This window comes from Hyaena hyaena, unplaced genomic scaffold (assembly GCF_003009895.1).
Source record: "Hyaena hyaena isolate Hyena2069 unplaced genomic scaffold, ASM300989v1 scaffold_961, whole genome shotgun sequence".
NCBI lineage: Eukaryota > Metazoa > Chordata > Mammalia > Carnivora > Hyaenidae > Hyaena > Hyaena hyaena.
The window spans coordinates 203146-275234 of NW_024081586.1; the positions used below are offsets into that span (position 1 = coordinate 203146).

Below are 72089 nucleotides of genomic sequence, written 5' to 3' on the forward strand. Positions count from 1 at the left end.
CACTCATGATTTTGCTTGCCTTTTTCCCAGGTAGCCTTCCTAGGGTCAAAAACTAAGATTTTGCTAAAATCCTGAGCTGTTGTGGGGTCTCAGGTCCTTTATATGCACATTTCATTTTGAACTTTAGAAAATCACATGTACATTTTTAAAAAATGAGTTGGAAGAAATATATGCAAAGGATCATTATCATTGTTAAAGTAGACTCTACTAGAGTAGAATCGTTGTTAGATGACTTATTTTCTGATTCCTTATTTTCTGAATTTTTCTATTTACTTTTTCAACCTAAAGCATAGAGAGCAAGTAACACAAGAATGTCTCAAGATTCTCACCATTGTTCAAAATTCCCTACAAAACCAAAATATTTCTTCTATTTGATCATTGGTTTGTTTTTTCCTAACTTCTATATTTCTCCATTCTGTTGAGGATACCTACTTGGGATATTACCCATTGATCTATCCATCCCTTCCCTTTCCATTACTGCCTTGAAGCAACCAAGTAGGGAACCCCCCAAGTGCTGCCTGAAATAAACAGAAGGAAGAAAGAAAAAGAAAGAAGCACTCAGTGGCAGCCACAGGCACTAATGGGAGAAGCTAGAGAAGGTGTCATTTTTTCACTCAAAATGACATTTAAGCTGTTTCATAAATATGAAATCAAACTTGAGGGTCCAGATGGGCTGCCACCCCCTCTGCCTTTTGCTGGAATGACATGTTATTTACCAGCCTCAGAAAGGGGGACTGAGGAATGAAACTTTCCGATGATGAGTCACTGAGGGAAATGATTGATGAGTGATGAATGAACCGGTGATTTTGTCATACAGAATCAGAAAAGAGCCTCAGTATGGTGGACAGGGATCCCCATGCATGCCGCAGTCAGTTGGATGGAATGTGACAAGCAGCAAGGTGGTCACATTTCCCAGGTCTTGCACAGAGAACAAGTCACAGCTTATCACTAGGTACATAGAGGCATTTCCAAGAGAATAGGGTCTCTCTCTTATTGTGGGTGCTCCTGATCCCACACAGCTGTTGTTTCGTGTCCTACATGCAACATAAGAAGAGCATCATGTGAAGCCAAATATAAAATCTGAGTATTGAAGACACAGGCATCCTCTAGGATCTTCAATTCATGAAGAGGAGTATTTATGACAGCACTCCCCACCAAAGGCACCCTGGAGCCCTATTCTGGAGGTGAGCATTACAGAGCCCTGTCTGCACTGCCAGAGCCCTGCACATTAGGAAGAAGTGAGAAAGCAGGAGGTTTAAGGAAGCCCCACCACCACTCCAACAGCACCACACCCTGGAAATGACTCTACTGTTATGTGGCAAAGGTACAATATCCTCCCAAGTTTGGGGCAGGGAATGTGGTTCTCCATCCTTCTGGAGGACTCTCAAGAGTCCTGGCATCCATCTCTAATTCCTCCTTACTACACTGAGGAGTCTTAGTTGACTGAAAAACAAACAAAGAGACAGCCCTGGTGTACTTCATAGCTGTTGATAAGAAGAATCATGGAAATCTTTTCAAATCATAATTGAAAAATGAAAGTAGATTTTAATGATGGCAATAAGCTTGAGTTCTCTTCACCATTTGAAAGGCAAGAACTTGAGGTCATGCAGGGCATTTTCTTCAAGGAAAACGTGGTGGTGATTTGCAGGTAGCAGCTGTGACCTTGAGCCACATATTGCCCCGAGTGAGCAGAACAGACCTTTCACAACAGGAGGGATTCCAGCTTGTCTAGTCAAATTCCTTGGAGACATCAGCTATGTATGTACCTAAGCACCCAGAGGAGAAGAGACTTGTTTTATTTCAGTAGACCAACAACATCAGAAAGCTGTTCTACCTACTTGTTTTAAGCATTCTTCTGCAAAAGAGAGTTCTCCAGAAAGACCTTCAGGTGAGCAAAATATTAGGGTAGGAAAAATTCCTCCTCCTCCCCAGATCAATACCACCACAATCCTTACCTGAACAGCATCCGTGTCTCCACCTAGCTCCAACTCTGGCTTGCCCCATCCCATATGCCACCCTTAAGGGATCTGATTATAGACAATATGCCAGCTTCACCCTTACCTGTGAGCTAATGTCTCTTTGTAAACAAGGAGGAGAGTACCTGCTGGATCATCTGAAGAAGGATTAAGAAAAACTGCAGTGGGAATCTATTCTACTAGAATAAAGAAATTGGTAGGAGAGAGGATAAGGTAAAGAAGGAGGAACAGGAATATCTGGACAGCCGTGACAGGTTCACTTTCCACCATTAAGATCTTCAGTAATCAGTGGTTTATTTACAGATACATGACTCTCTCTTGATCAAGTCTAATGAAGTATATATATATGATTATATATATATATATATATATAGCATGAAAAAATATATATATATGAAGTATATATATATGATTCTATATATATATGTGTGTGTATATATATATATATATATACTGACGTGCAAGTTTTGGTGTGTGTGTGAATGTGTGTATGTATGTGTGTGTATAAAGTTGACTCAAAAGATCTTTATTGTTTAGCTGGATCTGATTTTGGTTTATACAGCTTCCAATTTGTTCTAAATGGAAATCTCCCCTGAATGAGCCATTAGATTTTCAGTCTGCCAGGATTACTAATTCCAGACATGTTGTCTTATTTTACATTTTACCTTACATGCAGCTATTTATGATAGGGCTCCCATTAGGGCTATTTGAGAGAATCACTCAGGCATGTGTAGACTGAAGTATCAGTAGTTTCCATTACAAAGATGCACACCAATTCAGGGTGTATAGAACCCAAATGTAAAGCCGGTATAAAGAAAACATACCACTTAAAGAGAACTCGTCTCTTCTCTGCTATCTAGGATCCAAATCGTTTCATTGAGATCCTGGGCCATATGCTGGTACCTTCCACATTGGAAGAAATTCAAAGTCTTAGTGAAAGCTCTATCTCACTGGTAAATATTAAAACCTACATTCAATTTAATTCAAAAACAATACCTTAGGTAAATACTATATCCTTAACCCTGTGCTAGATATTGAATAGAGTTTTTAAAACATGGTGTTTTTTCTACATCTAGTGGCATATATCTTTGTGATAAAAAAAAAAAACCAATAGCATAAGGCAGTAAATAACTGAGTTCTCAACTAGATCATATGATTGAAAAGTTTTGTTTTATTTTGTTTCATAATGATTGCATGACCCCCTCCATTGAGAAGGAGGGTAAGTGGACAGGTGTCAGGGCCAAAGCTGCTATCATAATATAAAAGAAGATTAGACACACCCCATAATGTAAGGATTAGCTTCAGTGGAAAAGACCTAAAATTAGGTATTAAGTACTTCCCCAGGTGAGTACCAAGCATCCACGGAAGATGCACTAACAGACAACAGGTAGGAGCTGAGACAAGAAAATGGCCTCAAAGAATCCCATGATTACTGATATATATGGGACCGTGGAACAAAATGCTGGCAGTTCTAGGATAAAGCAAAATGCAGAAGAAGAACCAATAGGGAGAGTTAGGAAATCTGAAAACTGAAGGCAGAATCTTAGCCAACGGCTGGTTTACAAGGTCTCTGGGGAAGATAGGAAAAGCTAAAGTTTCAACCATTAAAAAAAAAAAAACTGGGCACGACAGATCTTCAAAACAGGGCATAAGATCTGAGAGAACAAGTGACCTAGTCACTAACATAGGGATCCAAAGACAGGAGGTGGTCTCAGGAACAAAAGAGCACAGGGTTAGAGCCAGGCATGCAGGAATAGTAACTGATATTTATATACTGCACTGTACAGATTCAAAGTATTTTCACTTATGGGATTATATTGTGTGGGTTCCCGGGTCATTCACTGAATAAACTCACTTAGCATGTGCCAGGACCCAAGGCATGGATGAAGCACGTAGAGCTAAAGACCTTAGAGATGAGGAAGACATGGCTCCAACACTTAGGGGAATACAGTCACGTGTGAAGTACTGATGGGTAAACAGGACAAAATGCAATAGTTCCTGAATCTCACAGAGTTCGACAGGCAAAGGGAAGCCATCCTATCCTCTATTCTTTTCCTTATTCTTTGTAACTAAATGTAAAGTTCACAAGTGACAGTACTTAGATCTAATGATAATGACTTAGCAACATTTCACATACCAAACAACGAGAATTTAAATTTCCATACAAGTGAACATGTAATTTCTGTCCCATGGGACTGTACTTGGAGCAAAGGATCATTTTAAAATTCCATAGAATAGGCCCTGCCATGCAGAGCACACCACAACTTGGAAATGGATGGGCTCTAATGAGCTGCCATGTGATTTGGGTAATGTAGAACTCTGAGAAAAAACCTTGTACAAATGTTGGGTAATGAACTAAAGAAAAAAAAAAACATGAAACCTTAGTTCCAGTCAATGTGGTAAGATTAAGACAATGAATACATGGGGTTCAGGCCTGAGGGTACCCTAGGATCTAGGGAACTTTGAATAATTTGAACCCCGTTTCCCCTCCTCCCCTAGTCCTCCACCCAAATGTTCTGTTGCTAAGACAACAGGATGCTAGCAGGCATGTGCGGGTGTCAGCTCCCTGTATGCAGTTGCCTAGCAACGGGACTCAGCAGAGCCTGGGCTCTCACTCTTTACACCTACCCTGCTCCATCCATTGCCTTGACTTGCTAGTTGCTTCCCCAACCCCCAAGGCAAAGAAACAAGAAGCAGGAGAGTACTAACAGCTCGGGATCTGATCTCTTCGTCAATACCAGGAGAATATCCAAGGCTGGCTTCACTCAGCTTAACCCCTACACCATGAAGTTATAAAGTGTAAACTGACAATTACAGCTGAATAAAACCAAAGGATAATTTGACATTCTTAGTATCTGAAATCCAGTTATGGAGTCCTAGTCTAATACCAAAGGGAAGTTGTGATAAAGGAAACACTGAACCACTGGGGCAAAATTAAAAAAAAAAAAGGATCTTATACCTGGAATGAGACACCAAAAGTAAAAAATAAAAAAGGAAGAGAAGAAAGGAGAGAGAAATTTTAAAAAGGAAGAAATAAAGGGTGAAAAGAAGGAACAAGAAAGGGAGGAAAGGCTTTTAACTCACAATAAGTAATATCTCTTTGGAATATCACAGTGTATAAACTGGGGGTGGGGGCATCTGTAAAATCATGTGGAGTGGGATCTGGTGCATAAAAGAATAACAATAGAGCTCACTAAGCTTCTTTTTAATACCAGGCATTACATTAAATGCATCACATAGATCCACTGCATCTTCACAATAACCCTGCAGGATGGATATCAGGAAAATGACTTCACAGCAAGGACTACGAACAGTTCGGTGACTTGATCAAGGCCACACAGCTAGTAAAGGTGACAAACCTAGTAAAACTGCAGAGTATTTAAACCAAAATTAGTCTGACTCAAAATTCCACATGACTTTTCGACATATACTATAATAAATATCTGGGAAAATGTGTGTGAAGCTTGTGAAATTACACAAATTTGTTAAAGTGGGGACCTTTTAAAGGAGCTATAAATATGCTTTATCTAACTTTAAAGGGAATGACTTTTTCTTCAAAGCTTTAATGCAGTAATTTATGAAAAGAAAATAATCTTGGCAAGTGGGGAAAAAAAACCTGATTCCTTAACAAAGTGCTCAGGAGTAAGAGTTTAGAGTCCTTTTGAAGAAGCTGGAGAAAGGCAAAGTCCAGGGTTTACTCTCATTGCAAAGGACATTCAAATTCTGAAAATGCTTATGGTTATGGAATTTTGGTAAACTTTGTGTACAGCAACCAGTATAGGCAGGAAGCCACTGCTCCCAGGAAAGTCAGGTACAAGCAAAAAAATAAATAAATAAAAGGTTCCAGTGAAACCTTAGTAACCTCTAACATGGGTCTCCTTCCTAGAAGCAACACAATGCCCTTGACTGGTGCACAAGGAACCCGTACTGACTGCAGGGATGGACACACACGTATTTAGTACTCTTTTCTGAGACCCTGAAACCTCCATGCAAACACAAGACATTTGTCATTCTGGTCCCATCAGTCTGATAGATGTGTCGAAGCTTGCCTGACCTAGGCTTAAGCCAGTAATCGTGCCAAATACATTTATTTCTTACTCTGAAGGGTGAGTTCAGGCATGTTCAGCAAATCCTTTTGTCATATTCATTAATTCTCATGGTAAAGGACCCCCTCTAAATATTAATAGGGAATATGCAGACCCTACCTGACTATTAATGTCAAGATCCTGGTTTCCTGAGTGCACAAAATTAGGTTACAGGTTAATAACTCCATCCCTCCCCAAATGTAAAACATTATTACTATCATTTTATTGTATACAACAGCCATTCTCCAGAAATAGCTTGGCTTTTCTTAAGAATCAGGGCCAAACATGAAATAAGCTTTCCTGCTTTCCTGCTTTTCTACACATACGGCTATATGAAGTAGCCATGTTGTAGAGCCCTGAAGTAATAGAATACACAGTATGTAATAAAGTAATGTCTATAATGTGTAACAACGCACTGTGCAAAGACTCTTAATTGTCCCACAGTATCCATTCTGCCTTTCCTTCACAGCCATGAAATTTTAACTCAGCACATGGCCACTCAGACTAAAGTCTGGCCAATAAGATAGAAGTACAATTGTCATGTGACAGCTTATGAAACTATAAGAAACAGCTATTACACAAAGTCTGCCCTTCTTCTCTTTTGTCCCTTTTTCTTCCTCACCTGCTAGAATATGGAGGATGTCATCTGGTAGCATGAGAGACAGAGCCACAGTAGGGATGGCCAAGGAGGAGCTAAAAGGAGTGTAGGTCCCTGAAGACACGGCAAAACAAAAGCCACTATACCAACTCAGGACTCCATCCCACCACGTTTCATATAGGAGAGAAGTATACTTCTATCTTTTTAAAGCCCCTATTTGCTGGGTTTTATTGTTACTTACAGCCAAATTCAATCTTAAGTAATACACAGAGATTATAGCATAGCTCTTGTAGCCTAATTGCCTATCTAGGCAGGTAATAATTTGAATAACCTATAGCAGAGAAGAAATCCTGAATAGTAATGAGGATCTGAATTGTCCTGAGGTAAGAGCCTTTCATCCTTCATTGTTGATCTAAGGAACTCTTGTCATTTTCATTAAAGATATAATCTATCTTGTAATATGCAAAATAAGATGTTCTCTCTTCCCCACAAAATAAGATATTTTTCCACAGGCAAAATCCTGTCCTTTAAAGTTTCAATGCTGCTTCCTGAAGGAGAACCACCATCAAATCCTCCTGAGCACACACCCAAAATGCACACCCAAGAGTTCCTATATCTCAAAACATTTCCAGGAAGTAATATCCAACAGGCCTGTCACCAGAGCCCTGTACCGATTACAAAGCACACTTCAGGGGTAATGAGGAAACTCATCCAACAAAATGGATAAATGTAAAATATGACTTAATATCTTATCAATGATTAAAGAAAACATGTACACTGAAAAGATGAATGATCCATATCAGCATATCAGTACTACTGTCCAATAGAATTTTAATTCCAACCACACATGTAATTTTATTTTATTTTATTTTATTTTTTTCTCATTAATGATTTTTTAATTGATTAAATATTGAAATGATATTTCACACATATTGGGTTAAATAAAAACATTATAAAATTAGTTTCATCTATTTTTTTACTTTCTATTTATTATTTTTAAAAATTATTTATTTATTTATTTATTTTTACAAATAGTTTATTGTCAAGTTAGTTTCCATATAACACCCAGTGCTCATCCCCACAAGTGCCCCCCTCTTTGCCCATCTCCCCCCTCCCCCCCCCACATCCATCAGTCCTTAGTTTGTTCTCAGCATTCAAGAGTCTCTCATGGTTTGCCTGTCTCCCTTTCCCCCACCATTTCCTCCTTTCTTCTCCCCCATGGCCCTCCATTAAGTTCCTCCTAATCCTCCTATACGTGCAAACATATGGTATTTGTCCTTCTCTGCCTGACTTATTTCTCTCAGCATTACACCCTCAAGGTCCATCCATGTTGCTACACATGGCCAGATTTCATTGTTTCTCATTGCCGTGTAGTATTCCATCGTATAGATAAACCACATCTTCTTGATCCATTCGTCCGTTGATGGACACTTAGGCTCTTTCCATGTTTTGGCTATTGTTGAGAGTGCTGCTATGAACATTGGGGTTCATGTGTGCCTATGCCTCAGCATTTCTGTATCCCTTGGGTAAATTCCTAGCAGTGCTATTGCTGGGTCATAGGGGAGTTCTATTGTTAATTTCCTGAGGAACCTCCACACTGTTTTCCAGAGGGGCTGTACCAGTTTACATTCCCACCAACAGTGTAGGAGGGTGCCCGTTTCTCCACATCCTTGCCAGCATCTAGAGTTCTCTGATTTGCTCATTTTAGCCACTCTGACTGGCGTGAGGTGGTATCTCAGTGTGGTTTTGATTTGTATTTCCCTGATGAGAAGGGATGCTGAGCATCATTTTATGTGTCTGTTGGCCATCTGGATGTCCTCTTTGGAGAAGTGTCTGTTCATATCTTCTGCCCATTTCTTCACTGGGTTGTTTGTTTTTCGGGTGTGGAGTTTGGTGAGTTCCTTATAGATTTTGGATATTAACCCTTTGTCTGATATGTCATTTGCAACTATCTTCTCCCATTCCATTGGTTGCCTATTAGTTTTGTGGATTGTTTCCTTTGCCGTGCAGAAGCTTTTAATCTTGATGAGGTCCCAATGGTTTATTTTTGCTCTTGATTCCCTTGCTTTTGGGGATGTGTCAAGTAAGAAGTTGCTGCGGTGGAGGTCAAGGAGGTTGTTTCTTCCTTTCTCCTCTAGGGTGTTGATGGTTTCCTGTCTCACGTTCAGGTCCGTTATCCATTTTGAGTTTATTTTGGTGTATGGTGTGAGAAATTGATCTAGTTTCATTCTTCTGCATGTTGCTGTCCAGTTCTCCCAACACCATCTGTTAAAGAGGCTGTCTTTTTTCCATTGGATATTCTTTCCTGCTTTGTCAAAGATTAGTTGGCTGTATACCTTTGGGTTCAGCTCTGAGTTCTCAATTCTGTTCCATTGGTCTATGTGTCTGTTTTTGGGCCGATACCATACTGTCTTGATGATGACAGCTTTGTAGTAGAAGCTAAAGTCTGGGATGGTGATACCTCCCGTTTTGGTTTTATTCTTCAATATTACTTTGGCTATTCGGGGTCTTTTGTGGTTCCATACAAATTTTTGGATAGTTTGTTCTAGTTTTGAGAAGTATGCTGGTGCAATTTTGATTGCAATTGCATTGAATGTGTAGATAGCTTTGGGTAGTAATGACATTTTAACTATATTTATTCTTCCTATCCATGAGCATGGAATGTTTTTCCATTTTTTGTGTCTTCTTCCATTTCTTTCATAAGTTTTCTATAATTTTCATCATACAGATCTCTTGTATCCTTGGTTAGGTTTATTCCTAGGTATTTTATGGTTTTTTGTGCAATTGTGAATGGGATCAGCTTCTTGATTTCTCTTTCTGTTGCTTCATTATCGGTGTGTAAGAATGCAACCGATTTCTGTACATTGATTTTGTGCGCTGCAACTTGGCTGAATTCTTGGATCAGTTCTAGTAGGCTTCTGGTGGAGTCTGTCGGGTTTTCTATGTAGAGTATCATGTCGTCGGCGAAAAGTGATAGTTTGACTTCCTCTTTGCCAATTCTGATGCCTTTTATTTCCTTTTGTTGTCTGATGGCTGATGCTACGACTTCCAGTACTATGTTAAACAACAGTGGTGAGAGTGGACATCCCTGTTGCCACAGATGTAATTTTAAATTTTCTAGTAACTCCACTGGAAAAAAGCAAAAGAAACAATTGAAAATAATTTTAACAATATCTTTTATTTAACTGAATGTCAGAAATATTATAAACATTACACAGTATAATCTAACTAAAAAAACAACATATTTTACTTTTTTTAATGTTTATTTATTTATGAGAGGGGGGTAGGGACACAGAGAGAGGGAGACACAGAATCCAAAGCAGGTTCCAGGCTCTGAGCTGTCAGCACAGAGCCCAACATAGGGCTCAAACTCACAGACCGCAAGACCATGACCTGAGCTGAAGTCAAATGCTTAACCCGTTGAGCCACCCAGATACCCCTATTTTTTTTTTTTTTAAAAAGAAAGCCTTCAAAACCCAGTGTATTTAACACTTGCAGCACAGTTCAACAAGTGTGCTAACACTTGTAGCACAGTTTGGGCTAGCCACATTTCAAATGCTCAGCAACCACTGTGGCTAGTGGCTACTCTATTGACAATACAGATCTAGAATAGAAATGGTTATGCTATTAGTACCATGTACAATAATTCCTTCACTTACCTACCACAAAGTTTTCCATTTGTGTTAACCTTTCCAAAGTGTTAGCTGCTGAATTTAACCCCATTCTTCTCATTCTGTCTTCCACAGAGGAGAGACACAATGACCCAAACCTTCCACATAATGACTCTCCACATCGGTAAGCAGGTAACTCCAAGGACATTTTCAATTTTCCAAAGTACAAAGGTCCAATTCCTTTGGCCCTAGAAGGGGCAAATCCAAATCGCATTCAGTCTCAGGGTTTCCTCTGCCAGCTCACTCACAATGACCTTCATTTGCCAGTAGAGTTCTAAAGCCAAGGTGACTAGGCAAGCTTTCCTTTAACTACAAAGCAATACTGAGTAAAATTTCTGACTCACGTCTACTTGGATCTGTAAGAAGAATAATTTGAAGAAAAAGAAGAATAGCAGAAGGAAGAAGAGGGGGAGATAGAAGAAGAAAAGGGCAAAGAAAAAGAAGAAGTGGGAATAGGAAGGCAAAGAAATGTGCTGGCCCTCAAATGATTTGAGGGTTGACACTGGAACATAAATCCAAGAAAAATATCTGTTTCACCCACTTGCCTGGTTGGGAATTCAAGCATTGGTAATTTATTTCTTAGAGCTAAACCAAGAGTCCTTGCATACCCAGTTAAAATGCAAATAACCCTGGGAAGTAAAATACCAAACCTTCAGGTCTTACTACAATTTAATTCATCAAATATAAGCAATTTGGTCAACCAAGCAGGCCCTAGGGAGGCAGACACAAGTCGGTGAGTTGTGACATGCACGGTAGGAAAGATTCAGGAAACGGGAGCCAAGCCTTCTGGGCATTAGTGTTACAACCTGGGGGCACCTGACATAAAAGGCACTTTGAGCAGCAGAGGATGCTGACAGGACAGTGACTGCAACCCCTGACGGTTCCACAGTCCAGAGCCAGCCCTGCACACAACCTCCATTATGTCATCAATCCATAAAAATGCAATGGTTTCTCTTCTCCACTCTCTTGTCCTAACTCCTTTTGGAATTTCCTTCACTTTACTATGAATTTGCTACTTTAGGTTATCTGTGTTTACTTGTTGAAGATAGATACAGAGAATGCAACATGTCGCTGTCAGTTCAACACTCATGTTTTATTAAGATCAGCTTCTCCTCTTTGGACCCAGTAAGCTTCTGGCCTTCCAGTTTACTGGACCCAACAGTAATGAAATAAACCATTAAATCATTGGACTTTTTAAGATTCAACTTAACAGTAAGGCAGCTGAAAACCAGTGCTTGACAACACAGCCCAGAAATTTATGAATACCAGGAAAGATCCAACAGTTGAAAACAACAAAACAAAACAAAACAAAACAAAGAAGCACTTCATAGTTCAAGAGAGGTTATTCATTCAGGCATTCAACAACTGTAACTGAGTAGCTGCTATGTGCCTGGTACTGTGCTCAGAGAATAGCAGAAAGTGACACACAGAGTCACACATACCTGTGTTAGGTGCCATCACAGAGACGTCCTCAAGTGGAATGGGGAAACAGAGGAGGATGCTGGTTCATAAAAGTGCTTGTCCAAGGGCTTGGGCCCTTCCTTCTCACAGGTCCATCTCTCTCTCTCTCTCTCTCTCTCTCTCTCCCCCACACACACACCCTCTCTCCCTTTCTCTCTCCCCAAGCTGGCTTCTCAGCTAGAGGAACAACATTCACCAGCCATGAATACACAAACAATTGTGTGTCCCTGTTAGAAAGCAAAGAATGAAGGTGAGGGAAGTAGATGAAGAATAATAAGGAACAACTAGAATCAAAGTTCATTGTAAGTCCACTTTGCTAGTTATTATCTAAACAGTGAACATCCTGTAGGTAAAACCAGATCAATTCAGCTTTTTTGTGGGAGTCTTTGCCAAGAAAGTACTCTTTCTCTTCCTTAAGGCAAGTAAGATGGAATAAATGGGACTCCTCTTAAGTAAAGGCACCCCCACTCAGTGTCAGTACAAACTAAGTACCATCCTCAAGTGTCCCTGGAGCCTAAGGTTCTGGAAATGACCTCTGGACTAACAGGAAGGTAATAGGATGGACTTAAAAGTACTTATTGGAGGAACAGATCTTCTGTATGCTAGTCCTGTATCTAATCATTTTTAAAGTGATTTCTACCTTCATTTCCAATACATGTTCTTGACAGAAATAAGGAAAGGGGAGAAAAAGGTCCAATGCATTACAAAAATCACATTTGAGAATCCTAATATCCACTTCAAGGTGTATTCCTCTTTGGTAAACATGCAGTCTGTTTGCATTTAATTCTTCTACACAAGCCCTGCAAGAAAGTTAGCCAAATTGATAATCGATTCACATGATCTTTGCTCACTCACTTATTAAAACACACCAAACAGTTAATTCCCTTTTCTGTTGGGAGCTCTCACTGGCACCACGCAGCCTGAATGTTAAACAGATGCTCAGGGCTCCAGGAATATAGCAAGCCATTAGGTGGTAACTATTTCAAGCCATTCAAAGCAAGTCTCTGAAATGAAAGGCCCACTGCACCTTCAGTGAAACCTTCAGTGAATCTTTATTGATTTGATGACCAAGGATGATAAAGAATATCTAAAGATCTCAGAAAGACCTGATTTAGTTGACCAATCCACATTCTCCCTCCTACTCCCTCTACTAGAATAAGGGGAGAGAGAAGAGTTTTTGAATATTCTTCACTCCTCCACCTGCAGCAGGATGCCACTAGACACACTGGTCAATACCCCTTACTAACAATCTTCCCAGCGCCTCAAGAACATTCCTGTATCAATATCTTACCCCTGCCCCCTCTCTCACATCATTTCACTTCCCTCCCCTTGACCCCACACTATCTTTTTCACTGAACAAGTTACCCTTCTCTTTATCCTGGTCCAGACGCCGATATCAAGGACTCTAAATAAATCATGGTGCTAGAAGGAAGCCAACAGATTATACAGGCAAATACTTTCTTTTTACAAACAAAAACTACTGGGCCTCAGCAGTTATTCTTTGACCAAGCTGTGACTATGAGCCAAGTTTCCCAACTCCTACGGTGATGCCCTCCTCCCTCTAGCCCTCTGACCTAGATGCAGTAATGAATATGTAACCCAAAGCTTTTCTGAAAATCTCGGTTGAGTCTTCCCACCTCAGAGTGTGGTACAAATGTTACTGTTAAATTTGTTCCTGACACTCCACTCATTCATACACTGGATAACCACTTACAGTGATCCTATCGGGTACAATGCACTGTGATAAATCTTTGAGAATACAAAAAATGACTTAAAACCTTCCAAGTATGGTGGAGAATATAGATAGATAATGAGATAGTGACATTACAATTAATAGGTAAAGTGGAGATATTTACAGGAAAATAAAAATGCATAGATAGAATAACTAAACAAAGAAACACCAAAGCACATAGTAAGTGCTCCATGGGTGCAAGTTCATATCCTCTACACAGCAGTTAACAAATGCTAGCCTGTGAACCAAGTGCCTTTTCTGGGGAGTTTTCTTAATATACTGGAATGTAGTTCTAGAATCTATATTTTTAATTATTCCCTAGGATGTTCTAATAAGAACAGTAAGTTTTAGGACTCCATGCCTATTTTAATAAAGGAGAAGAAACAACTCTTAAGGAGTTTCACAGAGGAGATGATGTTCAAATTAAGTTTTTAAAGATAAGCAGGAGCCTCAGACAATTATTTCCAGGGATATAATTTAGAAAGGAATTATATTTTTTGTAGCTTCTCACATGGTAGAATTAGGACCAATGTATTAGAGTTAATATTTAATAAGAAATTTTTAGGGAGCTGTTTTAAAATGAATGGCCCATTCTGGGAGGCAAAGAGCAGCCCACCCCTGAAAGCATTCAAGCCCAGCTGATTGACTAGAGCCCTTGGTTCTTATCCACTCAGGCAGATCTCCATCAAGTAGTGGGCCTGTTGTGTTAAATGCTCAATTCATATTGTTAATGAGTAAATCATATAATTAAGTACATGAACAAATTAACAAGTATCATTGCTTTTTTGGGGGGAGTAAAATCGGGGTCAGACTTTTTATATCTACTCTTATTATTTCTTATTAAGAAACTGACTTCAAAGACTGCAACATCATTCTCCACTGGTTTTTCACACAGGATATATTCAAAAATTGTTTACAAAACATTGGCTAAATCCCTATTAAATCCCATCTTGTTAGTTTTACCCTTTGCTTCTGGATTTTGAGACTTTTTTTTAGCTCCATTCTGACAGATCACAGATTGCAAATTTAGAGAACTAGAGCTCCAAGATGAACTAGAGCTCTGAAATCAGTGATGCTATAAGTGGGCAGAATTTCTACACATTTGTTAAAATCAAATTAGATCTACTGAATACACTAAAGGCTGTCTCCTTATCCGCTGGAGGAAAGCTTCAGGGAATGAAAAAGAAGCCCTTCATAGTACTTCCCTCAGTTTAATAACCAAGAACTGAGCATCTCCTCTGTGCCAAGAACTCAGATTCACAGAGAAAAGCAAGGCATGACTTGCCTCAAGGAAGCATCTTTCGCCATCTAGTAACTATTATCTATACCCTTAGCCAACAAAACACAGATCTTATCTTTTGAAGCTAAAGGAAGGGTGCTTTCACTTTTAACTCCTCAGAGTTACTGTATGCCCCAAAAATGCACAGAATAAATTAAATAAAAACTAAGTATTGAATATTTTCCACACAAGAAAAGAGTATTTTTTCAGTGTTTGCTAGATTCCTCAGTCAGTGCAAAACTTATAAACCCAAATCAGAAAGAGGTAGATAAAATAGACACAACTGAGTGGCCCTTTCTACATGAGTCTTAATGGCAGTTGTGCAAGAGAGGATTGGGGATGAGGAGGAAGAGCATTAAGGGACTCAGGCCCTATATTCCTGACACAGATGCAGGTAGATGCAAGCACACCTGCCCTCCACTCCACCTCCAACCCAAGGACAGCTACCTCGTGGGCCACCAAACACCTGTGCCAACCAGTGGCTTGACATGCCTGGTATTTTTTTTGCAGGTGAAGAATCAAAAGACTCTGGTCGTTTTTTGTTTGCAGGTGTCTACCCTCTCCCTGAGCCCCAAAAATGTATAACCTAAAATGAAACAATCTGTTTTTACACAAAATAGGGAAGACCAAGAAAAAGTTAAAAAGAGCTGCATTTTCTATTCAATGGGAAAGAGGAGAATAATTTCTTTATGAAACAAAATTAAATATTTTCCAAGTTTTTATTCTTTTCTCTTTAACCCCCTTAAGGTTCAAATCTAATTTTTTTTAAAGAACCACCAAATTGATTCTCAGGGAATAATTGCCAAGGCGTGAAACTACTACCTGTATCCTGGAAACAGGCTGTACCATGGGTTGTTTCTTAATTTTCACCCTATTAGGGTAATTTCCTGCCACTGTGGGTTTTTATCCTGCAGCAGCCCCTGCACACTGGCATCCTGGCTCCTTCACAGCTGCATTGTCAAAGCAGAAGGTAAAGAGACCATTAGCATCTTTCTAGAAATAATCAGATGCACCAAATGCCACTGTCCTATTAGCTGTCACAGGAGGGAAGGGAAGGAAAGAATATTGTAACCTGGGAAGGCTTGTCACCTCCAAGAACTTGGCTGGTGCAGTTATCTGACCTACAATGGAACAATTTATAAATCCACAGTCCTAAAAGAAAACAGACAATTCACAAACTAGAAAGCACAGTATGCAAAAATTGCTCACCCTTTCCAAGTAACAAAATGCAACTTTAAAAAATATATACAATGCCATTGTTTTTGCCTCTTAGCATTCCGTTAAATGATAAAATTAGATGTTGATGAGGGTCCAGTGAAATTGATATTTTTCTATAATGCCAGTGGCGTTGTAAATTTGAACAGCCTTTCTGGAAAACCAATTTAGCACTAAGAACCATAAAAATATTTATGCTCTTTGATTCAATAATTCCACTTACTGAAATCTATCCTTAAAAGTGTAGAAAAAGCTGTATACTCAAATATATTCATTGCACACCTATTTATAATAGCAGGGAAATTGGGAGGAAAATGTACATCTATAGATAAATAATTGAGTAAATCATAGTCCATTGACTGAAGAGACTAGTAAAAATAGTTCAAAGTAACGCCTAGCTGGTAGTAGGCACTCAATGCTAACTGTGTAGAAATGTATAAAAATCCTTACAAAATAAAATTAGATGAAAAATGTCTCACACAAATATGTATGTATGCTTATTACAACTGGACAATATGTCTATGGAAAAAGAAAGTCAATTTTCTAAATTTTCAGTAATGGGGATTTTTTGATACTTTCTATACTAAAAAATGCAAAAATAAAAGAATCAACGTGTCTCCCTGGATGTCAGTAAGCTGGATATCCCATTAGACTATAGGTAAGAATGCGCTCCCACACCTCTCTCTCATTCACACTGGCTTCCGACAGTAAAAGGAGGAGGAGACCGGGGAACACACAACAAGAGGAAGAAAGAGCAAACAGGGCTTATGGACACATATAGAAGATGATCAGTGCAAAGGTGGACATGATGCAGAAGCAGTGAGTGGGTCTTCTCTGGGACCAAGCAGAACCTTGTCCCAGACTTTCCCACTGCTTCAGTTCTAGTTTGGCAGCAGAGACCCCAGTGCAGATGCATAAACAGCTACATGTGATGTCCTGAGAGCCACAGAGTGAGTGCCCATAGGGCCCTTCTTTCAGCAGCATAGATATCGTTCCAGAAATAAAAGACCCAAGTTTGATGCCAAATGAAACAAGGAAAAGCTACTAGATTAGAAGTCTAAGAACCTGATTTGGATCCAGTTCTGCACAGCTTTAACTGTGAGGTTAAAGTAACTTCTGTCTGAATCTTAGTTTACTTATTGGTAAAATGAGCAGACCAATCTCTGCCCCCAGCTCCCTCACGAGGCTCTTATGAGGATCAGATAACTAGTGCAGTGGTGTATGAGTGTTGTATGAACCATGGTCAGGGATGCCACTCATCAACAAAAGAGATCTTGGAGTTTGCCACTTTATGGCTCATTCTGGGGCTGAGCATGGTGGCAAATTCTTATACGATCAGAAATCAAAGAAACCTCCATGAATTCCCAACCTATGGATGAAAACCACATGCCTCCTCCAGGGCTCCTTTATTGGCCTATGATTGCTACACAGAAGAAAATTATATGAAACTGTAAGATTCACACACACACACACAGAAACCCTGTATATAAATAGTTGCACGTACTGGCAATAGGTTGAAAAGTGCAAGGTCCCATTTTTTTCCTGCCCTCAAGTCCAGAAAACCATCAGTGTCACTACAAAAGCTATTCCTTCTAGCAATGGATCGGAGCCCAGGTGAAATAGCTCACTGTTAGTGGGCATGAGCAAGTTAAATAGTGAAACCCCAGAGGAACTACAAGGAAGAGAGTTATCTGTTATGTCTGAGACACAAGAGGTAACAAAGTGAGTGACTTCCATATAAAATGACCGCTTTTCAAGTATCCCTTCCTACAAGAAGTGTGTTCTTCCTACCAAAGATCAAGGTGATTTATAGAACTCATCCTACCACCAGCTCCCAGTGTAGCGAGGGACACACAACATACACAGCAGCAGCAGCATTCCTCAGTAACAAGAGACACGCCTCTTGCAGAAAGTGCAGAGGGAGAGGAAATCTGTGTTTTCTCAAGTATTTATTTGTCCCCTAAGTACTGGAGACAAAACAGAGAAGCACTTGGACAAGGTCTCTGCACCATATACCTTATTATTCTAGCTCCCTCAGGTCTGACATTGTACAATCTGCATAGTAGCAAATTAAGAATATAGAAACATAGTTTATGAAGTTTTGCAGTTAGGGTATTATTTTGAGTAGTTATGACAGACTGAAAATTCTCCACAGTTAGAGTAAAATTACCCATACAAAGAACTATCCATTTAGAGACAGGATACAAATAACATGGAAAAAAAACACTTTTTTATCAACATAGGACACATTCCTATCAGCATCTACTACCCTCAAGTGCTAACAAGTGAGAATCCCCTTCATTTAAGGATCCACCCTCCCCTGCCCCAATCTGTGTATTTTTAGTGAAGCATCTCCAATCCCAGATATCAGAGTAGAGCACATGAACCAGGTTAAGCCAATCAGCACACCCCGCTCCTCTGGCCACAATTATTACTTCAGGGATGGACACTGGACCTACACCAAGCCAAGAAGGCCAAAAAGATTCAATTTTAGTTTTAAGGCGTTCTTTTTTTCTTTCTTTTTTTTTTTAATGTTTTATTTATTTCTGAGAGAGAGACAGTGTGAACAGGGGATGGTCAGAGAGAAAGGGAGGCACAGAATCTGAAGCAGGCTCCAGGCTCTGAGCTGTCAGCACAGACCCGATGTGGGGCTCGAACCCACGAATCGTGAGATCATGACCTGAGCTGAAGTTGGACGCTTAACCAACTGAGCCACCCAGGTGCCCCAAGGTATTCTTTTAGAAACATTAGAGGAATATTCCTGTGCTCGCTCGCTCTCTCTTTCTCTCTCTCGCTCTCTCAGGAAATAAACGAGAGAGCTGCTATAGTGAATCTGAGAACAGGTGGAGGCTTATTACAAAGAAAGTGAGGCCAAAACAGCAAAAGAGAATATGAACCTGGTGACATCATGTGGATGAAGCCACAACTTAAACCTTTCTCTGTAGCTGCTTACTTACATGACACAGATGAATTTAAATTAGGTATTCTGTCATTTGCAACAGACAGCATCCTAACTGAAATAATGGCCAAGTCTGAACCAAAGCACAAGAAGGAGATGATCTAGACAGAGTGTGGGCAGAAATATTTCACTTAAAACATGGTCAAGTATTTCTTCAGTTCCTTAAAGAAGATAAACTTGACTTAATACTAGAACCACCATGCATATCGCTGGAATTATGCTTTGACCACTTGTCTGAAATGTATAAGGATTTGGGTGGGTTGCACAGAGGATAAAAACAAACAAACAAGAGTAGCTTAAAAAGCAATCAAGGAAGTCCCAAGGCCCCTTTCTGTACCAAATATCAATCCTACTGACTGTGGGAAGGTTCCGGATATCCTAGAGTTAGAACACTGGAAGCCAGACTCGTAGATAAAAGAAGCAGTTATATGCTAAGGGGCTGAGACCAATGACTATTTGTCAATAAGTACAAAAGCATTTCATTATTTTAACAACTTGCATGGCCATTCTAGTGTCTAATAGTGGGGAGAAACATCAGTCCAGTATGTCCCCACCTATTCCTGCCACACAGTTCTCCTTGATCCTCACTGGTGGCTGGATAAACGCAACACCACAGGTACAAAAGAAAAAAAGCACCAGCTGGGTTATAGGGACCCTTATTTATGCACCACTGCATGGCCATCTGTCTCACACCTGGCAAGGAAAAGGTGGGGAATAAGAGGAAGAGAAAGGGAAAGAGAAATTAGAGAAACTAGAGTCCTTGATCGTCTTATTTTATCTTTTACACCAAGTCAGCCAGAACGTACCTCCTCCAGTTGCTAGCAGGCTGCAATGCCACGTAAGAATACACTTAGTGAGACGGCGATAATGTCACTGGAGGAGTTGTTTCAGCAGAAAAGGTTACGTTACCGGGAAGTTAGAGACAAGATGTGCTGTGAGTAAATTTCCATGCGGATAATCAGCACTCCCCAAATTAGCAGATGATTAAATTATGTTTACAGCATTTCAAAGATAATGTATTAATAATAAATTCAGATATTACAAAGGGTAAAATAAATTCAAGCCCTCAGTCTAAACCGTTGTTCTTCCTAAAATCTTGGAAAATTTAGACTGGCTTTTGTGCAATTATTTTTAATCTTAACAACACTTCCCAGGACAAGTGAAAGCATTAGCCAGTAAAATCCTTATGAGATTTTAAGTCCAATATGCGGGCTAAGAAGTTTTTCCAATTGCATTGATCATTTGAACTCTAGAGCTCCTGATCCTGAGGGCACGTTGTTTTGCTCCTCATTAACCATAAAAAAGTAAGGATGGTATTGCACTTATTTTAAAAGCTATTTTCTAAAGATTGACTATGAAAAACATGGTCATTTTCCTCAATTTGAGTATGATTTCTTCTATTTGCATGTAATTTCATGAAATGATTATATTTAGACTGGTTCTGTTTTAGTCATAACCTTGTAAGGGGGTAAAGCAAGGTGGGAGGGAATCTGAAAATAGTAAACTTTCATGTTGAACTGGTCCCACCTGAATTTTGGAAGTGACATCATAAGCTCTTTGATGACCAATAAGGATCCATGCAGATTGGTATCAATCTGTATCGAACACCAAAACAGTTTTGTTTATAGAACATTTCTTAGTCTTTTTTTCTCTTACTGAAGGGCTTTTTTTTTTTGACAGTTTGGAGAAATGTATTCTTGTCTATAAGAACAACTCTTCCCTTTCAGCTCTTATTTCCTATTAAATACAACTAACTATAAGGCAAGATAACAGATATTTTGAAATGAGTAAAACCCAGCTTCTTCTCTCAAATGGCTTACAATGTAGCCTTTCTTCCTCTTCATTTTTCACCCTCTCCCTCCCAAGCAAATTTACTAAAGTTGAGAATCCTCTCCTCCCTGTTCCTGTCTTCTCTTCTTAGAGAAACCTCCCGGTCCACAGCCTGATATATAAGATGCTCTGTTTTTACCCATCCATGCCAATTAGACAAATGACTCATGTGGGACTGAGAGGTGTTTCTCTCCTAGAAAATGGGAAATGGAGTTAGAAAAGACTAAGGCTGCTTGTCCTTGTTTGGAATGAGAATCCAGGTGAATCAGGGTGTTTAGGTATATCACACCGAAGCAGAAAAGGCAGCTCCACAGACATGGATGTACACAGAGATGTAATGACACAAAAGCATGAAGTTCACGAGTAATGAAGTAAAGGTACAGGACTGCCCTTCCAGTCCATGCTCCACTCCATTAAGAAGCTATGCTTCCTGTGGTAGGACCTTGTGGGGCAGATGCCCCAGGGCCCCTGGATCTTTCCAATACATTTCCCCTGATCAGCTTACACTTATTGAATGGGTTCCTGTTCCTTCAACCAAATGTTCCTTCTCTAACACATAACTAGTGAACTTAAGATCACAACAGAAAATAAATTCCAGCAAGGGATGGCAAAAAGGGCACTAACTCAAGAGTGTGTAGACATGTGATTTTTAGATTAGATTTTTCTAGCAATGCTACAGTGATCAGATAACCCAGATTTTCTAGGCAAGTCATGATGTTTAAAAATCTCATTACATTGTTAAAAGAACATTATAAACACATGGAGGCAGGAGTGTGTTGATAAATGTTTAACATGTCTCAGCTCTCTGGCAAATAAAAATCATGACCTGATATGTAGCTTTTGCCAATTTCCATGGTATAAATACTTCTATCGTGGTTGATTTCAAGCCACTGAACGATGAGAGTTAGAAAGAGATACCAACAATCAGCCCTTACGAATGAGTATAAGATGGCTGCCATACACCACTATGTAGGACACACATTTTGTTATTGGAGAGACTTGGGTTTCCAACATAGATTTGCCCTTTCATTATCTATGAAGTGGATTTACATTTAAGCCTCCATTATCTATAAAATTGTAATAAAAAATAATAACCTACCACACAGTAAGCTGTTGGAGGAGGATCAAATAAGATATACTGCAGGGATATAATGGACAACTTGGCAACTACTATTAATAATACTGTATTGCATATTTGAAAGTTGCTAAGAAAGTAGATCTTAAAATTTCTCATCACATGAAAGAAACATTGTAACCATGTGTAGTGATAGGTGTTAACTAGACATTGTGGTGAGCACTTCCCAATATATATAAATATCAAATCATTACATTGTACGCCTGAAACTAATTTAATGTTATATGTCAGCCATAATTCAATTTAAATTTTTTTAAATAAATAATAATAATGAATAATTTTTTATTTTATTTTTTTAATGTTTATTCATTTTTGAGAGAGAGTGTGAGCGGGGGGAGAAGCACAGAGAGATGGGGACACAGACTCTGAAGCAGGCTCCAGGCTCTGAGCTGTCAGCACAGAGCCCGATGTGGGGCTCAAACTCACAAACTATGAAATCATGACATGGGCTGAAGCTAGACACTTAACTGACTGAGCCACCCAGGCACCCAGATGAATAATTTTTTTAAAGCATATGTCTTATGCAAGACTGGAAATATAGGTAATCAATTAACAGTGATAATTACTGTTTTTGTTTTTGTCTTTGTTGTTATTATGACCATTACTGTCAGATTATGAGTATTAGTTGTAGATTGGATAATATAGTCCTTCTAATTATTACCAATTTCCTGAATGATCTTAAATAAATCTTTATGTAAGTCAATATCCTTATCTGTAAAATGAAGTTCTAAGTTAACTCTATTCTTGCCTTCAAATTCTAAAATTCTATAATAACATACAGTGAAACTAAGTATATGTGAAAAAAAGAGAGAGATTTGGGTTGAGGGTAAAGGGAATGGAAAGTGATGGGATTCTGTAGGGTTGGACCACCTCCCAAAAGCCAAAACCACCTCAGGAGGTAAAGCCATTAAGTGTGATCAGTTCAAGGAGGGCAGTTATTCTCTGCCTCTAGCACCTTCCAAAGTATACAAACTACAGCATTATCTAAAGTTTAAACCTATGCTTCTAAATGATGAAGCATCTTGATGGCTTGATTAGGAGCAAGAAGACAGATATAAATCCAAGCCAAGAAGATACAGAGAAAAGGCTAAAGAGTCTTCCTTTTCCCATTTACCCCAAGAGCAAAATAAACATGTTAGACTAGGGCCACCAACTACCCCCAAGGACTCTGACTCACTTACTTGGTGCACAAAAGGAGATGGCGTGATCAACCTCATGCTACCTTATTTCCTTATTTCCCATATTCCCAACACACACATACATGCACATGCGCACATGCACACATGACACACACACGCTTCTTAGAATATGTATATGCACACACAGAGGGAACAGACTGGTCAAACAGCAGATTTATCTGCTTGTTGGGGAGGGTTTGGGCACAGAAGTTGATTTTTAGTGAAGCCTTCAAAACAACCAGTTTACTTCAGATTACAATAGTAAAAGCATCTCTGCTCCTGATTAAGAGAAAGGGCTAAACTAAATCAAGGAGGAAGAATGGGAAATGGAGCCCCAAGAGAAGAAGGACTAACTTAAAAGGGATAGGAAAAGAATACAGAAAAAATTATTTTCTAAAAAGGAAAATCAGGTGCGCCTTGGTGGATCAGTCAGTTAAGTGTCTGACTCTTGATTTCAGTTCTGGTCATGATCTCACAGTTTGTAGGTTCGAGCCCCGCACAGGGCTCTGCACTGACAGGATGAAGCCTGGAACCTACTTCAGATTCATTCATTCATTCATTCATTCATTCTTTCTCTCTCTTTTCTCAAAACTAAATAAATAAACTTAAAATTTTTTTAAAAAGGAAAACCAAAGAAGAGGTCAATTGGAAAAAAAAATGAAAAGAGGAACAAGATTGCAAGAGGAGAGACATACAGTCAAGACAATGGACAAGAGAAAGAATTAGCCATGAGTGAATTTTTTACTGACTTTTTTTCTCACAGCATCAGGTATTTTCTAATCCCCAGAAGGGTAGTAGTAAGTTTATGGATGGACATGCAGCAACTCTGAGCATAGTTCTCTCTGTCTTCAGTATGGACTGAGAAGGTGCAAGGAGACACCCTTTTGTCATATAATTTACATTCAAAGAAACTTAAAAGGCAGGAAAGGCAAGCTGCTTGCTGCATCCCATTTACAATCCTGTAACACTGGAGCCAAGTACCCAGAATATTCTGGACAGATTAATCTTTGCCAAAGTCTATATAAAGATGAAAAAATGCAAAATTAAATTGATTCTGTCACTTAAAATAAAGAGTAATTACTTATGGAAGGAAGGAAACCAAATAAAGTAGCAAGGAAATTCTCTGATTTAGTGAAATTCATAGAAATGAAAAGATTTTCTATAAGATCTGTTATATGAGCTGTAATTTTCCAAGAGTGCAGACATGGTATTTGATTGGAACCTTTGATCAACTCTTGTTAAGGTTGTTGCTCCCTCTTATCATTGCTAGCACAGGATAAAATTTCCACATCCTGACATAGTCATATTGCACCATAAAGAAAACACAGTCAACCTGTTTGAAATTGGGCTCCAGATTTAGCACCAGATGATTTGAGCTTTGCCTAAACTTATCTTTGGGTCTGGAAAGTAATATTTGTTTACTGCTTAAAACACACCATTTGCGAATGAAATGATCATTCCTGAATCACAACGCTATAAAAATGTTCTCTCTGGGTAAAATCAAATGAAGAATTAAATTCTTTTGCAGTGAAACTGGGACTATCCTTACAGTCAATTTAACTACTTTGATGGAGTGAGAAGGCACACACTTAAATATAGTTAAAATTAAAGATACTTTTTTGCTAATGTTATCCCTAAACACTGAAACTAGGTTTAGCTTTTACTTCCTACCTTAGACTATATGGATCTGTAGGGTCTTCTGGCCTAAGCACACACCAGAACATGGATAAGTTATAGTCAATTGACAAAATAAGAATTAAATAAAAGTCAGAAAATTAGAGACAGCAAAAATGAAAAAGTAAAGGGCATCTCTTTCATGATAACTAATAAATCTGTTGGCTCAACACATCGAGGATGTGAGCTAAGCTTTCAGAAAGATGAAAATGAAGGAGGGTTTTTCCCTCTCCACTCCAAATCAGATTACAACGTGCACACAAAAGGATCTGCAAATAGAAATAAGAAAATTCCATTAACGTGATAATGATATCCTGAATGACCTGAACAAACAAAAGAACTCTAGATGTAATTTGTCCATCATTTCCTTTTCCAGATTTTGTGAATGCCTGACTTGAAAGATTTAGGAAAGACTGCTCCTAGGCCAGGTTTGTTCCATCTGTCAGAGAATCCCTACAGGACAAATTAATTTAACAAAATGTGATTTAAATCGTGATGTTAGATTGTTTCCACTTTCATTAATTAAAAATAATATATATTAAGAGTCAGCCTCAGAGATGCCTTATGCATGTTAGACTAGGTCTGAATTGAAGGGTACTCACTGGTCAAACATGTTTGACCTTCCTGGAGCCTGCTCTCTGCCTCCAATAAACCACTGGACCATGACAGGCCACTATTAAAATGCACATGTGATGTGAAGTTAGTAACAACTTTGTTTGAATGAGATTCTATACTCCGGTCTCATTCCTGCCCCTTGCACAGGACCACGATGGGCCAGAACTAGGTCTTGTGTGGATAGTTCCCTCAAATGGCTCAAAAGGACAGGATTCAGTTAGTAAATCCAAAGTCTACCAAGGATCAAGAGGCAAATGAGGGGAGCTATTTTTATCTTCAAGTCCAGGGGGGGCTAAGATGCAGGTAGATACAGGGGATGAGACCAGAGAGAAGAGCTAGCAGACAGTGAGATGGCAGAGGGGATAAGAGCAATGGTGAAATAAAGGGAGAAGACTCTAGAAGTCATAGAGACAGGCAGGAGATACTGGCTCTCCTCTGTGCACCCTGTATGCCACAGGGCTGGGGACATGGTTTACACATAGATTTGAGGTGAAAAGTTTCCCAAGAAAAGTTAGAGAAAGTTCCAAAGCAAAAGGAGGAATTAATGCAGTAAAATAATGTGATGAGTATAGTACATGTGTTAAGTATCACTAATTGATCGATGGCACTGCAGTGGAAAAAGTCTGTGTGCAGCATAGGCCAGGAAAAGGGGTCTGTTTGTGAGGCACCCTGGTCTTCTGAAGATAGATCTACCTGGCCAAGTCACAGAGCACTAAAGCAGAAATCATTCTTCTCCCAGAGCTCAATATAGAACAAGGGTTTTTAGAACATGGGCTCTCCAGAAAGACTCTGAGTTTGAACTCTGGCTCTGTCACTTAGCAGCTCTGTGACTTTGGACCAGTAACTTCAACCTTTCCTTTAGAAGTAAGACTAGCACCTACTTCAAAGGGCTGTTGCACAGATTAAATGAGTGAGTAAATGTACAGTGCTTAGGAAAATGCCCGGTACATAGTAAGCACTCTACATGAGCTATTATAATTGTTCATTAGCATAGTTGATACTATATTATGAAAGATAGAAAAGGATTAGCAAATAGACCCCTAGCCACTGGAGTTTATGTTTCTATAATGCAATGCCTAATAACCCGATCTGCTTTCTGTAGTGGAGGAGATACCTTTACTCACCTTATCTGCTTTTTCCTTAATAATATCATGTCAGTAAATTAGAATCTCCCAATTCAAAGTAAGGTTTAAATGTAAGTTATAATTTATAAGTAATTTTTTAAAAAATATTATATTATAAATTATTATCAATTGACTTGTTGAAACAATTTTGATATACATTTGACACTTCTTGCATTACAATAGTGTTGGAAAGGTTACTCTACATGTATTTATTCAGCCCAGAGAACCCTAAAGGACAAAGTATTACAGAGATACTTCCTAGCATCATTTGCTTTCATTCAGAAAAAAAGCTCAGTCTCTCTTTTAACCACAGGAGTTTTCTTACGAAGTGGTTCCTTAAACCAGTTTGTGACTCATCCTCCTGCCATATTCCTGAGGTGGATCATGGAACACAGCAACCAGCCATTTTCTCCAGCTCGAACTAAAATTGGGCTATTAGCTAAAGCCGTGACACTAGCAGACCCCAACCCCAGACAATCTGTGCTTTAACCAGCTCAGCAAGTCATTTTGATGCATGCTCAAACTTGAGAAACACTGGCCTAGAGAAGCTTGACCACAACCTGACAGTCTCCTTATTGAACTTGCCCAAGGTCACACAGTGATAAGTGGGAGAACCCAGAACAAGGGCTCACATTCTTACCAGTAAATCATGTTGCTTTACCCTTCTTTGTGCCACTTTCAGAGGGGGTGGGAGAAGCTTTGGAAATTAAACTATGGAAAAAGTATCAAATTCCATTTTAAAAGCATTTACGGTAAAAATGGCAATTTTCTCAGTTTTCTACAACCTAGCATATTTTGACTCCCATATCAACTAATCAAATATTTCTTCAGAAGCATTTCCAATGCATAAAACCACCAGATACAATCTGCCTTCTCCTAAGAAAATTCAATACATGAAAATCTGCTTACAAAACAGAAAAATCAGAGTTTTAACTTTACAAAAGAATTTGTCACCTAATTTCTTTTCTTTAAAAAACTAGTTTCCTATACATTTATACAGTGGTTCATTTTACAAAATTTTAATATACATGCAAAATTTAGGAGGCATATCAACTAAGTGCTCAGTCTCTTATAGAATTGAATCATTCATTATCTCTCTCATTAATTCTCTGTAGTTGTGTTCATCATTTTAAAAATAAGAACTCTACTTAAAATTTTGAGGACAGCTAGGAGTCACCCTAATCTCTTAGGGCAGTGGTCTCCAAGTCTGAGATACATTGCAGAGACCTTATTTCAATACAGACTTCTAGGCCCCAATCCCAAGAGTTCTAACTCCATAGGCCTGGGGTTGGGCCCAAGATTGGACATTTTAAACAAATTCTAGGAAATGCACTTTGAAGACCACTGCATAGAGAATTTCCAGAGGAGAGATGAATAAAAATTCCCTGCAATATTCTTCCTCAATTTTCAAACTGTGCTATGTTCATAATTCAAGAAATAGTTATTTCCTCAAAAACATAGTTAATAAACCCTTATCACCACCCACGAGGAGACTAACTCAGACCTAAAATCAGAAAATGAAACAATAGTAAATCCTGACCACACACACTTGGTAAATACCCAGATTAAACTAGTTTTAAGAAATATCATCAATAAAAGGGAAATGAACTGCCCTTCCTGCTTTGGGAGGAAATTTTAAAGAGGTTACCCTTGGCCACCTATGAGAGGTTTATGATACTGAGTCTCTAGCTATTAGCACCTTGATGAGGTGCTTCTCCATACAGTTATACAATTCAAGAAGAGACAATGAAAATCAATTAACCAAATAACACAATTAAAGATAGCATTTAATGAGCACTTACTATATTTCATATGTTATTATCTCATTTCATCTGCCTGATGCTCCTGTCCAATAAAGAAGATGAAGTCTATTTTGCAGATGCAGCCAACATGACTGAGAGGAGTTGTGCCAGGTAACACAGTGGATAAATCACAGAGCTAGGGCTTGAAGACAGATTGTGAGATCCCAAAGCTTAGGATCTTCTTTTTACTCCATGGTGACTATCACATAAAATGAAGGTTTGATCCTCCCACTCATCAGAAAAAACATAGTCCCTGAGTGCAGAGGCTCTGACATCTCCTTAACTTGGATATATTAGGCACAGAGCCTCCATGAGTTTTAATAGTGTACCTGTTTTCTATTGCTATATAACAAATTACCCCAGCAGTCTATAGCAATAGCCATTTAATTGTTTTCAACTCTGTACACCAAAAATCCAGGTGGGCTACACTGGGTTCTGTGCTCAGGATACCACAAGATTGCAATCAAGATACTAACCAGGCTGGGTTCTTCTGCAGACATTCTGAGAATAAATCTTCCAACCTTCATCCATGTTGTTGGCAGAGTCCAGTTCCTTGCTAGTTGTCAGCTGTCACTTACAGCTTCTAAAGTTCATACCCCCTCCTTGTCATGTGGCTCCCTCCATCTTTAAGCCAGCAATGACTTCCTCTTCTGTTGCTAGCCAGAGAACACTTTTTGCTTTTAAAAGTTTCATCTGATAAATGTCCACCCAAATAACCTCCTGTGTTTAAATCAAGGAATTTAGGGACTTAATTATATCTTCAAAGTTCCTTCACAACAATATGTAGATTAGCATTTGATTGAATAAGCAGGGATCTGAAATCTCTGGGGGGAAGTGGGGTAAAGGGGACATCTTTAGAATTCTGCTTACCACAGAAGGTTAGAATTTTACTTGATTCCCAAAGGTCAGTGATTCCTAAAATGTACATGTTATCATAACCCCTCTGTCTACACAGGTAACTTGGAGACTATTGGCCTATCTCCAGAGAACCTAGGATTTGCTATACACCCTTGCTGCATCATGTTAATTGATGAGTTTCATCCCTAAGAAGAAATCCTACTGTGGGCAGGGTCCAGGATTCACTACCTCATGGACATTTATCCAAATTCTAACTTGAGAATCAGCCAACAAGATAAATGTCCAGGTAGGGGTACCTGGGTGGCTCAGTCAGTTGAGTGGCCAATTTTGACTCAGGTCATTGTCTCAAAGTTCATGGGTTCAAGCCCTGCCTCAGACTCTATGCTGACAGCTCAGAGCCTGAAGATTCCTTTGGACTGTATCTCCCTCTCTCTCTGCCCTTCCTCAGTTCTCTCTCTCTCTCCCTCTCTTCCTCTCCCTCCCTCTCTCTCTCTCTCAAATAAACATTATTTTTTTTAAAAGACAAATGTCCAGGTTATTAAAGAAAATTATTTTCTCATAGATCGTGTCTTTGAATAATTATTTTAACTATTTGTTTTATGTACAGATGTAATCTTATTCTCCTACTAGACTAGATCCCTCAGGAAGAGAACTGTATCTTAAAAAATCTTTGTGTTCACAATAGTGCCTAGCAGAGTGCCTGATATTCAGAAGATACTCAGTATATGTTTGATGAATTCAATTAATTATTTGCAATAAGGACCACTGCTTACTATTCATCAGGTGTTAACATTACATTTTATTTTCCTTTCCCTTCCCTTTGGATAAAAACTAGAGAAGGTGGCTTCCCTTCTTAAAAGTAAAACCTATAGATGCAATCAGTATAATCATTCAAAGCATATGGTTAGTGTTTATAATTGTAAGGGTTTGACAGTGTTTCCTACACAGTAATTTTTAAGAATCTTTGGGGCTGCAAGTTTAAAGCTTTGTAAGCACAGCTCAGCTATTCATTTTAAATGTAGAAAAAATATAATTTGGTGATTTTCTTGTCAAGAAACTTAAAATGTTTAAATGTTTTCACTCATTGAGACTGTTACATAATTTGAGGGTCTCAAGTCCACAAGGAATCCCCTGGCTGACTAGAAAGAAACACTGAGATGAGGCATATCCCATGGAAGCCACAAATTTCTGCAAACAGAGAACTTAAACTTGAATAGCCTACAATGAATCAAATATTTTTTTTGTCTCTCAAAGTTCTGCTCGTGCTGGTCTGGTCTGGTCTGATGTCCTCCCACCCCCAAATTAACATGCTGAAATCTTAACCCCCAAGTGATAGTGTTAGGAAGCAGGGACTTTGGGAAATTCTTGGGTCACAAGGGTGGAGTCTTCATGAACGACATCAGTGCCCTTATAAAAGAGAGATCCCCGACCCCTTCCACTACATAAGGACACAATGAGATACCCAGAAGAGGATCCTCACCACACTATGACCTTGAATTTCCAATCTCCAGATAGTAAGAAATAAATTTCTGTTGTTTATAAGCTACCACATCTGTGGTATTTTGTCATAATAGCCCAAACAACCTACACAGAAAATGTATGTGGGTGCATTCGCTGCTCTGCTGTAGGTGGAAGGCAGCATGGTGCAGTGGCCTACGGAGCCAAGATAACAGACCTGTAATGCAAATCCCCATTCTGTGGGGCTTTGGCCATGGAACTGAACACTTTAGGACACTGGTTTCCTTATCTATAAAATGGGCACAGTAATAATTAACCTTTAAAATTATTATAAAGATTGGAGATCATGTAAATAAGCTATGTGACACAATAGTTCACTCCGTGGTAGCTACAATGATCATTGTCGGTACCTTTTACCAATTCATAAAAGACTCTCCCTTAAACATAAGATTATATTTATTTGAGTTTCTCCTTTTTCTCAGTGCTAGATTTCATTTTCCTCCATATTCACTTAAAATTTCTCAAACTTCCAATTCCTAGGAAAAATACAGAACTAACTTCTAAGTCGTGCTGTGTGTGTGGGTTATTTGCGCAACACATTTTCCACGTGTGCTGTGTGTTACGCTCCACTGGGACAGAGACACTAGAGGACATTTGTTGCAGTGTCTCTCTGCTTCATGTTGGTATTCAAGATGTATGAAAGAATAATAATGGTCATCAGGACTACTGCATACATATTCTACATAAAAGAAAAATCCAACTGGTGTTACAGAGCTCCTGGTCTTAGAATCTCTTTCTGCTTCAGCTGATATATAGTGTAAATCTAAAACTTATTTAAAAACCTGTCTGGGTAAGACAGCTTTTAATTAATCTTCTCTTAGTTTTTATACTATATGGTACCTGGAAGATGCAAGATCAATCACCACCGTATTGTAATGTCGAGTTGTGCGACAGAAAGATAAATGAGCTATCAAGCTTAGCATTTTGATAGCTAAGTTAATTGAACTAGCTCCAGAACATATTCTAGATTGGTAGATAAAGTTGTGAGCTGGGGCATTGAATGTTATAACTGTGAGTGTGGTACATTATTAAGAAATCAGGAATTTGCTAATTCCTCTCTGTCCTTTATGGAAATTTTAAATCCAGGAGATCAGAGAGGTGTAGCTGGGTGATGAGGTCATATTGCTAGTTCTGTCAGACCAATTAAGACAGCTTTATTAATTCAGACTTTTAATTGAGCACTGTGACAAGGTCTGGGCTGATCTGAAGTTTCCTCTGCAGTATGCATGAAGAAAAGCTTGGCCAAGAAAATTAAACTCAATTTATGTTTAAGGGGAGACCCTGTGTAGAGTTTATTTCCTTATGGGACCTACTAGGATTTTTTAAAATCATAAATTGTTTTCAAATTATGTTTTCTCAATTATAGGGATTTTGAACTGATTCTTTTCCTTGGAGGAGAGAATATCCCATCCATTTATACAATGATGTTTCAATCACCAAGAATAAGAATAAAATTTACTGCCTGGTTCCTCAAAACTACCAGTTGAAATTGTAATAAAACCTCAAACAAAAGTTTGACAGTTTCCCCTTCCTTAAAAGATAATGAAATCAAATTGCTATTAGGCAAAAACTCAACCTCTACCCAACTCCCACACTTAACCCATCCCTAATCTAACCTAAATTAAAATACTTCTTTTGATTTCTTTTCACTCATTTGTTTCCTTTTTAACAAACATGCATTAAGCACCTCCTGCAAATATGCCAGGTCCTATGCACACATGAGTTATTAGCCAGTCACAATTTATGTCACTATTATATTACAGAGAAACATGCAGTTTGTTAAAAAAAAATATATGTGTGATACTTAATTTATGTGTCAACTTGACTGGGCTACAGGGTGCCCAGACATTTATTAAATATTCTGGGTGTGTCAATGAAGGTGACTACAGATGAGATTAACATTTGAAGTGGTAGACTGAGTAAAGCAGACTGACCCTCTGCAATGTGGATGGGCCTCATCAAATCCACTGAGGACCCTGGAATAGAACAAAAAAGAAGAGTGAGGGAGAATTCATTCTGTGTGTCTGACTGACTAGGGACATCTATCTGTCTTCTGCCTTTTGACTCAGACTAGGACGAGAATTTATCTCATCAACCCTCCTGGGTTTCCAGCTTGCCAATCACAGGTCTTAAGATTTCTCAGCTTCCACTATCACATCAGCCAAGTCCTTATAATAAATACATATGGATTCTATAATGAATATATAAGTATACATTATATGTTATACTATATTTTGTGTGCAAGTGTATACATTAGTTCTGTTTCTCTGGAAAACCCAGACTGCTACAGAGGACAGGTGAAAACTGGAACAACCATGCCCATTAGTTATACAATGGAAGTGACAGGACATCTTATAATTCACATAACACTAACTTCTTCATCCACTGACATCAACCTTCACCTTCAGAAATCAATCACTTCAAAAACCCTCTTCTGATGTTCTACTCTAAGAACTTCTGACCCCAACTCATAAGCAATAAAACCATTACTTCCCTAACCTGTTGTCATTTCAAAGTTGTCTATGTGGTGTCCCCTTTACTGCACTGGGTCAATAAACCTCATTTTTCCTAAATCAAAGTAGGTTTTTTTGTTCATGGTGGAGATCATTATTTTCACAAATGTATGAACTTAAAACTCAATGTCACCTTAGAAACATTTAAATCTAACTCTCAAAATTTACTATCCTACATAAAGGTAAAATGATTCACTCAAAGTCCTCCGGCCAGTTACTGGCTTAGCCAAACAGAACCCAAATCTTGAGATTACAATAAAAAGAGTCTCCCTTGCTTTCATATCAAGTATACTTAGAAAAATGCTAAAAATATGCTCAGCTTTAAACAAATCTCTGATTCATTAAACAAATCTTTCTAGGTACACTTTTACAAATAAAATTCAATTGTTTTTAAAAATCCTGCCATGTAAAGAATTAACACACACACACACACACACACACAATCCTAACAAGAGGTGGAAAGAACCTCTGCATTTAACATATACACATGTGTGTGCCAATATGTTGTAAACTTTCATGAAGAGTTTTATTCAAATAATGTTCAGTTTTGGTTTCACTTATATTCAGTAAATGAAAGCTTCAACTCTAGTTGTATAATCTAAAAATCTAAGAAACCTAATGGACAGTCATCTTTTCAGAAGGGAGAAGAGAATAATGGTTAACAATAGGACTTCAACATGAGCTACACCCAACTTCAAATCCCCAGCTCTGCTACCTGAAAGAGAATTCTTAAAACTCTCTTTGTCACCATAATCTCTTAATAAGGGTAGAATGACAACAAAGAAAAATAGATGGCCTCTTGGGTTTGGAAAAATTTCTCAGGATCATCTTTCCAGGTTTGAGGACAGGGAATATATGGGCAGATATTGCCAGAAGTAAAACCATAGTGACCATATTTAGAGACAATATTTACAATGGATATATTTTAAACATAATATGATTTCATTTAAAGTAAATAGTTAATGAAAGATAACTCTGCATTATTCAGAAACACCTATCTAAAAGAATATTTTTATTCCTAAAAGCTAACCCTCAGAAATCAAAATCCTGACTCTAGCAAAAAGATAAGACAGTTGAACAAATAGGAATTACTATCTTGACTCCTTCTACTACATCTTGTCAGGAAACAACCACACAGGCAAGCAGCTCTTGCCTCCTTAGAACAGCCTTACAGAAGACGGACCAATCAGGGCCTGCTCTGGGTTGGGGAACAAGAGCTGGTGGGGTGGAGCAGGGGAAGTGGGGTGCTGACTATGACTGGTCTGAACCTGGGTGTAAGCACAGGCTGCGAGGATTACCCATATACATCTCCACACTACAGACTACTCCAAAGACCAAACAATCAGCCTCTGACTTTCTCAGGAAATGTGGAGCCAGAATAGTCAAACAATGGCCCCCAAATAGTCATAGATATCACGTAGGCCATAAACTACTTCTGTCAAGAAAAAAATTCCCAGACATTAAAAGTATCCTGGAGGAGGGCACTTGAGGGGATGAGCAATGTGTGTTATATGGAAACCAACTTGACAATAAACTGTTTGTAAAAAAATAAATAAATAAAATAAAATGCAAAAAAAATACATATATATACATAATATATTATTATATGAAAAAAAAGTATCCTGTCTTCAGAAGAATGGAAGAGACCGATAATTGGTACCACTTCCAAAAGTGTTCACAGTATTCAGAGAAGAGGCTTGTGGTTTTTCTTTTTAATTTTTTTAACCTTTATTCATTTTTGACACAGAGAGTGTGAGTGGGGGAGGTGCAGAGAGAGAGGGAGACGCAGAATCCGAAGCAGGCTCTGGGCTCTGTGCTGACAGCACAAAGCCCAACACGGGGTTCAAATCCATGAACCATCAGATCATCACCTGAGCCGAAGTCGGACACTCAACCAAGTGAGCCACCCAGGTGCCCCTTGTTTTCTATTTTTACTTTGAGTGCTGGGGTGAACTAGTTGTAGAATTCATATAGCATTAGCCATTTCCTAACTCTGGGACTTTCAGTACTTTATAGAATCTCTCTGAGCCTCAATGTCCTAATCCCTATATTAGGACATAAAAAAATAAATAATAAATAAAACATGCTTAACATAGGTCCAGCACATAATAAGTAGTTAACAAATTGTTAATTATTATTACTTATTTTATCCTTCCAAAAGGCATTTGTTTTATGAAAACCATAACCCCATCTTATAGATTATATATTGTTGCTAAGAATGATTTAAACCCAGTGTTTTAATCACAATTACAAATTTAACTTAAAGCATGAAAAAGAAGAGATGAAGAAATGAAAAAAGTAGTATTTCCCCTTTTTTTTTAACGTTACAGAGTACAAACCGTTAAACATCCTTTGCACTTTAATTATTTGTATGTAATTGGATATTGTTAATTTAATCACAAATGACTCTTACTTATTCATTAAGGTTGTTTGTTACCCTGCCTGACTTTATTAGTGATTAATTTCAACTACATGGGGGGGAAACGCAAGTTCACCTTAGAAGTATGTCAAGATCATCCTAAGTTCCTGCTTTCTGCATATCTACTTCTCCACGACAGCGTTCCCTGTTCTTTTAGAGGACAGTGCGCCAAACCCAACAACTGCCGAGTCTGGAGTCTTTGACATCTTGTTCCCCACTCCTCACACCCTGGGGCCCAGTCAGGACTTCCACCTCTACTCCTTACTACCTTAATGAGATTCAATAACTATAGATGTTCACAGTTCAGTCTGGCCTGACTGCTTTTACGCACAAAGTGGATCCTCAATGTAGACCTTTTACTCTCCATTTATTCAGAGCAAGACCCTCCCACCACTGATGATTGGACTCATCAGTAACTCTGTGAGGCTAGGCCTCCTTCCGCTCCAGGTACCCCCAAGGGAGAAAATGTTTAAATTCCCTTTGCCCAGACAGTTGAGGAAAATGCCATTCAAATGCCTAATCAAAAGCACAATAAGCACCAAGGCACATTATAATTTTCATGCTGTTGTAGAAAAAAGTTGTATTAGTTTGACAAGATTAGTTCTTTTAAGAGTCATTTTGATTTTCCCCCACTACTCTATAATCCCTCTCAGACTTTGAAAATTAATCCTCCTATTATTCCTGTATTTCTAGATATGAACATTATGTTGCCTGGTTTATGGCATCTGGTATCATGGGCCCCTCGGCAGGCCTCATAGAGTTTTCAGAAGGTTTTGTTTCAGTTAATTCCTTAAGCATCCCAGGATTCAAGTCATTGTATCTTGTAATTTATTTTATTAATCCTAAGTGTATCTTAAAAAAAGGATAGAAATTAATGAAAATAAATTAGCATTTTTGATTACAAAAGATACCTTCAAGGGCATTCTCATTTCTTGAAAGTGATCTTGCATTGTGTAGTAATACAGGAGCAGAGAAACAGAATGCCCTAGATTCCCTCACAAACAGCTGGTGTCTCTTTTCAGATGGGGTCACATCAACCACGGATTGTAGAGGTTTTGAGTTAATGATGCTGTTTCAGATGTTAGAAATTGGTGCTGACTCTTAAGCAAGAACTGACAAGCATCCATACAATTAGTCAAACCAGAGCTGAGTTCCAAACCCCTCCTCTCAAACTTTAGTGCTCCCCTCTCCCCCTTAGTCCAAATCATATCCACTTCTCCCCTGGGCCATTACAATAGACCCCCAGCTATTCTCTGCTTCAACTCTTAGCCCTTACTATAAACCACACCACCACACAAGTCAGATCATGTTACTACTCTGCTTAAAATCTTTTGAGGGCTTCTCAATACAATGAGGGAAAGAATACAAGTTCTTTACATAGTACGTACAGCTATGTATAAGGATCTGGCCCCTGCCAACTCCAACCTCCCTGATACAGATGTATTCCTAAAACTTGGTGCACTATGCAAAATCATGCAAAAACAACCATGGGGCTTATGGGGGAAATTTGGATGGAGAAGAGCACTAAAAAACATCATCAGTGGCACATTAAGAAAAGGTAGGAACAAGTAAAAATAGTGGCACAGTTTTACACTTTTTAAATGGTTAAGAAACATATGAAATTACAATAAATATGACACTTGACCTGGGAAAGACTTGAAATTTGCTTGTGAAAGTGAGTGCCAGAAGAGTTGCAGCTTGTGAACTATTGCTAAGAGATAGCAGGAGAGTTATCTGAAATCTGAAGGAAAAGTTGTATAACACCAGATGGGTGGATGGGTGTGACTCACACACATGCAGTGAACTGAGGCAGCTGGTACTTGCTGAGGTATAAGCATGTGTCCATTTAGGATATTCCTACACTGGCTAAGCGGGGCATGGTGTTTTACATTCACTAGTATCCCTTGCAGAAAAAATCTCACATAAGCAAATGCAAAACCCGTGTTATGCTCAAGTTGTACCCTCTCGGTCGTATTGGAACAAATCTGCATGGTGAAAGCCAGCATCCCACCGGAGCCCACTAACCCGCCCAGCACACCATCCGTGCTGTCCCGCGTTGAGCATCTCTATCAGGCCAAAGTCTTCCCCTTCGCATTTGCTATTCACTCTGCTTGGATTGCTGTCCCCAAGTTCTTCACACAGTAGGCTTCTTCTCATCCTTCAAACCTCAGTGTTAATGCCATCTCTTCAGAGAGCCCTATGTGGAGATTATCCTCCCTAAGGTAGACCTCCACCCTCATTACTATTTCAGAACCCTTTTTTCATTTCTTCAGAACTCCTATTATGAGACATAAATAATTAATTTCTTTGTTTTTATTTGTTATTATCCCTCTTCCACTAGAAAGTAAGATTCATGAGGTCAGGAGCCACGTCTCTTGACACTTTTAAATTTCCAGGTCCTGGCTGGTATTGTATAAATACAAAATGTAGGCACTCAATATATATCTCTTGAATGAATAAAAGAATGAAAGAATCATTACATCTAGGCAAATACCAAATATATCCGGCAGGCTCTCAAAGAATGGCCTTATTAATGCTGTTATGATACTTACTCTGTTAAATCCCTTACAATTTAGCTCTTGTTCAGATTTAATGCTCTCATTAAAAAGAGCTTGAAGGGAAACAGCACAAAATTAAATTTAAAAAAAAAGAATATACGAGACAGTCTTCAAAGAAAACATTATTAGAGTCACACAACACAAAAATAACAACAGCAGAAAAATTAGACTGTCAAAAACAGATGACTCACTCATGCTCTTTAAAAGACTGGACTCTAATCCCAATGATGGTAACAGAAAGGCTCATATTTGGCAAATGATGAAACAGAGATTAAGGATTTGGTGAGGTCCTTATTATATCTCTGTGCCTAGTTTTGATAACCAACTTTTAAGAGGAATCTGGAGTAACTTTGAAGGATCTACAAAGAATCACATTAATAAGATTAAATAGGATTAAATATGAAGACAAACTAAAAGCTACTTAGAGTCTTCACTTTCCACTTTCTGCATCTCAGAAAAGACATTGTGACTAAAACATCTGAATGTCCCTTAATACCCATTCTTTCCTTCTTCTGAGGCAACAGAACCTTAAAGTTTTAGCTGGGCATGTGACAAGAGAAAAGGCTCTGTTCTTCAGCCTCCTTTATAGCTAGCTATGTGTGACGTGTGACCATGGAGCTAAATTCTGGCTAATGGGATATAAGTAGCTAATTCCAGCTAATGGCAAGGCAACTTTCATAAACACTCCTTAAGAGAAAGTTGTGTCTTACCCAGTGCCTCTTCTTCATTCATTCTTTTATCTTTGAATACAGATGTAACAGCTGGAGCTCAGATGCCATATTGGATCATGGGATGACCTTGAGAATATAGGTCATAGTCCTTAAAGCAATGTCAGAAACAGCCTGGGTCTCGACAGACTTTCTGAAACAAGGCCACCATTGCACCCATGAACTGTCTCATTTTAACATGAGAAGGAAAATATGTATCTAGTTTAAGTAAATTTTATTTTAGATTTTATTTTTAACTACCAAGTCAAAGAGGTAAATGTGCTTCCAGTTTTTGTTCTACTTACCAAATCTTAACGGGTGCTTTTAGGAAAGAAAGTTAGGGTACTTAGGCATTGCCATGGGGTGGGAATAAGAAGCTGAATTGCTCTACTTCATAAAGTGTTAGGAAGCAGGGGATTTATAAGGAAAACCTGAGGGACAATGGTGGGGCCTTGAAGAGAAGGAATGCGAGAAGTTCCTGTAATTGAAAGCGAGAGCTAATGAGAAATTCCCTATGATAACATATTTCCACAACATTTACTCTAAAGTTGTCCTCCTCTACCATCAATAATTACCAGTCATTTTCCCCAAACCTTCAGCAAAAGTTGCCTGTGCTTAATAACCTTGTATTACTGCTGTTTGGGTAGCTGGAGGAAGAAAAAGGTAGGCTGGGGAGGCAAGGGTGAAAACTCCAGCTGCTGAGAGCTAAGGTTACTGCCAGCAAAAATTTCAAAGCATCCTTCAGGGCACAACAACTTAGAAGGGAATAAATGTTCCCTGCCTCATGAGCACACACACCACACACGCATATACATTTCTGTCAACAGCTTGATGGACCTCTGCATAGGATGGAATTATGGCCTCAGTGTTATAGGGAAGGGGTCACCAAGGTCCTGGTTGGCTTAGGAACATCCAGGCTAAAGACCTGCATAATAACATCAAATGTCCTCTTCCTAGTCTTCATGATACTTCTCATTTATCCTACACAATTATACTCCAATATCACTTTTATTGAGAAATCTTCCCTAATCATCCCAGATAAGATTAATCAGCACTTTGTCCACAGTAAAGGCTTCCTGGGACATTTCTCTCCTGTTTTCATCTTTCCCATAGTGAGCCATATGAGACCAGGATATCTTATATTTGTCTTATCTCAAGAATTAAATTGAATCAAGGGTTTTGCAATGAAACAACAGACATGGTAGAAACCTTAAAGGTAATGTTCATAAATCTTTATTTCGCATATAATACACTAAGACTGGATAGACTAACTGAATTTCATAGAGTCACACAGCTAGAACAGGCAGGGAACAAAGACGAGAACTCAGGTCTCTAGATCCCAAATTGCCCAGCTGCCATCACATTGTGTTCACTGACGCTAGGGCATGACACCTCAGGAAAACCTAGGAAAACACACAGACATTTAAGCTCTTTTCCAAGTCAGCTATTATTCTGCTGTATGTGGAGTGAAGCTCCTTCTATTGGCTTCAACTTTCAGGATAAGAGAGTACGAGACTTGTGTTTCTTGTTTGCAAGGTTCCTTGTAAGTAAGTGCTGAATATGAATAATAAACAGACAGATTTAGCAATGTACAGGTAAATGCATAGATTCACCAGCCCTCCTAGGGCTCAAAAGTTACCGAAAAAGTACACTTTTAACTAAATATGGGCTTGACCAAAAAAAAAAAAAAAAGGAAAACAAACAAACAAAACAAATTGAGGTTATTAAAAATAAAAGGAGAATCTGAATACATAATCAAGCAGTGTGGCACACATTCAAGTTATTTTCAGCCTCATGTGCAGAAGCACGCTAGAGTTGTTCTCCTAGCTCTTTGTATTCACCACAACATCTTATTTGATCTTCTCTACTTGTTTTTTCCCTTTCCAGAATCCACTCAATCATTTACTGGTTTGTTGGTGCTCCAGCATGCTTCTTCTGTGCTTACTATCTCTCCCTCTTCTCAAAGATAAACACCTTACAACTGGGAAACGGATGCCTCTAATTATTATTAAAACCTGAAGTTTATGCCTGCCTTTGAAGTTTTCTAGAATGCATTTTGGTGAATAATATTCTCAATGCAGCACCATTTGACAAGAAAACATCACTTTAGTGCGAAATTCCTGCAGTTGCTCATTACAGTCTCATCCTACGCATGGTCGTTATGAGAAGTGGAAGAACTAGACTCTGAAATTGGAGTCTCTTTCACAAACCACACTTCTCTGAGCTGATGTTTTAGGGAAATGGAGAATGTAATTTTACAAAATCTGAACAAAATTTTAAACTCTAAAGAAAGATCAAAGTCGAGGACAGAAGGGAGTGACATCAACAAGACAGTAAGATTAGAGTTTTCCACCATCATCCCGGGACAGAATATATATTTTAATAACCACCCACAGACAAAAGTATCTTTGTGAGAGTCCAGGAGTCCAGCAGAGAAGTTTTAGGACATCAATGGAGCAAAGTTCTGAGAATAGACACATTGAAGAGGGTAAGAACAGCAGCATCGCTGTATCCATATCAGTCCCCGCCAAAGGTGACACAGTTCAGTGCCAAGGGAGACCCCCCTCAGGCTGTAATTTCTCCCAAAGGGAAAAGTGAGAGCATAGTGAGTGACCAATCCACTTCCCAGACATGCAGGATGCTGCCAACATATCTAGTTCTTTCTCCCCTAACCAAGAATACAGAAGTGATCTCTTCAACTGAAGGGTTAGGAGAGGCTGGGAGCATAGCAACCAAGGCTCAGAAATCACCAAAGTGCTGTGGGTCTTATTAACTGCTTCACAGACTCCATCAGGAAGTTTTCTCATGAGCCACTTGAGATGCCTTGTCTGCAGATCCCTCAAACTGGCCCATGGGCATACTCAATGCTCAGCACACTCCACCCACACATGGCTAACTCCCCATGTATCCCCATGTAGTGCAAAGATTTGCAGACAGCTCATGAGCACATACAGAAAGCCTGGCCAACTTTGTGAGACTATAAGAAAATACACAAACCTGAGCAATTAAGGTCACTGCCCTGGAAAAAAACACACAGGAGGCTCTAAGCACCCAACATGGTTTTGCAGAATCAAGAGAAGTCATACAATCTTAAGAATTCCTCCCTCAAGAGGAAGTAAGTGTGGAGTGGCTGCATCCATAGAATAGGCTTAAGAAAGCATTAGCGGGGCACCTGGGTGGCTCAGTCGGTTAAGTGTCCGACTTCGGCTCAGGTCATGATCTTGCAATTCTTGGGCTCAAGCTCTGCATTGGGCTCTGTGCTGACAGCCAGCTCAGAGCCTGGAGTCCGCTTCAGATTCTGTGTCTCCTTCTCTCTCTGCCCCTCCCCTGCTCATGTTGTCTTGCGCTCTCTCTCAGAAATAAATAAAACATTTTTAAAAATTTTAAAAAAATAAGAAAGAATTAGAATCCCTGCCCAGATTTCCTGGTGAGTCAGTCGGTCAAGACTGGAGGAAGTAACTGTTAAAAAAAAAGAAAAAAAAAAGAAAAAGAAAAAGAAAAGAACAGGAAAAGTCAAACATGATAACACCAAAGGAACAAAGTAATTTTCTAGTAACCAACCCTAAACAAATGGAGATCTATAAATTGGCTGAAAAGGAATTCAAAATAATTGCCTTAAGGAAGCTCAGAGAGCTACCAAAGAACACAAACAATACAATGACACAAGGAAAATAATACATGAGAAAAAAAAACATAAAAGTTCAAAAAAGCAACAGAAATCATTCACAAAAACACAGAAATTGTGAAGTTGAATAATACAATGAATGAAATGAGAAATACAATAGTGCACCAACATCAGACTTGACCAAGCAGAAGAAACTATTTACTTGAAGATACATTATTTGAAATTATTCACAAGAGAAAAAAGAAATAAAAAGAGTGACACATACATAACAGATATATACAAAACAGTCCATATAACAGCAAAAGAATACACATTCTCCCCAGTACACACAGAACATTCACCAGGATAGATTACAAAACAAGCCTAATTTAAGCCCAAATTTAAGAAGACTAAAGTATCAAGCATCTTTTCTAACCACAATTGTACAAAACTAGAAATCAACAACAGGAGGAGAATTGGACAGTTCTCAAATATGTGGATATTAAACAACATGCTACTGAACATTTGATGAGTCTAAGAGGAAACATAAAAGGAAATTTAAAATACCTCAAGACAAATGAAAACTTAACACAGCATACCAAAGCTTAAGAGACAGAGCAAAAGCATTTCTAAGAAGGAAGTCTGTAAGTGACAAATGCTTACATCAAAAAACAAAAAGATATTAAATAAAAAACTTCTTTCCTTTCCTTTACACCTCAAGGAACGAACGAACGAACAAACAAAAGGAAGAAAGAACTACACCCAAAATTATTCCAAAGAAGGAAGTAATAAAGATCAGAGCAGAAATAAATGAACTCAAGACTAAAAAGCAATAGAAAAGATGAACAAAACTAAGAGTTGGCTTTTTGAAAATATAAAATTGACAAAATTTCAACTAAGCTAAAAAAAAAGAGAGAAGTCAAAAAAGTAAAATAAAAAATGAAAGAGGAGACATAACAACAGATACACACAAATACAAAAGACTGTAAGACACTACTATGAACAATTATATGCCAACAAATTGAATAACTAGAAAAAATGGAAAAAATCCTAGAAACATGCAACCTAGTGAGACTAAGTCATGAAGAAATAAAAAATCCAAACAGACCAATAATCAGTAAGAAAACTGAATCAGTGACAAAAACCTCCCAACCAAGAAAAGCCTACTGGGTGTACCAGTGAATTCTATCATTTCATAAATAGATACCAATTTTTCTCAAACTCTTCCAAAAAATCAAGGAGGAAATATTTCCAAACTCACTTGACAAGGCCAGCATTACTCATACGAATGCCATACCAGGGCTCTAGAAGAAGAAAAAAATTACAGGTCAATATCTTTGATGAATACTGATGCAAAAATCTTGAACAAAATATTAGTAAACTGAATTCAATAGTGCATTAAGATCATGTGCTGATTGGGGCACTTGGGTGGCTCAGTTGGTTGTGTCCAACTTTTGGTCTCAGATCAGGTCATGATGTCATGGTTTCTCATCTCACATGTCAGGCTCTGTGCTGATAGTACGGAGCCTGCTTGGGTCCTCTGTCTGTCTGTCTGTCTGTCTCTTTCAATAAACATTATTTTTAAAAGATATAAAATCATGTGCTGATGAAGGGCAATTTATCTCTGGGATGCAAAGAAGTTTTGACATTCACAAATCAATCAATGTCATATACCACATTAACAAAATAAAGGATAAAAATCGTATGATCACCTCAATAAATGCAGAAAAAGCATTTGACAAAACTCACTATGCTTTCATGATAAAAATTCTCAACAAAGTAGGTTTAAAAATATTTCCCTCAACACAATAAAGCCCATACATGACACACCTCCAGATAATATCATATGCAATAGTGAAAAGCTAAATGCTTTTCTTCTAAGATCAGGAACAAGACAGGATGCCTGCTCTTACCACTTCTATTCAACATAGTACTGGAAGTTCAGGCCAAAGTAATTAGACAAGAAAAGGAAATAAAAGGCATCCAGATTGGAAAAAAAGAAGTAAACTGTTCTCTGCTTGCAGATGACGTAATCTTACAAATAGAAAATCCTAAAGACTCCACCAAACACCTGTTAGAACTAATAAGCAATTTTAATAAAGTTTCAGGACATAAAAATCAACAATTAAAACTCGGTTGCATTTCTATACTCTAACAAATAACTATCCAAAGAGGAAATTAAGAAAATAATTCCATTTACAGTAGCAGCAAAAAAATACTTAGAAGTAAATGTAACCAAATGAGTGGAAGATTTGCCTACTGAAAACTGTAAGACATTGATAAAAGAAATTGAAGAAGACACAAATCTCATGTTTGTGGATTAGAAGAATTAATACTGTTAAATGTCCATACTAGCCAAAGCAATCAACAGAATCAGTGCAATTTGTATCAAAATTCCAATGGCATTTTCCCAGATAAAGAGAAACAATCCTAAAATTCATATGGAAGCACAAAAACCCCAAATAGCTAAGCAATCTTGAATAAGAACAAAGCTGGAGGCATCACACTTCCTGATTTCAAATTATATGACAATTATATTACAGCAATATGGTACTGTTATGAAAGCAGACACATGATCAATAGAACATAGAGTCCAGAAATAAATCCATGCATACATGGTCAATTATCTTTGACAAAGGCACCAAGAATACACAATGAGGAAAGGCTAGTCTCTTTGATAAATGGCGCTGGGAAAACTGTATATCCACATGCAAAATAATGAAACTTGGCCTTCTCTTCCATCATACACAAAGTCAACTCAAAATAGATTGAGGGCTTAAATATAAAAACTGAAATTATAAAACTCTTAGAAGAAAACATAGCAGTAAAGTACTTTGACACTGATTTTGCAATGAATTTTGGATTTGACACCAAAAGCACAGACAACAAAACCAAAAACAAACAAGTGGGCCCACATCATATTAAAAGTTTCTGTACAGTGGAGGAAACAGTCAACAAAATAAAAAGGCAACCTATAGAATGGGAAAAAATATTTCCAAGCCATAAGGATAAGGGATCAGTATCCAAAATATATAAAGAACTCATACAACTTTTTAAAAAATATTTTTATTTATTTCTAGGAGAGAGAGAGAGACAGAGACAGAGACAGAGTGAGCAGGGGAGGGTCAGAGAGAGAGGGAGATACAGACTCTGAAATAGGCTCCAGGCTCCGAGCTGGCAGTCAGCACAGAGCCCGACACGGGGCTCAAACCCACAAACCGCGAGATCATGACCTAAGTGAAAGTCGGACGCTTAACCGACTAAGCCACCCAGGCGCCCCTTATACAACTTAATAGTAAGAAAACCAAATACCCTGATTAAAAGAAGGGCAAAGGACATGAATAAACATTTTCCCAAAGGCATACAAAAGACCAACAGATAAATGAAAAGATGCTCAACATTCATCATCATCAAGGAAATGCTAATTCAAACCTTAATGGGATATCACCTCAAACCTCTTTGGATTGCTATTATGAAAAAGTCAAAAGATTATAAACGTTGACGAGGATGTGGAGAAAAGGAACTCTTATGCACTGTTGGTGGGAATGTAAATTGGTATGAGCATATGGAAAATAATATGGAAGCTACTCAAAAAATTAAAAATAGAAGTAAAACATGTGTCAGCAGTTCCTCTTCTGGGAATATATCTGAAGGAAACAAAAATACTATGTCAAAGAGATATCTACACTCCTGTTTACATGCAGCATTATTCACAGCAGCCAAGGTATGCAAACAATCTTGTCAGTGGATAAATGGATTTTAAAAATTGTAATACACACACACACACACAATGGATTCTTAGTAAGCCTTATAGGAAATCTTGTCATTAGTGACAACATAAATGAACCTGGAAGACATTATGCTAAGAGAAATAAGTAAGACAAAGACAAATACTACGTCATTTCACTGTTATGTGAAATTTAAGAGTCAACTTCATGGTAACAGAATAGAATGGTTATTACCAGTGGGCTGGGGAATGGGGATGGAGAAAATGGGGAGATTTGGGTAAAGGATACAAAGTTTAAGCTATAAGATGAATAAGTCCTGGAGATCTAAGGTACAACGTAGTGACTATATAATACACTATATACCTGAAATTTACTAAGAGTATATCTAAGTTGTTCTCAACACACACACACACACACACACACACACACACATAGCTATGTGATGGATATGTTAACTAGCTTGGTTGTGATAATCATTTCAATATCAAAATATCATATTGAGGACTTATATATAATTTTTATTTGTCAATGATGTCACAATAAAGCTGGGGGAGAAAAGTTGAGCATAGAAAGATTTAAGAAGTAGCAGCTACTCTAACATTTTCCAACTGACCATGTTTCCTTTGATTTTTGAATTTACCCAAGGAGTATTTCTATTAGACACATTATGGAATGCTCTAAGTGCAACTATCAAAGTGAGCATAAAAAGATTAAATAGTAAGAGCCTTAAAAAGCTACCTCTGGAAGAAAAATATATACAGAAAGCAATATGGCACACATAACTCCAATCATTGATGAAATTCTTCTGTAGGTTAAATTTAAGCTAGAAATCTGTTAGTCAAAAAAAAAAAGAGAGAAATGATTTCTTACCTCAATACTATAGCTCTCTGTGGCAAAATACAAAAAGCCACATAAAAAGAAAAAAGAAAATTGCAACATCACACACATAAAGACATTTCTGAAGAAATAATTATGTAATTAAGGCCATCCATTTTTAGTCTTTAGATGCAAGAAAAAACATGGTGCAAAGAAATTCCATGCAAATAAAAAGAATTAACTGGGGCTATAAAAAGTTGGAAAAGATACTACACAAAATATGAACTTGAAGCGATAATAATAAAAATATCTGTGTTCTATGCAATTAACATCAAGTCTCTTGAGTGACCACTCAAGTGGTCAGATAATTACTGAATAAAAACAGGAAAAATACAGAATAAAGGGATTAATAAATCAGAAACAGATATAAAGTATATTAAGCCCATGACAAATAATTCTTAGCACAGTGGAGCAAGGGGTCACCCATATCCTTGGTTTGCAAGCTTTGGAAAATTTATATCGTCCTCTGACATGTACATGTAATTGTACTCTGCCTCATGTGCATATTAGTCAAGATAGGCTATTATGCCTAAATCTCTCAACAAGGGTTGATTTCTTATTCACACTATTTGTCCATCACAAAGTAGCTACAGTACTTGCTACTCCCAATCTCAGGCTGATAGAGTAACTTCCAAGTGGAACTTTGTTGGTAGTCATGTTAGACAGGAAAAGAATATGGCAGGCCTCCCACTGCCTCATAAAGCTTCTGCTCAGAAGTAACATGCATCACTCACTGTGATGGCCCAGGCAAGTCAAATGGCTCTGTTTGAGTTCAAAAGGGTATGAATATATAATCCTCCTCAGGCACGGTCCCTGATTATGAGCCATACAATCTACTACAGTATGCTGAGGATAACTGCATATAGTAAATTGTAAATCTCTTACTCTATAATGCCAAAGTGCTTCTGAAATAAAACTATCTTCACAAAATCTCAAAGAGCTCTAGGCATTATTATAAGTAGCTATCTGGACAGAATAGACCCTATTGGTGGTTATCGTGAGTATTTTGGTGTTTATACAGCTTCCCTTACATACGAATGTCTTAAATTTTAACTCTGTCTGGGTATATTCATAATTTTTAAAGGACCTTTAGTTTGTCTGTTAAGGTCCTTAATGGAGAGGTGTAATAATCAAATTAATTGGGCGTTTTTGTATACATCTATTCCCAAAACTAACATATATAAAGTTGAATGAAATAAGGTTGTAAATATGCATGTATAAGTTTTACATATCTTTCATTTCTCAGCAAGGAGCCAGATCTTCAAATACGACTCAGTAACAAAACCTTTAATAAAAACCAAGAATTCCTTAACCCCAATAGTTAATTTTAAACTAGAAACCATAGATACGGCGGCAGAAACAGCAGTCAAGAATTTACTAATTATTTTTCTATGATGTGAGCTTTAATTCGCTTGGTAAGTATAATGAAATTTACGTCACTTAAGCAGTTAAAACTCTAACTGAAAATACTCAGGTATATGTATCCCATCCTCCCACTACAAATGATACCATGTGTTGTGAATCTGTTTACCTACTACTGAGAGGAGGCAATAGCCCTCACACAAGGATTTCTAGTAAATGGCTTCAAGTTATAGTTCTCAAAAACAACATTTATCATGTCATTTCAGCATACTAAAGCCTGGAGGCAAGAGAAAGAACGAAAAGTTTTCTTAATGTTCCGTTCATTCTTGTGGTTCTTTTTTTTTTTAATTCACCTATTCCAGTACTCAGCCAAATCCCTTCTCCTCAGCCACTTTTTCCCCCCTCAGTAATTGATTTTTATAATAACTGATCCTTATTGTAATAAGGACATCTAGGAACAATTTTGATAAATTCTAAGTGGCAATAACAGATATTTCCTTCCCATAAGTGTTGACTAAAGAAAGGATATCTAAAAGAGTTGGCCGATTGCCCAACTGATTAAAGGAAGAGGTAAGCTGTGTTTGTGACCTGAGGATGTTCTCAGTGGCAATGTCAAATCCAGGTGTGGAAGTAGGAGAAAGAAGAGTCAGGATGGTTCTTTGCAAGCCTTTCCTCTTTCTCAACCACCTCCTTTCCTTTGTTTATCATTTGGTCAGTTCCAATTCCATTTGTTCTTTGCTTCCAGAACCCCTACTGTCCTTGACCTTTGACCTTGATCTTGGCCCTAATCAGTTTAATTACCTGTTCTCTTGTTTCAGGCCTTCAGCATTCCTTGAAGTCCTCATCAGAAAGGTCACCATTATGAATGGGAATAAGCACATAAGCCTACAATTAGAGGTAAGAAAGACTAGCTGATGAAATGTCTGCTTAAGAGAAGTTAAGACATAAGTTCGTGAAGGGCCAAAGTAATAGTCTGGAATGTGTATAAAAGTGTTATAATTGCCCAAAATTGAACTGCCCCTCCACACCCCCCATTCAAACTGCTTCCTGATAGGTCCTGAGAGTCACCATTTGACTTGCTTAAATCCTTCTTACACGTAAAAGCTTAACTGAAATGACAGTCCCTGATTGAGGCCTCCCTCTTCCCCTGTATCTGCCACTAGGCAATATTACTAGTTTCTTCTTCCACAAACTCCAATATTTAGTTCGTAAACTTACCATGGCATTTCACATGTTAAGTTATTTAGCTTTGTGCATCTATATATCATCCCTGCAAGAAAGCAATCTTCCAAGGGCAAGATTAACTCTTATTTATCTGTACATCTATGATGCCAATAGAACATTGGACACATGGTAAGTGCTAAAGAGATGGTGCTCATTGAAATGAAGTTTAGTTGAGGGTCAGTGTTGCAGGTAGCAGAGACTGCCTACAGAGAGGTTTTATGGGACACAGTGGGAAGAGCATGAGCTTTGGCTTCAGAGTAACTCAAGGTCAAATCCCAACTGTGCCACATATTAGCTATGAAACCTTAGACAATGTTAACTTCTCAAAAAGTATTTCTGCCCCTGTGAAATGAAAATATTCATCCCTACCTTGCTAGATTAGTGTAAATTAACTACCAGAATGCACAGCACAGCATACACTATGAGTTGAAGTGATGATGGTAGTTATTCCACCTAGATGCCCTCAGATGCCTATTATTTGTTCTGTGTGCCCATCCCCCAGCTTCTGAGTACTTCAGTTCTATAGCTGGCTCCCACGATTTCTCTCTGAGGACCACCTTTTGATTACTGGAGCAGCTCTGGCCCAAGAACAGAGAATGCAAAGATTTCAAATCCTGAGGTAGGTATGGCCAATAACTGACTGGTGTAGAAATGTAAGAGCCCGGCTCCCTAGCCTGTGAGTAAGACAAACTCTGAGGCAAAACTTGTGCTTCCAAGCTCCCCAAGGGACCAAGCTATGGTGAGAACATCACCTGAAATCGTACCTTGCTTGGATTCTTCCCCATTTCCTGTCAGGCTCCCCCTACTCTCCTGGTCTTTTCCTGGAACCACTGACTTACTTTTTTTTTTTTTTTTTTAATTTTTAAATGTTTTTGTTTATTTCTGAGAGAGAGAGAGAGAGAGGGAGAGAGAGAGACAGTGTGAGCGGTGGAGGGTCAGTGAGAGAGGGAGATAGAGAATCTGAAGCAGGCTCCAGGCTCTGAGCTAGCGCTCAGCACAGAGCCTGACGCGGGGCTCAAACCCACGAACTGTGAGATCATGACCTGAGCCAAAGTCAGATACAACTGACTGAGCCACCCAGGTGCCCCCTTTTTTAAAAAAAATTTTAATGTTTTTTTTTTTTTATTTCTGAGAGAGAGAGAGACCACTGACTTAATTACTTGACATGAATCCTTATCTCAGGGAACCTGAGCTAGGATTTTAGTGTTCCAAAAATAGTAGTTATTGTTATAACTCACAGGAGTTTCTCTTCTTAAGGAGAAATATAAAACTTTGCTACCCTAAAAATATCTCCCTGTTGTCACCTTCTACCTACTTTCCCTACCTTTCCCTGGGTACATTTTAGCTCCTAAACATGTTCATACCAGGGAAAAGGAGAACCACAGCAGAAGTTATTTTTTTTCTTTTGATAAAACATATGTGCATTCATGTTCTTAACTGGGTAGCTGCCTCTTTATAGTTGGTTTGCTCAACACTCAGCATCTTGAGGGTGATTAACAAATGTGAAAAATAAAACAAAATTCTGTTCAGCAATGTCTCACAGGGATGAGAAGGATGCCTTCCATAAAAATCTTGTCCAGAAGATCCAAGATAACAGATGAGTCTATTCTGGGACTGCCAGATTCTGTCACATCTTGAGGACATTTTCCCCAGGGAAATGGGGGATTCTGAGAGGTAAATTCATTTCATAATGTGCTGTTTTGCTGAGACCACTTTTTAGTCGTATGCCACAGGATTTTAAAAGACTACTACTGAACTCTTTGAAGAAGTTTCCTTTTACCAAAGCAGGCCTAGGCAATGCTATCCCTTAACAACGAAATGATATCTCTCAAGTTCAAATTCAGGCTATGCTACTTACTAGCTGAGTGACTTTGAGTAAATCCATCCTCCTAAACCTCAGTTTCCTTATCAGCAAATTTGGAATAGTAACAGTCTTTATCATATAAGGTTGTTGTAAGGATTCAGTGAATTATAGTAGGAAAGCATGTAGCTCAGCGCCTGATCCAAAACTAAATGCACTCCAAAAGTTAAACATTGTGTTGTTGTTGTTTTCCTTGTTGTTATTGTTGTCTTAACACTTACTTTCCTCTATTTTTCCAAATTAACAAAGAAAACAAAGCTAATTTGCTGAACCTGGTATATCTCTCATCGATAAAGAAGGCTTAAATGTTGAATAGTCATTATTGAGGGTGAGGGACTATGAAGTAAGAGACAGAATTGACTCATTCTCTGGACTGGCATACAAAACTAGTAACCACTTGTGAAATTCACACAAAGCTATTTCATCTCAATATGAACAAAACTGCCAAATATTCATCAATTGCCCACAATTGAATGAAGTCAGTGGCAGGTTCCCTATCACTGGAGATGTTAAAGCAGGTACTGAATGACCACCTACTGGGAACAGTATATATATTAATTGAGCCTCTTTGGGCTTTAATTGATTGCAGTTTTGTTGCAATTACAAAGAGTTTAATCCTAGAGAGAATGCACCATACTAAAGGCCATGGATAGGAAAGCAGGCAGGACCCCAATGCCATTATGTATATATATATTTCACCCACTGCTGCATGTCTCCTTCTCTCTTCTCTCTGGCCACAGAAAGGCCTTCTCTACTCCTCAGTTTCCATGGCAGAATGGAAATTTCTTTTAACTTTCCTCTACCTCTGCAGTTCTATCAATCCAGAGTAAGACATTATCTGCCAATGGATTCAAATATGTCATTAATATGAAAAATCAGTCTGCAACATTAAAAAATTTGAAAATCATCACTTATCTCTTCAAATGAACAATAAGGAACTTATCCATATGAAGACATCTACCACATTTCATTGACTATAACATGCCATTAATTATAAAACACATCATTGTTTTATGTACTACTCAGGAAGGAAAAAAGATGCCAAATGTAATTGTAAGATGTTAACAGCTATAAAAAGTATCCCAATTTCAAAGATGTTAAATTGTGAAGATTTGTGCATCTTAGACTTAATGAGATATGAAAGATTAGTTTGATCACTCTGTATGCTCTGACATGGGCTCTCTGTTGTCCTTCATTTAACAAACAAGGTTTGAGTCAGGCAAACATTTAATGAGCATGTGATAGGTGCTGTGATAGGCAGGGGGATGTAGTATGCTTAGGAACTCCTCTCTGTCTACTAGGAATTTAAAGGGTGGAAGAGAGAGCCATAGAAACAAAGAATTGCAATAGAAATGTTCGCAGTCTAATAATACGCATTCCTTAGGGTTCTGAAATGCAACAAGATCCTCCTTCCTAGCTTAGGGCCTTCTGCATGCTATTCCTCCTGCCAGGAATGCTTCCCCTCCTTTATCTGTCTAACTGCTATTCATCCTTTGATCTAATATCCTTCACTTCCATTGGGACACACCCAGGAGTCCTGTAACTAGCTTATAATGACAGTCCTTTTCCTTCAAAGCCTTTATCCCCACTGTAACTGAAATTAATGTTGGCCTCCCACAAGCTATAATCTCAATAAGGGTAGAACTTCGACTCATTCATTATTGTGGCTCCAGTTTTAGAATGGGAAATGTAGGTTGAATGAATGAATACTTCAAAACTTGAAAATTAAATGCTTTTATCTTTGTTTTTGGCTTCTTTTCTATTTAGCTGGAGAAAGTCTCTGCTCATTTTCCATGAATACATGAATGTATATATTAACAACATGCAAAAGCAATTTTGGAAAAGTCCCCATGAAAACTCAGGCCAGTAGATACTAAAAGGGTTCAGACATAGGCAATATTTCATCTGGTAAAAGGACTCAGAAAAGGTTTCATAGAAAAGCAGCATTTGACCTAGGCTTTCAGAAATCTCAACAGGTGAGTGTTGGAGGAAGGCTTTCCAGGAATAGGTAATAGAATAATTAAGAGCCAGAACTGGGAAAGATAAAGGCATCTTTGAAGAAAAATTATTAGTCAAGTTTGCAAGTTAGAAAGATGGATTAATGACAGACTGAGATAAGAAGTGGATTTAACTTCAAAAGCTATTGAAGTTTAAGCTTCAGACCCTTCACTTGCCTGGCCCCTTTTAAGGCTGGTGAGGTTCTACTCCAGAGACACAAGGAGGAAGCAACAGTCTTAGCCGCCCATGTAGGTCTGGAACACTATCCCAGCCCAGAGGTCACCTTCTTATGGTGTCCTGGGATTTCACTTCCAACAGTACTTGCACATCTGCCTGGGGTTCAACAAAAATTGCCAATGGGGGACCTTAACAAGCATGTAGACACCATCTTTGATTCTAAGAAGAAGGGTCTAAAAGAGATGCTACTCTTTGACATCCAGAAAAAAGACACTGGCTAAAGGATGGGCATTGAGTATCTGCCGGGCAAGACCAGCCACTGCAGCAGCAGCTCTGAAAGACGTGGCAGGAGGGATGAAAGAAATGGGCTTCTCCAAGGCTTACCCTAGGGTAAGAAGCAACTTCTGAGAAAGATCCTGCAAAGGAAGTTACAGATGCAGTATTCCCAAGATGAAGTTCTGAAACAGAAAACTCTTTTCCAAGCCATCAAAAACAAATGTCTATCAACCAGGCTGGAAGAAAATTGAAATTTCTCTATTGAAAATAACAAAGAGCATACAACCAAACATACAGAGAAAGAGTAGTACAACCAAACATACAGAGAAAGAGTAGTACAGTGGTGCGGTAGTAGGCAATTAACAACAATAAACCATTTCCTTCAGTTTTGTGAGAACTGTGTAATGGCTGGACTTTTTTTTTTATGCTTATTTTTAAGAGAGAGAGAGTGTGCGCAAGCAGGGAAAGGGCAGAGAGAGAGAGGGAGACAGAGCTCTATGCTCTGAGCTGTCAGCACAGAGGCCGATGCGGGCCTCGAACCCACAAGCTAGGAGATCATGACCTGAGACAAAGTTGGATACTTAACCAGAGCCATCCAAGAGCCCCTTGATTTCTTTTCTTATTTAGGATGAGTAAGTTGTCACTTTTCTACCTAACTTTGATTTTGTTATTTTATCTTTTTCTTAAAGAGGGCTTCAAAAGTGATCTCAGCTTCAGAGCCCCCCAAACCTGTATGTGAACCTAGATGACAATCTTGTCTGCCAGTCTCAAGAGCTCAGATTGTACTTGGTCAGAAATAGAGGCTCAGAAAATATGTTAATTAATCAGTATTACTCCTAATTTTTATGAGAATGAACACATATCTTCATATATCAGTGTTGCAATTTTATCTTCCATGGACAGTGCTGATAATTACTTGGAATTAAATGCCTTGTTTTTTTTTTTAAGTTTTCCTTCTACTTTGCAATTTTGCTGGAGGAATTTATCTGCTGATTTTCCATTCTGAAACAGAAAGACTTGTCTGTAAAGTATGACTATTTTGCTCAGATCGAAGTTCCTCCCTAGCATCATGATGTTATTAATACATCACATCCATTTTATCCATATCACTTTTCCTGGTTTGGCTACAGGCACAGATTAATAGTTGTCTTTGCATTATGCAGTGGAACTTAATTTCTATTTGAATGTTTAACACCATTGTAATGATTTTATTGCAATTAAGAATGATAAATGTTTCTCTTCCAGTCTCGAAATCAATATTCACAAAGTGGAGAAGATAGGCGGGAATGCAGCAATGAGCAGAACTGGGGGGCTTTGAAGGAACTGAGGGAAGATAAAAGAAAGCTGAAAGGTACTAGTACTAGTTAAGCACCTACTATGTGCTGGATATTCTGGTAAATATTTTATAAAGCAGAAAAACTAGTACCAAAGCCATGGCAAAAACAACAAACATTTACTGCACATTTACTCTGAGGTAAGCATTTTCCACACATTCCCTCAGGTGGTCTTCCTATATATAAAGAAAACAGTATTGCTATTCCTTTTTATGGGTGAGGAATCTGAGGCTCAAAGAGGTCAAGTAACTTGCCCATAATCACAGAACACTGAATGGAAGACTCGGGACTTGAATTCCAGTCTATCCAATTCCAAACCTCCATAAATTTAATGCCCATTGTATTCCTTTTCTTTCAGTGCATAACAATTGCCACAAATGGACTTGTATTTATTATGTCACAGTTCTATAGGTCAGAAACCTGTGTGGGCTCAACCGCGTCATCTGCTTAGATTCTCACAAGCTGGAATCAGTCACCTGCACTGGGCTCTTATTTGGAAACTCTGGGGAAGAATGTACTTTGGAGCTGATTCCGGTAGTTAGCAGAATTCAGTTCCTTGAGGTTATAAGACAAACATCCCCATTTCTTTGCTGGCCTCCACCAAGGGAGATCTGTTCTCAGCTTCTGAAGTCATCCCTCATTCCTTGAGAAATCCACAGGAACTTCCATTTCCAAACTAGCAATGTTGCAGTGAATCCTTCTCACACTTGGAACCTCTCTGACTTCTGCTACCAGCTGATAAAACCTCTGTTTTTAAGTGACTCATGATTATACTGGACCTACATGGAAAATCTTCCTGTAACTCAGAGTTAACTGATTAATAAACTAAATTACATCTGCAATATGCCTTTGGTATATAATGTAACATATTCATAGGTGTGATAACTGAACATATTTATAGTCCTGAAGAACAGAACAGAAAATCTTTAGGGGAATCTTGAAATTCTCTCTTTCAGACCTATATCATCCTCTACATCATATACACACTCTATCATTCAGTCCTAAGCACAACATTGTCAAGAAGATATTAATATTTACTGTAGAACAATAAGAAACCAGGACCCAAAGCCAGAGTGATGAGTGGGGAAGAGATGATAAAAAAGCTAAATCTACTTTTCACATGATGATAGTCTTGTGCATATTGTAGCACTTTCTAGTTGCCTCCTCTTCCTCATCCCTCACTGGGTCATGCTCCAGCCTCACTGACGGTGCCAAGGTACGCCATGTACTCTTCTGCAGGACTTTGTAGATAAACATAGTTCCCTCTACCTAGAACACCACTCTGTTTCTGGCTGGCTAACTCTTACCTGCAAGTCTCATTTAAACTTGCCTTCCTTTGAGAACCACTCCCTACCCCAAGACTGGAATAGGTCTCTCCTATACTAAGCATCTTGTACTTAATTCACTATATCACTTACCAGCTTGTATTATAACTACTATCTGCTTATCTATTCCCACCCATCAATGTTATATCTAGCTTTGTTGCTGGTCAAGGCATCTTTTGCATGGCGTTATAGGATTTGTTTGTGGCTTAGGATTTTTGAATAACGTAACTCTCTTTGGTTAAAAAATAAATGAAAAGTCAGCATTCACAATAAAAGTACTAAAGGAGTACAAAATGGTAGCAAAATGGTACAAAAGTGTCTTACCCCTAAGACACTTTAAAAATTCTCAATGTCATGACCTTCATAGTAAGCACAATCCCACAGCTAGTTACACCTAGTTTTTCCTTCTCTCCTAACTTTTTAATACACACTTGATTAAATAACATATCTGTAGAGAAACAACATTAGGAGTACCAAGGATCCATATATCATTTGTCTTTGGACTTCATGGCCCGAGTTTATTCATAAACTAAAAATGGAATTGAACAAAAGAAATAATGAGAACCTATTTGCAAATGTGTGTCATCTTAATTAAAGCAAAATGCTGGAGAAAAAAAAATATTCAAATGGGAAAATGTATTTAAATCCTAATTAAAAGGGTTGATTTCTTTCTAAAGTAATCAGATTTCAAAAAGGTTATTGTAAGTTTGAGAGACAAAAACTAAGAAGAAAGAAAAGAAGATTTGAGAGATTCAGGGAAAGGAAAGAATAGATATCTAGAAGTAAAAAGATTGAAATAATAAATTCTTCACAATTAAGCACTGAACTTTACAGCCACAGCAACAAGAAAATTATTCTGGCACCATCTGGATACATTTTTAGAAAAAATTAAAAAGATATAAAAGAATTAGAAAATCATTAGGAAGCAGACATCAATGTTTAAATCCCAAGACCCAGAAAAGGAAAAAGGCTTAGATGTAAGTTGTTTAGAGACAAGAGAGAAAAAGAAAATCAGGTTGCTGAAAATGTTTCTTTGATGGCCACTTCGAAATTGCCTCCGGTCAAGGTTCTTTAAAATCCTCACATCTCCAATACAGTAGCCTGACTACATTGGCTAGGCAACTTTTGGAAGTCAGACCAAAATTTCATGTGAGATAACATGGACCAATGTAGCACAGAAAGAAATAAAAATTTAACAATTCTCTTATTAATTTGATCTCTAAAAGCAGCTCAATTTTAAACTTACAGTTTAAAATAAATTCTTCACCTAGATATTTCCAATTTATCACCAAAATACCAATGAAGACACAGAAAAGGCAAAAAGCATAGAACACCACAAAACCATGCTATTGGTTGCACTGTAACAAGGATCTGGGATATTTTGTCACTATATTCAAGCATGACAGAGTAAGACTGTAACAAAGAGGGAGGTATTAAGTATCTCCTTGTCTCAGTTTAATTTCCTTGGTTGCAACAAAGCCTTGTTAATGTAATTCAAAAGAAATTGATTTGAAGTAATCTTGAGGTTCACAGAATCATGGGAACCTGAAAATGGACAAGGACCGAGATAGTGTCAAATGATAAATAAGATACATGCAGGAACTGCCATAAGCCTGGAGGAAAGACAAATTGAGAATTCCAGACATTTTCATTCACTTTCTCCTCCTCCTGCTCCAGGAGGGGAAAACCTCGTTGACTAATTTGGAAGTTGTGCCTCTATTGAGGCTAAGGAAAAATGGCACCCCTGACTACAATCCCATCAGATGATGTTCCACTAAAAAACAGAATAAAACCCCAAACTCCTTCCCACAGCCTACAGGATATAAATGATCCAGTCCCCTCTGCTTCTGCATCCTCACCTCCCTCTGCTCTTCCCCTTCCCATGCTCCAAACACATGCTCTTCTCCCAATCTCTGCCTCAGAACTCTTGCACTTATTGTTCCCTCTGCCCAGAGAGCTCTTCTCCTAGGACAAACCCTAGTTCATCCCATGCCCAACTCCCTCTTACCACTCAAGTCTCAGCTCCAATGACACCTTCTAAGGAGATCTTCCTTAACCACCCATATCCACCTTTACCACTTCCAGACATTCTCAACCACATTTTCCTGCTTCATTTTTATGGCTATCATCAATATCTAATATTCTTTGCAGACTTTATTACTGTCTGTCTTGTCTCCCTTCACTTTTCTACAGTGAAGGTAAAGATCACAACTGAGGGTAAAGGCCTTATGCACTCCCAATTATATCTATATCCCCTACCTAGTATTCAGATATAGTATGAAATCAGCAAATATTTAAATGAATGTATGAACCAATGTTGTAGCACTTACTACATTTCTCATGTAATTAATGATGGATGTTTCTTATGATTAACTGTGAGATCTTCCAGGATATGGAGTGAGTCTTCCTCATCTCTGCCCTAGTGTCCAGTTCATGGTAAGGTCCTCAACAAATGTTTATTGACGTGAATTCTATTTATCTGTGGGCTCTTTCTTTATGAACTGCTAGGCAGGCAGGCTGTACCTAGAGAAAGCTATTTTCAAAAATGGTTCCAAATCAGATTTCCTAAGATGATAATAGCTAGAATAAAAAGTCCTTCCCAGGAAAGCTCTGAAAACACTGCAAACATTCTCAAACATTTATAACCCTGAAATTTCTTTTGCCCAGCATCTTTCTCCAACAGCATGAATAAATGTGGCTTCAAAGTTTGTCCAAACTGTCAACAGACAAGCTAGGGACTCAGAGCAAGGGCCTCCTCCTAGACACTCCATCTTGATGAAGGACAAGACAATGAGAGGCACCACCAAAAAAAAAAAAAAAAAAAAAAAAAAAAAAAAATTCCTCCAAGGAAACTGAACAAATATCTCCCTTGGTAATAAATAAATAGTTCAGCTGGGGAATTATAATTGTGTGTATAATGCAGCTCAGATATAGGGCATAATTACACTCTAGAGTCCATACAGTAATAAAAAGCTCCAGTCAGGGAAAAGAATGCTTGTTTGTCATGGTTTGACAGGCAAGCAACAAACAAGAACCACTTTTTCACCTTTTATTCAATAAAATCAGCATATTAAATATTCAGACTGAGTGTCTCCATTAAGCAATTCACTTCTATCTCTCCTCCTTCCTTCCTCCCCACCTCTTCTTGTTTTGTTTTCATCAAGTCAGGGAAGGAAAAAAAAATAAAATAAAACCAAGTCCGTGATGTGGTTTTTAATGAGGCCACTGCTGGGAGGTTCTGCTGAATTTAGAAGCTGCCTCTTGGGTCCACAAGAGTTCAGGGGTGGGTAGAAGGTGGGAAGGTCAGATGGAGAGGGACCTCAGACAGCAGGTAGATCACCATTTTAAGTCAAGAATAAAGTGTTGGTGGGGGGGTGGGGGGGTTGTGTAGAAGGAGACAGAAGGAATCAGCTTCCCCAGTAAGAAAAGGCACCTGGCCTGAAAATACTTAGCGGATGCTATGAGTTGTGAACTGTGGCTAATGAAACAGCTCACAGGACAACATGGAGTGGAAGAGCCAGGGCAAAGGAGAGAAAGGTTAAAAGGCTGGGGAAGCAGATTAGAATGATTAAGAGAAACCGACACACATCCAGAACACAAATGATTAATCCTTGAAAGACACCGAGAGGAAATTTGAGTATTTCCTTGGACAATCCACCTACTGCCTGCCTCTTCCTTTCTCTCCCATTTGGAAGGGGGTTTGGACATCTCCATTTTAATCTGCCTTGGAAGGAAGAGGTTACAAACAGATAGGAGGAAGAAGGGAATCTGAAAATGTCACTCTCTAGAGAATGAAGGGAAAAAAATTGTCGTGTTTCCTTCTCAGCCCTAGCAGCAGCAACAAGCTTTAAACCAGACTCTGCCTCTGATGTCATTGGGCAGAGGTGGGGGACTTCTAGCTGGAAGGACCTTGGGAGGCCAATCCACTCCAGCAGTGGAGGGAGTGAGGTTGCTGGTAATGAGCAACGGCTAGGCAGATGCAAATTGCAGAAATTTATGAAGTTGTTTCTGCTCAGTGAGCAGATTCCAGATAAGTGGAGTGTTAATAAGGCAAGCGAGTTTTCAGCTGTGCCAGCTGTTGAGAAGATGTTGGCATGCTCTTAACCCGGTATTTATTGGATGCTACTCATTGCTGTGACAGCACACATGCATACACAAACATGTTTATTCACAACACGCATAATCACCCTGTCATAACACAGATGCAAATCAGCGGCCTGTCTCAGGAGCACAGGGGCATATCTAAAACCCAGGGCCCATAAGGAAAACTTTCTGAAGGGGTTTCCTTTCACTGAAAGTAATTGATCCCTCCAGGCCTCCCTGGAATGCAGGATGACAGACTGACTTTTGTGAGGATGAAGATACAGAATGGAGCCTCATAAGGAATTCATCCTGAACAAGCCAAGTAATTTGGTATAGTGTCCTATAAATTTGGGAGGGTATAACTGAATGGTTATTACATCTCACTGTGGATTTTAAGGAGCTACAGTGGTCTCTGAGCACCCCGTGCAAATATATCTTGTAGAAGTGACAAAGTGAGCTCCTCTGAACGCAGCTGAATATGTATGTAAGCTGCTGAAGATTCTGTCATATGAAACAAAACGGCTCTCACACATGCTTAAAGAACAACAGAAAAACTGGCCAAGGAGAAAATTGGGAAAGCCATAGGAATTTTGAAATGGAAAAGGAATTTTATCCAAGATCACTCACAATTAGGCAGAGAGGACTGGACATCAACATTTGGAACCACCTAAGTATTGCTGTATTATGCACACTCTCCTTGTAAACCATCAAGCCACCCCATTTTACAGAGAAGGAACTAGAGCACTGGAGACATTGAGATGTGCCCAAAGTCCCACCTACTCGGGAAGAGATCCGTCACAGCTCTGGCTGAATGTCAAGTCTATGCTCCTCTAGGTATTTGCTCCATGCTGTCTCATGTCAAGAAAGGATTTATTGAAGACTCACACTGGAATCTTGGAAGTAAAGTGGGCTGAGTTTAAGAAGCTAGAAATAAATCCAGAATGAACAAGTGTACTAGAAAAGAGCTGTCCCAAAGATGAATTCAGGGTATAAATTCTACAAGGGGTGACTATAAACTGAAGTCAAGACTGACTGACTCCAAGCCCCACCTAACAGCCAGTCCCAATGCTTTATAGCCACATGGTCCCAGGTTGTGGTCATATCACTTACGAACACAGGCTCTACCTGCACGTGACCAATGGGCCCTGGCACCTGTTCTGGGCCATCCATGCTCTTGTCCTTCCTGAACAGCACCTTTGCATTCAACTGCTCTTTTGTTTTTTCCATTCCATCCTTCATTTTTAACATTTTTTGTCCTGGTATTTTTCAGTTTCCAAAGTACCTGCAGGGTTACTCAATTAGATCATACTTCCTATGCCACTTGACATTGATGAGGACTGCAGAAAACACAAAACCTAATCCTAAAGGAATGAGTCTTTGCTAGTGAAGTGAAGAGTATGGTGAGGCTGCAGCTCCACACTGTAGAAGAAACCATGGAACTAAGTTCCAGTTTTGGCTCTGGTGCTATTATATTGTGTGGAACTTGGGCAAGTCACTTAACCTCTTTGGGCTTCCATTTCCTCCCCCATATAGAGGTTGAACTATAACTATATGATTTTTAACCCCAAGCACTACTCTCACAGGGAGCATATAGTAATGTGGACAGCAGGCATTTTGGGTTGTCACAATTACGAAAGGGTACCTATCCTGACTCAAATGCCTAAGGCCCCTGTTGAGGAACACTGGTCTGGACCCTCTGTAAGATCCTTCTCTGTTCTGACATTTCACTGGTCTCCTGAGGAAAGTACTTTTGGGCAACAAAGCCTTTCTCGGATTCCTCTCAAATCTTGTCATGTGGTAACCAAAAGGCAAGGCTTTTTATGGTCTGATAAGGCCTAATGTTTTTTTAAAATATAATTTATTGTCAAATTGGTTTCCATACAATACCCAGTGCTCATCCCAACAAGTGCCCTCCTCGATGGCCATCACCCACTTACCCCTCTCCCTCATCAACCCTCAGTTTGTTCTCAGTATTTAAGAGTCTCTTATGGTTTGCCTCCCGCCCTCCCTGTCTGAAACTTTTTCCCGCTTCCCCTGCCCCATGGTATTCTGTTAAGTTTCTTAAGATCCACATATGAGTGAAAACATGGTATCTGTCTTTTTCTGACTTATCTCACTTAGCATAATACCCTCCAGTTCCATCCACATTGCTGCAAATTGGCCTGATGTTTTAAATCAGACATCGATGGAATGTTTTACATCAGACATTGGTCCAATGTATACAGAGGACACCGCCAGCTCAGAAATACAGAAGGCAAATAGTCATTTTCCAAATGACTATAGCTGCTTACAGGGGAGTAGCATTTTTCTCTATAATTACTTCTCTGGCCCCCAGTTTCCTGGTCTCTTTTCTATGTATATTTTCATGTTTATGAACTGAAACATGAAACAAACATTTGGAATCATTATAAATGGCAAAAGATCATCTAGGTTTTTCAGGAGAAAACAAGACAGATGCAAAAAGGCTGGTGCCCTGCACATTTTAGGTCTTTCTGAACTCACAGTTCAAGTCACACCAAGTGCACCCTACAGGAAGGGAAGAGAGCAAGCAGGAATGTGCTGCAAAACAAGGCTGAACAAAAACACACATTCCAGTCAACTCCAGGCACATTTATTCAGCAAACTCCCTTCTAGCTTCTTCACTTAACTGCCACCAGTGAATCCAAATTAATGATCTAGCCAAAATCTTACACTCTTGGAATCATAATTATGTTAATCTCTTCTCAAAGCCTTCTTTTGATTCTCTGTATTTACATACATTCTCAAATTTTTTTCCCTTCACTCAATCCCTTTAAGTTCCCAATCCTCTTGGTGTGTAGGCAATCCTACTCTGGTACGTTTCTTTCCAGCTGGTTCCTACTTTCTGTTTTCCTCACTGGGATTCTCCCTTCAAGTCCTGTGCATCCTAAATCCAGAATATTTCTGCAGAACTCTTAACATCTACCCATTTCAGGAGCCCCTAGGAAGTAGGGCTCACCTCAGGAGTTCAAACTATGCCTATACCAGCATCTTGATTTATCTGGGCCTACCTGGAAGGCTGGAAAGGTAAGCCTTCTTGGAAGAAGTATATGGGAAAGACTTTTCTAATGGAAGACAGAATGAGGGTTACAATTGGGGAGGGGGTAGTCATCTGCCCACATTACCTTCTGGTCTTGCTCTTCCTCCAAAGGCGTCCAGCCAGAGAGCAAACAAATAAAGAAGCAGTGGTGGTGCATCCATCTGAGACAAATGTACCAAGCATCACCGCCGATTCCCACCACATAAGAGATACCCAACAGCCTACACCACAAGCTGGACCAGCCCTCATCTGGCCCAGAAGAGAAAAGAGAAAACATCATCGTACACTGCAACAGGGTGTTTGGGAGCATATGGGACTCCGTGGGCAATTTTATGAACAATACCAGAAGAACAGAGTCAGTGCAGGGTGCCTGTCTCAGGGCCCTTTAGTTATAATTCCAAATGGCTATCCTGGAGGGAAGGAAGCACTTGTGACCCTCAGAACATATAAGACCTTCAACTGTTAGAGGCCACACAGGGCCTGTCTGGGTTCATTCCAGCAAAAAGTGGATTTCCAGGAAGACACCTAAACCCTAACCCCTAGTCCCTCTCTCTAAAAAGCTTCACAAAGAATTCCTCAACTCCCATTAAACACTCATTAAAGTGTTTTTGAAAATCCATCAGAAAATTCTCCCTCTAACTAAAATCCTCATGCTACACTCCAAGTCCATTTATAAAGGGCGCTTTAGTTGCTCAAAAACAACTCTTTACACTCTGCCTAATGCTGTAACTTTCTCCTTTCCCTGAAGGGTCTTCCATTTACCATTTATCTCTTATGCTTCCCCATCCTTTAGTACAAACGATAAAATGACACCACTGGGTATATAGATTATCTAGCTTCTGGAATCACAGGACCCGAAAGGCAGAATATCACCTGGAGCAAAAGTGGGAATGGGATAAGAATGAGGTGTCATGACGGAAATCAAGTTCAAATTTGGAGTTGATGCTCCACTTTGGATTAGCTAATTTAGGCTTATTTCTTTAGCTGAGGAATTTTAGAAAAATTGAAGACTGACTCACCATTACCTCAAGCAATGCTGTAACTGAGCAACCGTAATTATAAACTCTAAAAATGACTCATTTGTGGATTTCCTGGAACTTCATTCTATGAATTGTTTACTACATAGAAGCACAGACATTTCAGTTGGACTACAGATTATTCAATCAGTCCCTCCCTACAGAGGAATCTAACTACATTCATAGGGGCCCACAAACAGCTTGAACATGCTCAGGAATCAGGCAGACAGTTCCCTCCAACAATAAATTTAGTTGTTAAAAAATGAAGTCTCCTTGATCTTGAGTTCAAATATGCATCCTCAAAATTTCTATCACTGGCTTTAGCTCCCCAAAACAATATTAATACACACATACTTCTGGCCCCCGGGGAGTTTGTTGATTTCCTTTTTAAACAGCTGTCGCATCCCTCTCAAGATACCGCTTCAGGTGAAACATTCCTTAGTGCTACAGTAATTTCTCCTATTTCGTGATTTCTATGCCCTTAATGACTCTCCAAACTATTCGTGGTAGAGATGTCTGGAATAAACCATGGTACTCCAAGACTGCTGATGCTTTGCCGCAGCTAATGCACTCAAACACTGCACCACCTGTGATGTGATCCATTTTCTATGTTTAGTACCATTCTTTGTTATCAGTACATATAAAGTTATCATAAAAATAGGTATGATAAAATAATTTCCAGAATCGGAAATACAAATGACCAGGAATCATACAAAAAGATATTCAATCTCCTCGCTAAGCAGGAAAATGCAGATTAAAACAAAAATGCCACTTCACGCTGATTGGATTGGCAAATTTTAAAAGTCTGATGATAGAAGTATTGGCAAGGATGTGGAGGAATTGGAACTTGTACCGTGTTGGTGGGAGTACAAATGAGTTTAACCACTTTGGAGAGAAATTTGGCAAAATTTAGCAATGTTCAAGATGCATATACCCTATAACTTAGAACTTCCCCTTTATGAGGTTTATTACAAAAACTTCCACATACTCACACAGGCTCACAAGAAATTTTATCCATGATGTAACTGGAACATTAATTTTAATCACGAAAAAGGTGGAAGGAGGGACAAGTTCTTTCTATAGAAGCATAGCTGAATGCATATAACTATGCAAGGAAATGCTATTAACATTTAAAATGAATAGGACCTAGAAAAATCTTGAAAACATAATGAAAAACATGGTAGAAAGATTTTTAATTGTAATATTATTTATATATTTTTAAATACAACTAGCAATGTTAAGAACTGCTCATAGACATTTAATATTGAAATAAATTATATAGATCTATCTATATAAAAATAAAAAATATGGGAGTAAAAATACATCAGACTTCAAAGTAATGTTTACCTCTGGAAAGAAGGAAACTGAACAAGATCAGAATGAGAAAGAAGGTCTTTGTATGTCTCTATAATATTTTATATCCTTAAAAAAAAACTTAAGTAAATAATGCAAAATATTCACATCATTAAATTTGGATGGTATGTGGTTACCTAATGTATTCTTTCTAGTTTTCAATATATTTGAATTATTTAACATTTTCAAATAATACATAAATCTGAAAAATTCAAAAATATATAGTCAATAAATAAAGCTTTATCATTGCCCAGAGAATAACACTGTTGATATTTTGATTTCTTTTCATCTGATTTTTAAAAAATTTTATCGTATCTTACTACTGGTGATATTAATCTTGAACACTTAGTCAAGGTGGAGTCTGTTAGAGCTCTTCACTGGAAAATTACTATTCTCCCTTTTGTAAATGATACATTGGATGAGATACTTTGAAACTGTTAATATTCTGTTTCCTCATAAACTTTCACCCACTGATGGCACTATCCATTAGATTTTGCTTGCAACGATTATTACTATGGTGTTCACCTAATGATCATGTTTTCCTCTCATTCCTCTTATATTTATTAATAGGAATTTTTCTGTAAAAAAGAGCTATCACTTTTCCCACATTTATTTACATATTCAATTACAGACTTGGATGCATATGACTCAATGGTATTTATTTATTCTACAGGTTATGCTGTATATGGGTTATCCAGTACTATCATTATTTATTCTGTAGGTCACATTGTTTCAGTATTGGCCATTGGGAGCTCCCTCAAGTTGATTCCTGTGCCCCTTTGACATGCTCCACCCCCTGCCATCATTTCTCAAGCACTTCTGGTACCATAACGCTCATTTTGTATTTTTCCTACTCTTTCCCTGGATCAAGCATTCATTTACTGAGCCTGGTTCTTTTTATTAAAACAGCATTTAGAAAACCAAGATCACAGTTCTCAGTAGGCTCATGCCTATAACAATTTGGGAGGTGGGGCTGATTAGAGGCATATCTCATATGGGGTTTCCTTCTAGACCACCACAATAAAGTAAATATCATAGTAAAGCAAGTCAATTGAATATTTTGGTTTCCTGGTGCACACAGAAGTTAAGTATATGCATACCATAGTCTATCAGGTATGTAATAATATTATGTCTAAAAAAGACAAACATACTTTAGATATAAAATACTTTATTGCTAAAAAATGCTAACCATCATCTGAGCTTTCAGAGATGATTGCAGATCACCATAATTAATATGATAATGAAAAAGTTTGAAATATTGAGAGTTATCAAAATGTGACAGAGAAAAAAAAGCGCACAAATGCTGCTGGAAAAATGGTACTGACAAATTTGCTCCATACAAGGTTGACACAAACTGTCCATTTGTAAAAAAAAAAAAAAAAAAAAGACACAGTATCTGCAAAACCCAATGAAATGAGGAATGCCAGTCTCTGTGAAGCACAATAAAATGAGGTATGCCTGCACTTATGGACTGTCCCAGTGGACAGAGCTTGGAAAAACATCTATGTATAAAATAACCTATGCATACATACATATTTATTTTTATATCTGTCTTTCTATATATTTACACATATATGTGATAGGTATACTCATGTTTATGAGTATATATGTATTCATACTTGGTATCTCCAATTCTAATGTAACACCACATGTTTATTCTAGCCTTTCCCTTTTCCTTATTTGTTACTTCTTTCTCCAACAGTAAGATATCTAGCTTTCATTATCTACAATATAGTCACGTACGTATCTAGTCCTGGGACACGTATAAAGTAGTTACAGATTTGCTGATATGCACTGCTGGGAGAAACGGATTTACTAGCTGGAAAACATCATCTATGTACCATTCTTCTTGTCTTCGGTCTTGTAATATCCAGTCAAAATACTATTTTCCAAAGTTACTTAGGTTACTTATTTTCACTCCCAATTCTATTAACTGTGGTTGTTATTTGCTTGTAAAAACAGATAGTTTCACTAGTCACTATATTTATTTTGGATTCCCTCCACATCCTGGTTAAATCTGGTTATGGGGCAGGGGGAGAGAAAATGTGAAACATTACTATGGTATGTCAAAGCTATATAAAAATGTAAACTCAGCAAAGTGTTGATTCCTTCTCATCCCTACCATCTATCCATATGAGGTTTCTTTTGCACAAATGTGCAGATACCTGTGTATTTTTTTTTATCTTCACCTTCCTTACATGAAGGGTAGCAAACTGGTTTGTTGTTTTAATGTTTTGGTTTGTGTTTGTGTTCAGTTTGCTATGTGCACTTACCAGTGTATTCTGAGAGTCACCCCAAGTCAGTTCATAGAGAACTTCTTCTTTCTTCCTTTCTTTTTTTATAGCTGTGTGGTACTCCATTGTGTGGATATTTTGGGGGCTCTTTGCATATCTTCACATCCCTTTGAGTGAGGCATTGCGTGCCTTTGTTCCAGACCATCTTTTCAGGCATGTTTGTATGGCCAACCACCTTGGAAAATAGAGATAGCATCTCCCTCTGAACAAAGGGCTGTTGTAAAGATCCAGGTTCTCTAATCTCAGAGTTCATTTTCTGTGCAATCATTGCAAGTGCAGGTGTTATCTGGCACTCTTAGCTCTGCTCTGGAGGAACTGGGACTCAGAAAACCAATGCCAAAAAAAAAAAAAATGTATCCTTTGTCTACGATGTTTGTTCTAAGTAATGAGTTGTCCTTCTCTGACTCAGAAGTGTCATCTCTTCCAGATCTATGCAAACTTAGCGTGACCAACTAACTTGTTAACTTTCAGGTAAGAGAAATCTCACACCCTTCACAGTTTTTGAAAGATATGACACAACTTCATTAACCACTCTCCTATATATGGGCCTCGAGGTGCCTCAGTTTCACGGATGCTGGAAGAAGACACAGACCCCTAGACTAGCAACAAGGGATTTCATTACTCAAAGCCAGCAAACAGTATGAGCTTCATGTTTACATTGGTTCCCCCAAAGGCCCACAAAAGTGATGTGTAATGGTTCAGGGCGATACTGTACACATAGCGAATCTGTGTCGTATCTGAGGAACCTGGAACTTAAGGAACACAAATCTTTTCTCTACTACACTGCAAGCATTCCCAGCAGCCAGTGTTTAAAAGTGCTTGTTTCTCTACAGTCTCACCTAAAGCATGTGTTATTATACTTTTTAATTTTTGCTGGTCTGGTATGTGAGGAAGAGAACTCAAGTTTTGTGTCCATTTCTGTTTCTCTATCAGCGAGTTTGAACATTTTCATATGATTGAGACATATATACATTTGTGTGTGTGTGAATTATCTTCTCCTATCATTTCCCAATTATTCTACTGTGTTTTTGTTCCTTTGTCCCTCAAGTTTTAAAAGATCTTTATATACTAGCTTTTGTCTGTGGTAAGTAGTGGGAATATTTCTCCCACTTTGTCAGTTGTCTTTTAATTTCATGTTGTTTTTTCCCAGCTTTTTAAAATATATGTAGCCAAATGTATCAATCCTTTACTTTCTTGCCTCTAGATTTTAAGGGATAGTTAGAAAGCTTTTTGTTATACCAAGATTAAAAAGAAGTATGTCCATCTTTTCTTCTAGTACTTGCATGATTTCAATTTTTGCATTTAGATCACTAAGCCATTTGGAGTCTATTCTTAAGTACAGTGTGAGGTACAGGACTAATTTTTATCTTTTTCAAAATGGCTACAAATAGTTCCAGCATCATTTCTTTAAAAGTCCCTTTTTGCCCCAGTGATTTGACATCTTTATCATATTCTAAATTTCCATATGTATGTGGGTCTATTCCTAAACTTCCTATTCATACACTAGTACTATGTCTTCTATCTTTCTTAATGCGATTTTTAAACATGGATCATCAGGTATAAACAACTTTGTATACTGCTCTTTCACTTCATATTATAGCAGAAATAGTCTATAATATCATTTAAAATGCTTACTTCAAATTATTTTAAGAGGTTTCATATGAATATAATCGAATTTACTCTAACATCCCTCAGTTTTGGACATTTAGATTACTTCAACTTTTTTGCCATTATAAATAGTACTGTAACGAAGAGATAGTATTTCCTTCCTTTATTAAACTTTTTATTTTGTGGGGGCGCCTGGGTGGCTTAGTCGGTTAAGCGTCCGACTTTCGCTCAGGTCATGATCTCCCGGTTCGTGGGTTTGAGCCCCGCATCGGGCTCTGTGCTGACAGCTCAGAGCCTGGAGCCTGTTTCAGTCTGTGACTCCCTCTCTCTCTGACCCTCCCCTGCTCACGCTGTCTCTCTCTCTCTCTCTCCTAGAAATAAATAAAACATTAAAAAAAAAACTTTTTATTTTGTGATCATTGTAGATTAACATGCAGTTGTAAGAAATAATGGAGAGATTCCAGTTCCCCAACTGTAATCTCTGCCAGAACTATGGTACAGTATCACAACCAAGACACTGACATTGACTACAGTCAAGGTACTAAACACTTCCATCCCCACAAGGACCCTTCACACTGTCCTTTTCATAGCTAAACACACTTTGCTTCCACTTCCCTCCTCATACACACACTCCTTACTAGCACCTGGCAATCACTACTGTATTCACCTTTTACCCAATTTTGTTACTTCAAGAATAAATGAACTGCACATATGTAACGTTTTGAGACTGGCTTTTTACACATGGTATAATTTCCTGGAACTCATCCAAGTGTCCACATGTCAACAGTATGTTTTATTGCTAAGTAGTATCCCATGGTTTCTGGATGTACCACAGTTTATTTAACCATTCATCACTGAAGTACATTTGGTTTGTGCCAAGTTTGGAGCTATTACAAATAAAGCTGTGATAAACATTCACATACAGACTTTTTTGTGAACTTAAGTTTTCATTTGCTTAAGCAACAAATGCTTAAGAGTTCAAGTGCCAGGTTATATGGTGGCCTCATGTCTTTTAAGAAACTGTCAAGCTATTTTTCCAAAGTGGCTGTGCAATTTTACGTTCCCTCTAACAATGTATAAGTTGGTGTCATCTAGTTTTTTCACATCCTCACCAGCATTTGGTGCTCTATTTTTTTTAATATTAGCCATTCTGATGCACGTAGTGTTTGTGATTGTGGTTTTAATTTAATGACTAATGATGCTGAACATCTTTTCATGTATCTATTTGCCAATTATACATACTCTTCAGTGGAATATCTGTTCATGTTTTTTACCTATTTTGTATTTGGATCATTTGATTTATTAATGTTGAGATTTAAGAGTTCTTCATATATTCTAGATAATAGTTCTTTGTTGAATGTGTGATTTGAGAATATTTTCTCCAAGTCTATACCATGAATTTTTATCCTCCCAACAATTATTCCAATATTCCTACTTTTTTTGAGAGGAGTTTTTGTCAAATTTTTTTCTGTAACAATTGATACAATCATATGATTTTCTTCTTTAACTTTTGATATACTGAATTACATTGACTATTGCTGAATAATAAATCAGGCTTCCTTCCAGGAATAAAGCCATTGTGATCATTATTTTTATATATTGCTGCATCATTTTGCTAATGTTTTGTTAAAGATTTTTACATCTACATTCCATGAGGGACACTGGTCTATAGTTGTTGGGTTTTTTTGTTTTTTGGGTTTTTTTATTTGGTTTTGGTATCAGGATAATATTAGCTTCATAAAATGAATTAAGAAGTTTTTTCTCCTATTCTATTTCCTAGAAGAGAAGGTATAGAAGATGTAGTACTGATGCTATTTCACAACTGGTATAGATTTCTCCAATGAAACCATCTAAGCCTGAGGATTTCTTTTTTGAGAGTTTTTTATTACAAACTCAATTTCCCTTATAGTGCTATTCAAATTATCTACAGTTAACTCTTGAACAACACAGAAGTTCAGGGTGCTGTTCCCCTGCTAAGACAAAAATCTACATATAACTTTTGACT

The 72089-nt window shown here is 38.3% G+C and overlaps 1 long non-coding RNA gene across 2 annotated transcripts; it reads left to right on the forward strand.

The window, feature by feature from the left end:
• Nucleotides 1-6656: 6656 nt before the first annotated feature.
• Nucleotides 6657-29512, forward strand: LOC120223123. Of its 2 annotated transcripts, none has more exons than XR_005526208.1 (5): nt 6657-7042; nt 10406-10462; nt 25170-25221; nt 28391-28445; nt 29290-29512. It is a non-coding gene; the product is annotated as an uncharacterized LOC120223123 (long non-coding RNA). The 2 variants fall into 2 exon arrangements; XR_005526207.1 differs by having other exon boundaries at nt 10406-10454.
• Nucleotides 29513-72089: the final 42577 nt, after the last annotated feature.